The sequence below is a fragment of the Adiantum capillus-veneris genome, chromosome 2 (genome assembly GCF_014529385.1).
Source record: "Adiantum capillus-veneris isolate H3 chromosome 2, ASM1452938v2, whole genome shotgun sequence".
NCBI classification, from domain to species: Eukaryota; Viridiplantae; Streptophyta; class Polypodiopsida; order Polypodiales; family Pteridaceae; genus Adiantum; species Adiantum capillus-veneris.
The window spans coordinates 175769218-175841306 of record NC_140932.1 but is presented as its reverse complement, the minus strand read 5'-3'; the positions used below and the strand labels follow the sequence as shown (position 1 = coordinate 175841306).

Sequence of the window (72089 nt, the reverse complement as noted above, 5' to 3'; positions counted from 1 at the left end):
CGATTTACAATTGAAAATATGCTTTTGGAATTATAATGGATACCCATGGAATGCAGGGGTTGACATTGATGAACTAACAAGCAAAGCCGATGTTTTACTTCTTGTTGAAACTTGCGAGCATGATACACAAAGGATTAACGGCTTGGAGGATTACAATGTACATGCATTGATGTGGTCAAAGAATCCGTTGGGGGTCCCATCGTTGCAATAGCTCCAATGACCAACAAAATTATCAATCCAGAGGGATGAGCTACCCAGCTAGGGCATGGAAACACTCACACGGTTAGTGAGCTAATCGTGGCAACACAAATGGTTAACTCTACGAGATGAGCTTCTCGGCCTATGGAGGAGCGAAACCGCAATGAAGGGCAATCTCCATATCCACTTCTCTTCACCTCTAATCAAACCAATCACACACACTACGATTGCAAGACGCACACAATACTAATCCTATCATACAACACACTAATGGCAAGCACACACACATAGATCTATCGAGCACCACACTCCAATCAAACCTACATGCACACACAAGAAAAAGAGGGCAATCACACAAGATTAGAGAGGGATTAACCACTAATTAGTTGAAATCTAGTTAATCTAAGCATCATAGGCAATCATAAGAAGCATGAGAGAGGCATAGTGAGAGAGAATGAATCATTGATTAGTGTTAATCAAGTCTCATGAGCAAGGAGAATCTCAAGGACTCCATAGCCACACACCTCAAGAGCTCTCACCAAAGAGTGCTCTCAAAAAATGATTTGAGAACCCTAATTTCTTTTACACACTGCCTTATATACCTAGGGTAAAAATATGCAATGTTCGGGCGTCTAAGACCTTTAGGGCTCCACCACTTAGTGAATCTGTAACCTAGGCACAGTAATTGACCTATTCTTTACATCTTGGAACTCCCATTAAGCCCGTAACACATTAAAATATTACAATGGCTTGAAATAATTTGGGATTTTACAATACGTGACCATTTTGTGAAAATGTGAAAAATGTGTAACTCCAATCTTTACTGCTTCCTTGCATTCATCCTCGATGTGCATCGGTATGTCTTCGGTCTTTAGCAGCTTCTATTAACTGACATTGACCCAGTTAACATTCCCCCCTTCCTATTTTAGTGCCCGTCCTGGGGCACTGTTGGAAGGTGTCCGTGGAGGTGAGGGGAGGTTTTGATTGGTTGTTGATGGGTTGATCGTCTTCATTTTGTCGTTGGATTTGTTGATGAGGTTCAATTTGTTGCAGCATCTTCATTAGTATGAATATGTCTGGTTTGAGAGATGATGTTGTATTTTTCTGTTGTAATAGCATAAGGTGATGAGGCTAATGTTTATTTATGAAAAGTATGTACAAGGGATGATGAGGTTCTAAAATAAAGGTCTAATACCTGGATGACCAAAGGAAAAAAACCCAGTGGGAAAAAGTGCCTTTGGGATAAGCACATTATTGGAGTACTTATTAGCATGAAATTAATAGAGTACTCAAGGGATTATTTGTTGATAGATATGGAGTTAAAAAGGTAGCAAATATGAGAGGGTAGCATGATGGAACATTGGTTTGCATGTTGTGGTCCACTCAAGGTGCATATGTGGAAGCAAAAAAGAGTGTCTAATGCATATGTCCAATGATGGGACATCCTATATGTGCATACACAAAAATGCATGGGAAACAATATGTTGTGCAAGTAAAATTTTAAGGGGTTATTCAAAAAGATGGTGTAGCTATAAAATCATATGACATGGCTTTGCAAGCTGGCACCCCTTTAAGAATGGTTTTCGTTGACGAGGATATGTGCTCTCATCTGACTGTGCATTGTGCGTGAGTGTTGGACTCTACAACACTCCACCAATTGTAAGTTAATAGACTTCGACTCTTATGCTCATCTCATCCAGCATGAGTGGCACAACTTAGATATGCTCAACTCTTCCAGCTTGAGCATATGCCTAATAACTACGACTCTTAGGATAGAGTTTAATATGACTTGAAGCTTTGGGACTAATGCTTTGCTCATTTTATGGCTCAGCAGCTCGACTCTGACTATGCCAAAGAGTGTTTTTTGCACCCTAGCGACTTGACTTTTTACATTCTTGTGCTCACTACAAACATTTCTTCATGTAAAAGTAAGCTTGCATCCTCAAAAAGAGGATTAGTGAAGGACCAAGCTGGCATTGAAGGTTTCTTTTGCCATACCTGTTTTATCATCTTTGATCTGCATTTGCGTTGGTTGGGTTGTCCTTCTTTGATTGTGAAGACTCCATTGGTTGTTTGATCCTCCAATTAGGCATGTTGATAGAAGTCTTTGATGTTATTGGAGGCCTTTGTTCACTTTTGGCATCTGGATTTTGACTAGAAGCATTGGAAGACTTAGGAATCCAAACCTCTTGATGACCTTTGTAACTCCTATGTTGACTTTGTTGAGCTTTAGGTCCTGCTGAAATCTTGAGATCTTCATGCAAGTCTGGTGTAGCTGCAGTTGGCTTGTGGTTGACTGGTAGCCAAATCTTTGTATACCCTGTGTAGAATCCTTGTCCAAGAAGAACATTCTTTGAGATCCATCTTTTTTTTGTATCCTCTTGAGAGTTGTGGTTGACTTTACCATCTTTCAATGTTTCTTTTTTGTATACCTGATGCTTAGGTATCCTAGGACATTGTCGAGGTTGATACCTTGTGGGCCTTCTTTCTTGGAAGGGTCTTGACTTCACTTCATATGCTCTGACATGTGGTGTTGGCACCCATATCTATCCGTTGCCTCCATAGTATTCTTGTTCTTTTAAGCTCCATTGTGATGTTATCCATCCCATGTGTTTGTCTTCATGTGTTGATTTCCTGTCCGTAATCCAAATTGGATCATTGACTTTGATTAAACTGCTCGAAACAAACACTTGCTTGACTTTCCTTTGCTGTCTTGAGTACTTTGGATGATATATCTTTGCTTTTCTGGGTGTCTCCTTAAAGGTTTTAGTTGGTTCACGAATTGACTTGAAGTTTTGAAGGCTTGACTTGTTTAAAGAAGCTGACCCATGAGGGTTCTTTGATGTCGAGGCATATGCTGTCACACCTTTTGTGCTAATCGGTGGAAGTTCCACTTTAGCTTTACCTTTGTCTGCACGATTTGTCTTTGATTCTTGTGACTCCTGCAACTCTGAATCTGGAATTTTTGGTTCTATTGAAGATCTTTGTCTCGATTTTGCCATGGTCTCATCTTGATCTAACTGTGTTTCGATGGAGGGTGACTTGAGACTTTGTGTTCCAATCTGACTTTCTATTGCTTCTTGGTTGTCTACAACCCTGTTCTTCTTTACTTCTAGCTTTGATGGCATTCTCTGCTCAATAGCTTCATTGGTTTCTCTTTGCTCTATTTGATCTGCATTTGCTATTGCCTGATTTTCTTTAAGCTCTTCTGAAGTTCTATTCAATGGAGATGAATCATCTTCACTAAGGTTTGCTTTTGCATCAGTCTCCATTTGAACAGTTCTTGAGGACTCTGTGCTGTCGTCCACGGGTGACCAGTCTTGGTCTTCATTCTTTGTTGTCTGTGATGACTCCGTCATGTTTGAACTTTGTATCTCTAGCATCTCATGGGCCATTGGCATTCCCATTATGATGTTGTTGGGTATATCTTTTGATGTGATCACACAGAATTGAGCTATGATGATTTGTGAACTTACTTCAATGGTTGTGGAGACGATTCCCCAGCATTCTGCTCATTTGTTTCTTGATATGCTCACAAATTCAGGAGCATCTTCCAGTTGTGGTTGGCCACATCTTTTCCAAGTGCGAAAAGACATGAGGTTCTTGTCTAGCTGCAAATCTAGCTTTACTTCGCTTGACAACTTTTCTTCGTTTTCACCAACTATGTTGCACTTGATCTTCTCGAGATCTGTGTCTGAATTGATTGCTTTTGCTGTGGTAGTGTCCTTTGGTGTAGCCTTATCTTCATTTTCTTTGCTTTGACCACCTGCTTCCATCAATGTTGACTCCATTGGCTGTAATATTGCACTTTTTTGCAATTGTTGAGTATTGTCCTCCTGCATCTGAGTAACTCTTGATCTTAATAGATCCACTGTACTTTCTGGAAAAATTTGTCTCTTTGGAGGAGATTTTGGTGGTGACCTTTGTGTAGCTTTCTGGACTTTAGCTTTCATTGACTTTGAATTTTCTGTCACTTGTTGTCTGGCAGCTTGAGGTTTTGCATCATCTTCAGATAGTCTTTGACTTCAGTCGGGCCATCCATATGGGTTTGTACAAGATCATGATCTTGCTGATATTTGTTACCTTGTGCATCTTGATATGCATATGTGAGCTTGATCACATGTAACTGTTTGAACACTATGGGATTTGTCGGCTCTTGAATTTGATTTGTGAAGATCAGCTGAAACTTTTGTCCCTGATGATCTTCATATAAGCATTTTTCTGCAGATTCTGAGGGAACCTGGGTCAATTGGAAACTTCCAACAACCATATGATCTTTCAATGGTTTCTGCCTTGAAGGGGTCTGTTGGCTAGAAGTTCTAGGGATTCTAACTGGTGTAGCATTTCCTGGTACATAAGCTGAGCTTGATGGATTTACAGCTCCCCCCTTCCTAGGGTGATCACTATAGCCTGCTTCATTGTAAGAGCTCAAAATTGTTTGGCTCTGGTTTAGTCTCACCTTTTGGGACTGTGAAGGTACACTTTGGGTAGCACTCTTGATGTTTGGCATCTGCAAACCTTCTACATAGTTTCCTATGTATCTTCGAGAAACATGACAAATTATTCCTCAAGTTAAGATGTAGATAGCATTATCTTTTCCCTAATATTGTCTATCCCATGGGTCTCCTATGATATGAGCTTCTTTGGTTTCAGGACCCAAGGCATCATAGATGCTAGACTCTCGTCTATATCTACGATTGTTTTGGTCAAAGTATATGTTCGTTTGGTCACAACATCGAAGTTTGATTTCCAATGGAGTATCCTTCATCTCTAGAGAGGATGGGCTATAATAGATTCTTTCCTCTGAAATGAACCATCCTTTCTGATCTATCACTGGACGCACTTCTATGAGCTGGTATGTGAGTCGTTCAAACACCGGTTGATCCTTTTTGTATAGTTTTCCTTTTCGGTCTACATAGTGTGCATATGAATTATGTGTACCATACAAAGCTAACATCATTCTGTTTGATGTGTCCCTTAGACTCGTGAATGATTGCACACTTGTGTCAGTGGATGCAGAATCATTTGCAAACCTAACAGTCTTTTCACCCTTTGGTGATATCTCGACACCTTTACTAAATTCATGCAAGAATTTGTTGTTCAAAAAATCAATTTTAAGCTTTTCAGGTGCTTATGCATCCTTATGTTGATTTTGAATTTGCAGTGTTTTTAATGGTGCTTCTAATGATATTGTAGAATTATCTGATTGCATTAGAAGTGACGAGTTAAATACACTTACATCGAGATTCTCATTTCCAATTTGCTTTGTACCTTGCTTGTTGACAGTTGATGTGTCCCTTTTGTCTAGATTTCTTGGACAATCTTCAGAAAAATGTCTACCTTTTCATCCACAATCTGAGCAATATGCCATCACTGGTGGTATTTCATTTGGTTCTGGCATGTCAAGCTCTAGTTGAGAAGTTTTTGCTTCTATACTTGCCAAGTTGTTGGCATCTTCTTTTAGAACACTGAGCATCAAGATGTAGACTGCTCCATCTTGACCTTTGTACCATCTTTGGCTTGGTTTCCCAATTAGATTTGCTTCTATTAGTTGATCTATTGGATCTTGCAATTCTGGTTCTCGACTATAGAATTTGACCATTTTAATCCATGTACAATGATCCTGATTGCATATGCACTAAATGGATGCTTTGCGGACTTGTGCAGATTTTTGGATCAACACTTGGGTTGACTTTTTGAACTTCTATCTGCACCTCATCTTTGAGCTTGCAATACCTGGCTCCACTGAATTCTGTGAACATCTGGGAGTTTTTTGAATCTGACTTTACTCTGAGCAAATAGGATCTTGGCTCTTGTGTTGCTTTTGCTGCTCTTCAAGCATCTATGGCCTTATGAATCTGTGTATAAGACTTTGTCTCTATTGTAGCCATAAAGCTGTAAAATTTGGTCTTGTGCAGTTGTGCACGTGTTGCCATTGCTACTAGCTTGTTCTGCTATACTTGAACTCTCGGCTCGATTTGAGTCCATGTTGGCTTAATCCACAAAAACTGTCAATTGGTAGATTCTGGTATTGATTAGCAGAATTTCTCCTGCCCAGCTTGTTAAAACTGCTTGTCAAAGCGCTTTTGTAGTTGAGTGCTCTTCAGACTCGCAAGAGTTGATTAACTCTAGCTTGACAGTGTCAAAATTAATTGCAACCTTTTGAAACGATGAAAAAATGGGCCTTTAGTCGATTTTCAGCTCAATTTTGACAAATTTAGAAATTTGTCTACCCCTCACAGCTTTGGGTTCCATTTTCAGCTTTTTTTGGCTATTTTTCTGCTTAACTTTGCGCAATGTGCTCGGTTTGCAGTGTTTGCTCGATTTTTCCTAACCGCTGTTCTCGATTTTTGCTCGTTTTGCAATAAACTTCCTGTCTTTTCTTTCTTTTGACTTGTTCTCCTTTGATCGCGGTTTGCTCAGTGTGATTTTTCCACTTTTCTGGCTCTTTCTCGCTTTTCTGGGTCTTTTTGTTGTTTTTTAAAACTATTCTGGCACTTTCGGTGAGTTCCTTTTTATTTTTCCTAATTATTTGTATAATTTTGAATTTTCTAAGTTTTTTACTATTTTGTGATTTTTTTTTGATCAATTTTGATTTTTTATGAGTTTTCTAGGTTTTTTTTCTATTTTTGTAGAATTTTTTAAACTCTTTTTTGAAATTTTTATGTGATTTTTTTAATTTTTTGTGAATTTTTTTCTATATTTTTCTATTTCTATTTTTTTGTGAATTTTTTATTTTTATCTTTTTTATTCCTTTTTGTTAATTTTTTATGTTTTTATGAATTTTTAAAGAGGTTTTTTCTTCTTTGTTTTTTTGTTTTTTTTTTTTAATAAAAGCTTTTACTTTTTATTTTATTTTTTAATTGGATGCTTTTTATGAAATTAACAAACAAACAAAAAAAGTTTAAAAAAATTATTTCCTTACCTGTGGCTCTGAGTCTGACGGCGTTGGGATGATCTGCACGTGCTGTCAGCGCCGTTAGCGTGCAGTAGGAGACGAACAAGGACATCACACTCAGCCGCTCAGCGCGAGGCTGGAGCAGTAAAAACCGGGCTCACACGGCGCGCTGTGGCTAGAAGAAAAGGGGAGAGGTGGGCAAAGCCCGCAAACTCGGCAAAGAGAGAGAGAGAGAGAGAGAGAGAGAGAGAGAGAGAGAGAGAGAGAGAGAGAGAGAGAGAGAGAGAGAGAGAGAGAGAGAGAGAGAGAGAGAGAGAGAGAGAGAGAGAGAGAGAGAGAGAGAGAGAGAGAGAGAGAGAGAGAGAGAGAGAGAAAGTGGGGGGAGGGTTCTCACGCAGGGGAGAGAGCGAGAGTTAATAGAGTTAAGAGGGAGAGAGAGAGAGAGAGAAAAAAAGTTAGTTGGGGAGAGTGGACAGAAACATGGTCACAAATATACATTTTTCTAACCGAAGAAAATAAGGTAAAGCTTGAAATTCTCCCGGTTTTTAGGTCAAAACTTTAAAGCTTTTGCCGGTAATTACACGAAAACTTGTGAAAAATTCTCGGTTTTCTTCAAGGCAAGCTCAAAATCTAACCGGGATTTTAGGATTTCAGCCGATTAAAATACATTGGACCTCGGGAAGAGCGAATAAGGGAGGGAGAGAGAGAGTGAGTGGAGGTGAGTTCACGCAAAGCGAGAAGAGAGCAGACGGTAGAGGAAAAATAAGAAGATTTTTTTATTTTATTTTTTAACGTCCAAGGAAACCGTCCCAAGAGATCGTATAGATCTACCCAACGGAGAATTTTATGCGCCGCAAGGCATGGTACCGAAGCTCGAAACGGCCTTTCTCTCTTTTTTTTTTTTTTGTAGTTCCGAAAATTACAAAAATAGGCCAAATATTAGCCGGAAACTCCAAAAATCCGCCAGAAATCCCAGAAATTTGCCAAAAAAGTCCAAAAAATTCTAGGAATCTTAGAAAATCATCGTTATTCACAACAGAGCATTTTTGACACACAAAAGAACACCGAAAATAGCAGATTTTACCAAGAACGTGATTTACGACACAAATATCAACTCGACCCTCAAAAATAGCAAAACGCTCAAAACTCGACCACGGAGGGTACGAATGCGAACACATCATTTATGCAATCAAAACATTGAATTAACCATGCAAATTACACACTTTTTTAGGCGCACACACAATAAAAAGTTGGCAGTTTTTACCAATCTTTAAGTGCGCACACAAAAGGGTTAAATTTGTCGGATTTTCAATGTGACTTCACAAATCAATAGTTGGGCATGTGCACAACACATATCAATCATCACAATTCAAAAAAGATAATGCACACATTGATTTCTAGGTGCTCAAACATGGGCAAAATAGTGCACACACACCTAAAAAGCATGCACACACTCAATTAGAATGCACACACACTTAAAATTGACCATCCAAGCATGCAATCAACTCAATTAGGCACCCAATTAGCAACACACAATCATCAATTAGCAATTGAAACTTATCAAATTCATGCGCTGTCAATTCTTAAAAATTTCGGCATTACGACGGCGTTAAAACAAAAAATCACAAAATTTTCCATCCCTAACATCAACATTGCATTGCATCAACATAGCATAGCATTACATTGCATCATGGTGGGATCTCTACACAATTCTACACATCTCTAGATTCTAGGGAGGTTGAGAATACCACCTTAATTACCTTTCATGAAGATTAACTGAATGGTCGAATGCTCCAATCCTTCATAGCACATTAGTAAATTAGCAAAAATTAGTCAAATTAGTAAGGGGTTAGTGAGAAATTAGAGTGTGTAAACACACAATTGGCAAGATATGGTCACACATTAGGGAATTATGAACACAATGCGTCATGCACGCACATTCAAAATCCACAAAAACATAAACACACAAGTGAAATTAGTGAGGGAACGCATTTGATTATGCCACAATTACACTAGCGTAGGCCATCATCCCCGGAAACGGCACCAAATATTGGGGGTCCCATCGTTGCAATAGCTCCAATGACCAACAAAATTATCAATCCGGAGGGATGAGCTACCCAGCTAGGGCATGGAAACATTCACACGGTTAGTGAGCTAATCGTGGCAACACAAATGGTTAACTCTACGAGGTGAGCTTCTCGGCCTATGGAGGAGCGAAACCGCAATGAAGGGCAATCTCCATATCCACTTCTCTTCACCTCTAATCAACCCAATGACACATAGTACGATTGCAAGACGCACGCAATACTAATCCTATCATGCAACACACTAATGGCAAGCACACACACATAGATCTATTGAGCACCACACTCCAATCAAACCTACATGCACACACAAGCAAAAGAGGGCAATCACACAAGATTTGAGAGGGATTAACCACTAATTAGTTAAGATTTAGTTAATCTAAGCATAATAGGCAATCATAAAAAGGAAGAGAGAGACATAGTGAGAGAGAATGAATCATTGATTAGTGTTAATCAAATCTCATGAGCAAGAAGAAGCTCAAGGTCTCCATAGCCACACACCTCAAGAGCTCTCACCAAAGAGTGCTCTCAACAAATGACTTGAGAACCCTAATTTCTTTTACACACTGCCTTATATACCTAGGGTAAAAATATGCAATGTCCGAGCGCCTAAGACCTTTAGGGCTCTACCACTTAGTGAATCTGCAACCTAGGCACAGTAATTGACCTATTCTTTACATCTTGGAACTCCCATTGAGCCCGTAACACATTAAAATATTACAATGGCTTGAAATAATTTGGGATTTTACAATACGTGACCATTTTGGGAAAATGTGAAAAATGTGTAACTCCAATCTTTACTGCTTGCATTCATCCTCGATGTGCATCCGTATGTCTTCGGTCTTTAGCAGCTTTTGTTAACTGATGTTGACTCAGTTAACAGAATCTCAAGCAACAAAGAGGGCAAGGAGGGGTATCATGTATGGTTAAGAAAGGATTGAAAATTTTTGTATCAATTGTGAAAGATAACAAGTGCAAACATTAAGTATGGCTGAAAATTATGACACCAAAAAGAGCACCCATTTTTGTAGCCGGTTTCTACATTCCTCATCATGATTCCCCTTTTTATGCTTGCATAGATAGAGATCAGCCATTTTTTGATTTAGAAACGTACATTGCTCATTTCAAAGGCAAAGGTGATGTTATTGTATTTGGGGATATGAATGCTCGCATAAAAACATTGCAGCATGATACTCAGCAATTTGATATGCCATACATTTGAAGGGAGTTGAAGGAAGTTCACTTGTATGATCGTACTTCAATGGATGAGAAAGAGTTAGGTCACTATGGAAAGTTACTTTTACACATTTGTAATAGGATGAGTATGATCATTGCCAATGGTGTATCTTTGTGGAGTGGAACCAATGGGGACAGTGTGATTGACTATATGCTACTCTCCGAAGCCATCATGTATCGCATAAAGAGTTTTATGTTTGGCCAATGGACCCCGGAATCCGACCATCGGACCTTAGTGTATTGACGGTTCATGTGGAGAAGCAACTAAGCATGATAATCTCAGCCAAAGGGAAGAGAAATTATCACTATGTATGGATTTCAAATGGGCATCAATGTACATTGGAATGGTTGAGCAAAAGTTATGGATGACAAAGCTTCAATATGTTACACCATTGGAACTAAAAGGGAAGCTTTTAAAAAAGTTCTTGTGCCGAAGAATGCTTTGCCATAAAGCATCTCCATGGTATCAACAAAGATAGATCACTCACAGGGTGATTTGATAAAAAATGTCATGATGCTCGAAAGTCCTTGATAAAGCTTGATGCAGATATGGACAAACAAAACTATCAAAGTCATTTGCATACATATAAGGCATTGATTCAAAAGAAGAAAAGAAGATAATAAGTAAAGCAACAACTTTTTCAAGTCTAAGAAAAGGCACATGCATGTGGAAAATTTTGAAGAAACTTGAGGGGCAAGCGGGTTGAGAGTTTTGGTAACTTGAGTCTTGTGGATAAGTACACACATTGTAGGCAATTATATAAGAAGGAAAATGATGAATAAATACCATTTTATGGTTCACTCCCATGTATGCTCTCTTTTTTTACTATTGAGGATGTATGCGGTGGGCTTGAAAAGCTGGCCACTCGCAAAGCAAGAGATCTTCAAGGTATCAAGCCGGTGGTGCAGCCAAAGTTGGTCGACTATAGAAGATGGCATGGGCAGGTATGCGTAGGCTAGAAGATGCATGGCAAAGGGCTAGAGCAGCTATAAAGATCCTGGGCAGACAGGTAGCAACGGATATGTATGGCTGATGCAGTTTATAGACCAAGAAAGGCTCGAAAAGGGACTAATTTGCGTAGAAAATAAAGGAGGTTTAATATGCAATCTTTAGACCTATAAATGTAGAGCTTGAAGTGATGAAGGAGCAAGTCTTGATGGCTCCTCAAATATAGATATGAAGCCGAAGATATTTGAGTTTGAAGGTTCAGTGCACTGCAGATCCTCACCAGGCAAGGCAGCTGAGGATAGGTGGCCCAAGTGGATGTTAGTGTATAGACGCGTAGTGCTTTAGTTATGGAGCATACCATCTTTTCAAATTTTTGATCAGTGATATGGATTGCAGGATATGCCTGTTTGAAGTTTTATCAGGGGCCAGAACGCATGAGAAGTTGTGCCATTTGGCATTTTGTTGACCTCGACAGGGTTCTAGAGCAAGGTAATCATCATGAATACTCCACAAGAATTGACGGCTTGATGAATGAAGTAGCGGTGGTGGAGATATTCAAGTCAAAGTTGGAGTGATTTGTAGACAGGGAGGCACGAGATAGCTTTCTTCGAGTTTTGGGGCATTTTGTTTGAGGCCATTGAGGAGGTGATATGTAGAGCTGGTCAAAGAGAGTGAAGCTCAGAATGTACACTTTTCTTGGAGTTTTGTGAAGTATCAATCAGTCGACCAAGCAAAGGGTGGTGTGCTGCCAAAGTAGGGCCTAAAAGATCATGTTGAAACTTATTTTGTGAAGGCTTGGCCCCCAGTGGGGTGTAGGTGAAGGGGAGGGTGCCACGTAGCCCATGCAAAAACCCACAGCGCCGGTAGCAAGTAGCGAGAAGGCCTTTATAAGTTGGGTTGTGGCCCCTCGCGAGGTATGAAGCAAGGAGAGAGAGGTCTCCCCTGGTGTGGCTATGGAGGTGACATCTGCGCAGTGGCCCAAGTGGTGGACTCCGATGGTTTTGGCAGCGGCGATCGGTGAGAGGTGAGGCCAGTGGCACGTGCCCACATGGGGTGGTCTGTGGTCGATGCGCAAGCAGAGCTGATGTGGCAGTACGCCCGATAGGGGTCAGCTCCTACGCCCGTTGTGGCCCCTACTTTTGAAGTGTAAAGTCAACCCCCCCACTAGCGATGTCGCTAGTGCTCGAAAGGAGGGGAGGTGTCCCGTGGAGAGAGAGAGAGAGAGAGAGAGAGAGAGAGAGAGAGAGAGAGAGAGAGAGAGAGAGAGAGAGAGAGAGAGAGAGAGAGAGAGAGAGAGAGAGAGAGAGAGAGAGGAAGTGGTCAAAGGCAAGAGCCAAGAGGTAAAGCACGTGAGGGGGGTTCCATATGCCAAAGGGCGAGCCAAGTGGGCAGAAAACATGGAGAGGTGTCCACCATGCAAGTGCTTCTAAAAAGGAGTAGGCCAAGTGCAAACAATGCAAGGATAATACTATAATGAGCTAGCAGATGGATGTACAAGGAGGGAAGCTCCCTTTTTTTTCTTTTTTTGGCCTTAGCCAACCCCTATAAAAGGAGGTAAACATGATATTGATTGGGCTTTTTTCCGGACCCATTGGGACTTTTTGGCCATTATGCTCTTTATCTGAGGATTGTGCCAGCTCATGAATTTTTTTGTATGATTGAGTTGGTGATAACAATGTTCATCATTGTTGTTGTCTCTTGGCGTCATTCCCCCTTCTCTTCTTTGCTTGTGTGCGTGTGTTTCCGGGCCTGTATCGGTGTGTATGCCCCCGCAAGGTTTGTTGTGCAAAGAGAGATAGAGAGAGGCTGTATGTGTGTGGAAGGCTGGGACTTGAGCAGGGCGGAATGATCGGGTTTGTTTGATGTGTTGCAAAACGTGTGTGCATATGGTCATGTGCAAGCGGTTGTTTGCTTGCGGATAGTGTCGAGCTTTGAAGGTGAACTCTAGTGTATTGGGGCAATGTGTATACCCTGGGCTATAGTGAGGCATTGTGTTGTGTGATGGGTGTGTTCCCCTTTCCCCCTCTCCATCTTCTAGTGCCCCCACTGAGGACTTGTCTGATGCTCCGATTTGAGGTTGAAAGCGATGTTTGGTAGCCGACAAAGCGGTCGGCTACGGGTCGAAGTGTTTGGTGATAGAGTTTGAAGCTGGCAGAGATGGTGGAGCCAAGTTCTGGTCCCATATTTACGGGCGTTGAAGATCCCGAGGATTGGTTAGCAGATTTCAAGCTATGGCTGCTATCGATGCACATGTTAATGGATGTGAAAAAGCTACAGACAATGTCGTTTTTGATGCGTGGCCGAGCCAAGATTTAGTTTGATGGTTTAAAGAGTAGTGATTGAGGATCATGGCTATAGCTGCAAAGTGAGTTTTTGGAGCAGTTTCGAGAGGTGATTACGCCGGAAGTTGAGGGCGATACACCAAGATGTGAGTAAGGATTTTTTCATTTTTCTTGAGCACTTTGAAGCTTAATTGAAGCAGTTAGAGGTTGCTATTGGGATAAAGGGCAATCAGTATTTGAAGTTGTCGAAGTTGCAGGAGTGCTTGCATCCGAGAAAAAGGTGGAAGATGGTGTTGATACCTATGATGACATGGTCTATTTGGCCAGGATGAAGAGGCAAAAGGTAAAGCGGAAGCTATAATTGGGCGTGTTGAAACCTGCAGATTATGTGCATGTTGCGGCGGTAGCGAAGTGTTCTTTGGTCCAACCAAAGGTGGTTCCAATTGTTCGAAGTGCAGAGCCTATGATGGTAGGGCCTATGGTTGGTTATGTTCCTGGAGATTTCTAGTTTGTGATGTGCATGTGCCGAGGGTGGACAAGCTTGTCAACGAGGAAAAGTTCCATGTTGAGGTGAACCAAGGTGCAAAAGCGGTAGTAGATGTTGAGGTTCTAGAACAAATTAAAGAGGTAAAGCCTGTTCTTGGGGAAAGTTTCCATGAAAAGGTAGTAGAGTGCAATCGGGTTGCAGATACCCAGGGTTTAGAAAGAGGCGGAGAAAGTGAGCGAAGTCATGAAGATGATCAAGTATTGGTGGAGCAGCAACAAGCAAAGAAGATGCAGATGCGAAGTCGATATCTGATGCTGGTGATGATGAAGATACAAGCTCGAGTTGTTGGGAGCAAGCAAGGAGGATAGAGTAGATGAGTCCACATTCTATGGCAAGGACACAGAGTCTAACGAACCTGAGCTAGTAAAGGTAAAGCTACCTTATTATGCGTTTGATGATATGGTGATAGCCAATGTTCAAGAAGAGCAGGGAATAGAGCAAGCCGATGTGTTTGATGGAGACCAAGTGGAGGAGTCTATGCCCACAAATGCAGCTATACAGAGAGAGACGATGCAGATTCTTGCCGCTAGGGATGAAGTGGCCCTACCCAAGGATGATGACCAAGAGGATGCAGTGTGGAGAGAATTTCTCTATACCTTGATAGAGCATGATGCAACGGTAGAAGAGGTGATTGAAGCACAAGGAGCTGAAGTTGGCAGACAAGTGGAGCTGATTAACCTTGAAGAATAGTTGGTTGCAGTAGAAGGGCTCGATGATGCTGGAATCGAGTGTATGGCCAAAGAGGATGTTGTCTTGCCAAAGATGGTGGAGATTCCGATGAAACAGGCATGTCCAGTGGTGGATGAAGGAGAATCCCAGGCAGTGGCTTTTCTTCCATTGAAGGTATGTGAGCTATGGTTAATGAATATGATGATAGATACAGCTATGTGGTGGATGGTTTAGCAGGTGCAGGGGTCTATGGTTAAGGCATCCACTTTACTTGGTTGGGAGGGAGGATCAGACATGTGTTTGAGCTTGGTGTCAGGTACATGTTTTTTTGATGGTGGTATGCTTGGTATTACTTGTGCTATAGTGGGAAGTTTGTAGAAGATTGCATGGAGTGGTGAAGGCAGGCTATGGGCAGCTTATATACTTGATAGGCTATGTGCTGGAGTACGGCACTATGGTGAGCATTTATATATGGGTGGAAGACACCAATGGCATGTATTTCATCCAGGCAGAAGCTATGTGATGTAGGGGGTGGGCAACCCACTTGAAGTTTTGGCAATAGGCTGCAATAAGACTATGTAAATATGGTTTTGGTTCTCATGATAGACAGGTTTTTCATTTAGAAGTGGAGAAAAAACTCTTTTTTTGGGTGAACATGAATGCTCAACTAGGGGGTGGGCAATGATGGTGCAGCCAAAGTTGGTCGACCATAGAAGATGGCATGGGTAGGTATGTGTAGGCTAGCAGATGCATGGCAAAGGGCTAGAGCAGCTATAAAGATCCTGGTCGGACAGGTAGTAGCAGATATGTATGACTGATGTGGTTTATAGGCCAAGAAAGGTTCCAAAAGGGGCTAATTTGGGTAGCACATGAAGGAAATTCAAGGTGCAATCTTTGGACCTAGAAATATAGAGCTTGAAGTGATGAAGGAGCAGGTCTAGACGGCTCATCGAACATAGCTACGGAGCCCAAGATATTTTGAGTTTTGAAGATCCTCGCTAGGCAAGGCAGCTGGGGACAGGTGGCCCAAGTGGATGTTAGTGTATAGACGCGTAGTGCTTGAGTTATGGAGCATACTTATCTTTCTAGATTATAGATCAGAGCTATGGATTGCAAGATATGGCCGTTTGAAGTTTTGATGGGGGTCGGGTTGGTGCCCACGTGACCGCATGAGAAGTCATGCCATCTGGCATTTTTTGACCTCAACAGGGTTCTAGACCAAGGTATGCATCATGTAGACTCCAGAAGAATTGATGGCTTGATGAACGGAGTAGCCATGGTAGAGATATTGAAGGTCAAAGTTGGGGTGCTTTGTAGACAGGGAGTCAGCAAATAATTTTCTTCTAGTTTTGGGGCATTTTTTTTTGAGGCCATGGAGGAGGTGATATGTAGAGCTGTCCAAAGAGAGTGAAGCTCGGAATGTACACTTTTGGTGGAGTTTTGTGAAGTGTCAATCAGTTGACCAAGCAAAGGGTGGTGTGCTGCCAAAGTAGGGCCTAAAATATCATGTTGAAACTTTTTCTTTGAAGGCTTGGCCCCCAATGGGGTGCAGTTGAAGGGGAGGGTGCCACGTAGCCCATGCAAAAACCCACACGCGGGTAGCGAGTAGCAAGAAGGCCTTTATAGGCTGGGTCATTGCCCCTCATGAGGTATGAATAAAGTACAAAGAGGTATCCGTTGGGGTGGCTATGGAGGTGAGATGTGGCGACTCTGCGCAGTGGCGGACTCCGGTGGCTTTGGTGGCGGCAGCCAGTGAGAGGCGGCACCACTGGCACCCAGCCGTGTGGGGGTGGTCTATGGTCAACGCACAAGCGGAGCTGACATGGCAGTACACTCGATAAGGGCTAGTTCGTGCACCCATTCGGGCCCCTAATTTTGAAGTGTAAAGTCAGCCCCCCCCCCCCCCTTCCTAGCGACGTCGCTAGTGCTTGGGAGGAGGGGAGGTGTCTCATGGAGAGAGAGAGAGAGAGAGAGAGAGAGAGAGAGAGAGAGAGAGAGAGAGAGAGAGAGAGAGAGAGAGAGAGAGAGAGAGAGAGAGAGAGGAAGTGGTCAAAGGCAAGAGGCAAGAGGTAGAGCACGTGAGGGGGGTTCCATGTGCCAAAGGGCAAGCCAAGCGGGCAGAAAACATGGAGAGGTGTCCACCATGCAAGTGCTTCTAAAAAGGAGTAGGTCAAGTGCAAACAATGCAAGTATAATGACCTAGCAGATGGATGTACGATGAGGGAAGCTCCCTTTTTTTTCTTTTTTTGGCCTTAGCCAACCCTTACAAAAGGAGGTAAATGCGATGTTGGTTGGGCTTTTTTTTGGAGCCATTGGGGATTTTGGTCATTATGAATTTTAGCCGAGCTTTGTGCAGGCTCGGGGATTTTTTTGTATGATTGAGTTGGTGATAACAGATTCTATCATTGCCTTCTCTTGGCGTCATTCCGCCTTCTCCCTTCTCTTCTTTGCTCGTGTGCATGTGTTTCAGGGCATGTGTGCCCCCCTGAGGTTTGTGGTGCAAAGAGAGATAGAGAGATGTTGTGTGCGTGCCAAAGGCTGTGAATTGAGTAGGGCAAAATGATCGGGTATGTTTAATGCATTGCAGAGTGTGTGTGTGTGTGTGTATGGTCATGTGCATGCGGTGGTTTTCTTGCAGATAGTGTCGACTTTTGAAGGTGAGATCTAGTGAATTGGGGTGTTGTGTATACCCTGGGCTATAGTGAGGCATTGTGTTGTGTGCTAGGTGTGTTCCCCTTTCCCCCTCTCCATCGGAGATGATCAAATGGACGGGAGATTTTACCCATGAGTGGATGTGTGATATGTTCAACCTTGCACTTCAAAATGGTATGCCTTATGATTGGAGTACTAATTGGGTTAAGCCTTTGCATAAAGGAGGGAATGTAAAGAATATAAAGTGATTACCGGACTATAATGATTGGGTCTCTTATGAAAAAGTTATTTGGGTGCATAATGGAGATGAAATTGAGTGATTGGGTTGAAGAGAATGACAAGCGTGCAAAAGGACAAGCCGGTTTTTGTCGATGCCATAGAACCATTGATCATCTTGTCACTCTTCATGTTCTCATGGAGGAAATTCGGTTGAAAGGCAAGCGACTGTATTGTTGTTTTGTGGACTTTAAAAAAGCCTTTGGTATGATTCCACGTAACAATTTGTGGAGAAGGATGGAAGAACTCCAAGTGCCGAGTGAGTTTATGCTTGCGGTTTCTCGAATCTATGAGAAGGTGATTTGCCAATTTCGCATGGCAAGAGAAATTTCAGGAATTTTTGTAAGCACTATTGGGGTTAAACAAGGATGTCCATTGTCACTAACTCTCTTTGGTATATGCATCGATCAATTGAAACAAATGGTACTTGACTTTATGCAAGAAGAAGGCATTGAAGAGGTCACTATTTGAAATGCGGTAATCATGCGTTTGTTGTATGCGGATGATGCAGTGCTTCTAGCACACACTTTAGAAGATGCACAAAAGCTTATGGTTGTCCATGATAACTTTTGCTTGCATAGTAGACTAATTGTGAATGAATCCAAAACAAAGGTTATGCTTGTGAAAGCCAACCATAAGGAGAAGCCATGCATTGTGTACAACAATGAGACACTTGAAGTTGTTGAGAGCTTTAAGTACGAGGTTCCGTCCAATCACAAGTGGCATGAATGTGCTATGTGCTGTTTGGAAGCGGGAAAGAGAGCATATTATGCATTTGAGAACATGTGTAATGTGGGAAACATCAAGTGTTGGGTTCTCAAGAAGTATCTTTTTGATGCATTGGTGACACCGGTTCTTCTTTATGGAGTTGAAGCGTGGGGCGGGAGCATCTCAAAGTCTACTTGGAAAGAGTTTGAGAATGTCCAAAAGCATTTTCTTACAAATTTTTTCCAAGTTAAGACACAAACACCATATATGCTCCTACTTCTTGAGTCGCCATCTCTTCCAATTGAGTTATGGGCATGTAAAGGGTTGTTAAGCAAATGATAAAGATGTGTCAAAACCCCTCACATCGACTTCCTACAATTGCATGGGAAGCAAGCAAAAAAGTTCAAAAGATGCATAAAAGAAAGATCTTGAGCACGAGATGGATGAAAGACATAAAGAAGTGGTTTGGGAGATGGGATGCATTACACTTGATACATGATGCTTCAATTGACTCCAAGGGAATGAAGCGTTTCTACAACTCCAATGTATTACGGCTTGGGAGAAATCCAATGGGTCATTCATACATTGCACCACCCATATTGCCCCCAACTACAAAACCATGTTCTTCGTTGAAAGAGGAAACCGTACTCACACTTACAAGCTTGAGCCTATCCCCTTGTTGAAGATGTGCACTATCACAGCTGTTCGGCTTAGCTCCCATTTCCTTCGATGAGAGACAAGGCGTTGGGGCAATGGAGAAGAGTCAAATTGATTGTGCACATTATGCTCACTACAAGTTCGAGAGTCTAAGTACATCACACTACTAGAGTGCTTAGCTTTTGGTCACATCTGAACTTGCTTCTCTTACATTTTTAACCATGACTTAGACCTACACACTTATGTCTCCGAGCCACAGTGTGGGCTCTCCATTGCGCCTCTCATCCTCACAATTTTGGAGCATCAAGAGTCATTCATCAGCCATACACATAATACATCACATGTAAACCCCCCCCCCTCCTCTCTCTCTCACTCTCTCTCTCCCTCTCTCTCTCTCTCCCTCCCCCCCCCCCCCCCCCCCCCCCCCCCCAACACACACACACCCTCCCTCTCTCTCTCTCTCCCTTCCTTGAGAAGGTGCTTCAAATTTTTTAGGGTTAGACCCCTCTTTACTCTCCATTTTTATTGTCCAAACTTCTTTCAGGGTTTGTTTCAATTGCTGAAATTTACATTTTCAATCAATGTTGGACATTTTTTATGATGTTTCAGTTGTCTCTTTGGGTTTTCCTTTTGTTTGACGGACAAAGAAACAAGCGGCCGTTGCCAGAAGGACCATATTTTTCTAAGAAACCATTGTAAAATTCTTTTGTAAAGAAGCATCTCTAAGCCGGGAAATTGTCAAAGGATGTATGATTATTCTTATGGGAGCAATTGTATATTAGAGATCCAGTTAGAGGTTTGGGAGCTTGTGGCCGCACAAGCCATTTTGTAAAGACCTAATCTATAAAGGTCATTTTTTGTAAGTTTGAAGATAATCTTTTAACGGAGAACTGAGAAGACAACGTACATTTGAGAGCTCCTTCTTGTTCAAACTTGTAATCTTCGCCATTGCGGCTACGGTAATCCAAATTCAGGTTTGATTATTGCATTTTGTTCCTCTCCTCTTGCTCTTTCATTCAAGTGTAATCATTCAAGATTCGGTGTAGGTTTTCAACTACGAGTTTGAGGCCTTAAATTGCTATTTTGAGTGTCAATATGCGTGTTTTACGTTGTTTTGACCGTAGGAGGGGCTTTAGGGACCCTAAAACGACCCATTAGGATCACCTGTTCGCTGTTTTTGCTGACTTTGGGACGAACGATCGTGATCGTTGTACCTCTCCAAAATGCTGTGACAGTGATAGGATATGTTCCTGATAGTCCCCTATAGCTTCCCTTCAAGTTTCGTGCGATTTCGATATGATTTGCATGGTAAACGGGCGTGATGACTAAAGAACGGTGTAGGAGGACACTTGTAGATTACTTGGCAGTAATGCGATTCATTTACTTATAGAGTTAGTAGTTGCATCTCTTCGAGTTCACTTCATTAGGATTGACACCCTAGTGATTTCCCATGCCTCATCCGAGTCGCTTCCCCTGTATTGACAAATATGTTGATGCTTAAGAGCTATGCTATGGACGTCCGTTGCGGCGACCCACAAACATTGGCGCCGTTGCCGGGGATTGCACCTTAGGTGATGAGTGACCGAGTGCGCAGTTAGACTCCTTAAAAAAGATCAATCCACAAATCCATTTTACACCTCAGTTAGGCTGCTAGACAAGGGTTTAGAGCTTAGTGGAGTCTAGAGCCAGTGGACCGGCTAGATCCTCTCTTAGGAGATTTAGGGAGTTGTGAGTGAGTGTGTTAAAGCATTTTTGCTCTTCAATTTCTCTAATTCGATTGAGTACTGAAATCTTACCCGAAATCCGTTGTGTTTGTTTTGTTTGATTCATTTTCTTATCTTTTTTCATTTATGTACTTAGGAGTAGGATAAGTAAATCACATTCTAGTCAAATTTGGGGCAAAAGTCAGAGCCGAGAAACCAGAAAACCATAACTTTGGCCAAAAAAGCCATAAGACTCTGAAATTCTGAAATTCTGAAAATCTGACCAAACAGGATTGATATTGATTCAAATCACAAAGTGGTAGCACAAAACACTAGGAAACACTTATCAGAGGGAGCAGACAAAATTTCAGCAAATTTGGGCTCAGAAGTACGATCGCGATCGGTGTACATCAGTGTCAGATTTGGACAAGATTTGACATGTGCCTTCCTAATAAGATTCTAAACAACTTTGTCTAAAGCAACCACACTCAAAAACATCAAAAATCAAGGAAATCAGGCCACTTGGGTAAAACTAGCCTTACAGACCCAGAAAGTGCAAAATCTTGGCTTTTGGTGATCCAAATGCAAAAAGACTTTGGGGATATCCTTAAAACATCAGTGTCTACAAGCATGCCAAATTTGGTCTAATTTGGGCTCAGAAGTACGATCGCGATCGGTGTACCTCAGTATTAGATTTGGACAAGATTTCATCTATGCGATCCCCACTTGTATACAGACATAAAAGTCAAAAGGACCTAGAGCCAGAAACCTCAAAATACCTGTCAAACCATTTGAACACAGATCCAAGTCAAAAATTGCTAAACTAGCTTAGAAATTGACTTTCAGTAGACCAAAACAGATCAGAACTGAGAAGGAACCATACAGAGGGATAGCCTGTACACAGGAAAACCCCAGGTATCTCTCAAATCCCAAATCAAACATCAAAATCCAGTCAAATTGATAAATTTTGGAAAACAGGCACTTCCAACCAAGAAACGGTAAAAACTTGACCTTTTTGAGTCCAAATACAAAAGTGTCTGGCAAGTAGTCTTAAACTAGCCTAGTGAACAAGCTGGTGAAGTTTCATCTAATTTGGGTTCAGAACTACGATCACGATCGGTGTACCTCTGACCGAGATCTAGCTCATTTTTGACCTGCTCATAGACCTAGGTTATACAAGATACCAGGAGTTTTTCAAAACTCAAATTGGACATATTGTCAATAATCTGCAAGCAAAATTGTGTTGAGATCATTTTGAAGTGTTGAATCTGCTGACAGTTGGAATGATACAGTGATCTCATAGCCATCCAGTGTATTCATTTGCAGAGACCGATCAAGTAACAACCCATGCAGTCGCAGGAATTGGAAGATCTTTCCATCTCCAGGTAAGAGGTTTGGATTCAGTCAGTAAATCCCACTTTCTTCATGTTTTTGAGATCGGGAAAACAAATCAACACCAGACACCTAAATTTAGCGGATCAAACGAGTGTTGCATCAACGGAGGAGAGTGTAAACCAAGGGATAGTGCGACCGTTAGAGCCGATCCTTGAAGAAGTCATCTCCGACATTTCTTCAGAGAGATCTTCCTAGTATTTCACAGAACACTTGGGACAAATAAAACTAAATGGAAGAGAAAACATGGTAGTAGGACGGACCATCAGACCCCTCGGCCACACTAAAGCTATTGTTCATCAAGTATCAATATGCTAACAAGCAAGGTGTCAAGATATACAAAGATGGTATGGACCGCCACTGTGTGAAAATAGAAGATAGACCAAGTGAGTTCAGGGACTTAGTGCCTATAAGCTATAGTGAAGACAGGTACCTAGATGACGAGGGTATCATGTACTTGGTAGTCCTGAATCCTAGCATTGTAGACAAGTGGGGATTGATGGGCACAAAAGCCAAAATAGACGAGGAACATGAGGAAAAGGAACCAACAATGAGCTTACCTAATGTGAGATTAAGGCGAGAAAACGAAACGTTGAGAATCAACACGGATAATGTCTACTTGGGGTTATACAAGTATAATAATGGAGAGCAAGATCTCTATTATAGATGCGAGGAACCCTACGTCGGGGAGATGACTGAGCGGAAAAGACTTTATGTCTTCACCTACACAGAGGGAGCGGAAACGAAAATTGCAGCATACGACAAGTATGGAAGACGATATGCAGTAATCGATAAAAAAAAATTGGAAGGATATAAGTACTTTGGGGGACCACTTCATCAGTATTATGTCACTCCAAGCCCACTAAGACCAACACCTACAACTGTCATGCCAGAACCGTTGACCACAGGTGGAGGGTGGACTCATGTAGGTGATTTTTTCAGTCGACCCCATTATTCAATGCCAAGCCCCATGGCCGGGAACGTTACATTCCAGAGAATCAATGGCTATGAATCGAGGTAGTACATTTCCTATCTCTACACATACGGATGTAGGTTCGACAATTGAGGCCACCCATCACATTTACCACCTAGTAGTAGATTTGGGACAGGGGAGCCAACGAGAGCAACCTACGACCTCCATGATGCACGAGAACGATTAAGTCAAAACACGGGAGCAATGAGATTGACCGTTGACCATAGATGGATCAGACCATCCCAAGTAGTGAAGTGCATGCCAAAGAAGTATAGCGGATCAGGGGATCCTTATGGCCATGTATCGCTCTTTAAGCAAGTCTTAAGAGTAGAACAGATCACTGATTTCCACACTCAATACGACGGATTCAGGCTAACCTTGGAAGGGACGGCCTTAACCTGGTTTCAACCTTTAAACCCTGAAACTTTTCTGAATATTGAACATGTACTACGCGAGTTCGCAGAAGAATTCTCAAAACGAGGTATAAAGCATAATCTGTATCATAGATATACGCTTTTAAACAAAGGGAGAATGAAAAAGTGAAGGAAGCAACCTTGATATTCAAGAAATACATTGAGAGGTGCCCAAGGAGAGAAGTACCGCAGGACAAGAGATTGTCTGTGCTCTTCGGTGAAGGAATTAGGAATGAAACCTTGAAAAAGGACCTTCACCTGAAAGCCTGTAGCACGTTTCAACAGGTTACAAGGGAGGCGTTATATCTTGTCGATAACTGCAAAGCATATGGGGAAGTGTCAGAGGATACCGATTCAGTAACCAGTGGCTCTTCATCGATTAAAAGTGAACCCTCTACCAAGAAAGATGCACAGGCATCCTTGATGCCGACAGTTGATCAATTGATAGAGGAGGTAACGAAGAGAATGCAGCAACATATGAGATCAAATCCGGTGTTGAGACAGTCTCAGACGAGGAAGTGTGACACATGTGGGGGGGATCATCCGACGCCGTGGTGCCCACAACAGCCGAAAGCACCAGTTGCGAATGAACGAGTACTGAAATGGTGTGCCATAGAACAAAAATGGACGAATCATAGCACGGAAGAGTGTTTTATAACAAAAACTATGTGAGGGAAAGACCGTATGGGCCTCCAACAGGACCATCCCAACCACCTCCTCCAAGATATCAAGTTGAACCCAATATGAATATGGTAGCAGGAACAGACAGACCTCAACCTATGTTGGGTCAACAACCTCCATTACCACAGGACAATAGGGCCATGATTAGGTATGCTCAACCTTGTGAAGCATCACCGGGAACAAATAGTACACTTCAAGTTTCTTATTATGAGGAACCGAATGAGCCTTACGCAACAGAACCTGAATCACAAATGTACGCAGACGAAGCATATCAACCGTGGGGAAATAATGAGGGTATGGCACCACCAACGTATGTAGTGTGCACAACCTTCGAGAGATCAATATTACTAGACGAAAGAATGTTAATGTTCATTGCGAACCAAAATTACAAACAAAGAGGGTAGCCTAATAGAGCAGGACAACCTATGGGACCACCTCCTCAAAATCAACCACCAATTGGACATTGCTATAGCTGTGGAAGTACGGATGATTGGGAGCGTAACTGTCCTTTCAAAGGAGAAAGAGTGAAAATTTTTGGGTTTTGTGACGGATGTGGTGTGAATCACATATTGCCAGATTGCGCAAAAAATCCGGACAGCAAGGGAAAAGCGACTATGAATATTGTGGGGGTAATACCAAGTGCAAGCAACGGATTAGAAACCGATCCCATGATCCAGATCAATGTGATAAGAAGATCCCAAGCCAAGGACTTAAGGAAAAACGAGTCCGTGGAGGAAAAGGTCGAGTTGCCAGCGAAAATCCGTGAGAACCCAACGAAAATCCTGGAAGGCGAAACGAGACAGGATGAAGATTCAACAGCCAAATTTCCATGCAAAACAAATTGCAGGAAACGAAGGAGCAACTCAAACAAGAGAGAGAGAGTAGAACTGCTGAGGATAACAACAAGCCGAGGAAAGCGTCCTCAGGGGGATCAGTCTTGGTTGACAAAGTTCTAGAGCCGTTAGATGCTCTATTACAAGCGTACAAAGCAAGGCTAAAAACAAACGAAACTTTAGAGCAAAGATGGTTAAGTTATTCTCAACCAGAAGTGGAAACGAATCGTTTGGAAATGTGTAAACACCTCATTGAAACAGCCCAGGTGTTGATGGAACCTAAGATGGTTAGAACCCCAGAACAAGAAGTGTTGATTCACAAAGAGCGAGAAAAACTAAAAATCGATGAACCAAAATAAGTAAACGAATCCAGGCCTGAAACGATATTGTCACTGAATCATCGAGTGGTGCCAAACACGACTGATGACGCTAAGTCAATGACGATAATGCCAATTCCAGAAGTTGAAGAACAATGGCCCCAACACTTATGGGAAACCATTAGAAATAGATAGAATGGAATCGCGACGTTACAGCCTGCTCCAATTCCTGCGATTAACCTGGATAACGGATTTTATCCAGCCGATATACAATCGCTATATGGGGATGCAGGAACGGAGGTTTCGGTGGAAAGCAAAGCCCAATCCTTGAAAACCCTGCCTTCATTTATAGGTGAACATTAGGCAGAATCGGAGATAAGATTAGTTCCATCCCAAACGAGAACTATTCCACATATGGTTGACTCAAAAAATCTTCAAGAGATGCTTCGACACCTATAACATGCACAATCACGCTGTCCGAACTCTTGAGAGTCAGACCACTGTTTGCGGGTCACCGCGACGGACGTCCATAGCATAGCTCTCAAGCATCAACATATTTGTCAATACAGGGGAAGCGACTCGGATGAGGCATGGGAACTCACTAGGGTGTCAATCCTAATGAAGTGAACTCAAAGAGATGCAACTACTAACTCTATAAGTAAATCAATCACATTACCGCCAAGTAATCTGCCTATGTCCTCCTACACCGTTCTTCAGTCATCACGCCCGTTTTCCATGCAAATCATATCTAAATTGCACGAAACTTGAAGAGAAGCTACAGGGGACTATCAGGAACATATCCTATCATTGTCACCGCATTTTGGAGAGGTACAACGATCGCGATCATTCGTCTCAAAGTCAGCAAAAACAGCGAACAGGTGATCCTAATGGGTTGTTTTAGGGTCCCTAAAGCCCCTCCTAGGGTCAAAACAACATAAAACACGCATATTGACACTCAGAACATCGATTTAAGGCCTCAAACTTGTAGTTGAAAACCTACACTGAATCTTGAATGATTACACTTGAATGAAAGAGCAAGAGGAGTGGAACATAATGCAATAATCAAATGTGAATTTGGATTACCCTAGCCGCAATGGCGAAGATTACAAGTTTGAACAAGAAGGATCTCTCAAATGTACGCTGTCTTCTCAGTTCTCCATTAAAATATTATCTTCAAAATTACAAAAAATGACCTTTATAGATTAGGTCTTTACAAAATGGCTTGTCCGGCCACAAGCTCCCAAACCTCTAATTGGCTCTCTAATATACAATTTCTCCCATAAGAATAATCATACATCCTTTGACAATTTCCTAGCTTAGAGATGCTTCTTTACAAAAGAATTTTACAATGGTTTCTCAGAAAAATATGGTCCTTCTGGCAACGGCCACTTGTTGCTTCGTCCGCCAAACACTCCCACCTTCCTTATCCTTGCACGCCCTCGTGCATGATCAGTACTTTGGCCTTTGATGTGGCTCTAATGAAGCGAGTGTCGATGAAAAACTTCTTGTTCGCAGGACGGCTTCGAGGGCTTCTTGATGCTGTCTGAATGGATTTTCAGATAAGGTGTGTTGGTATGCTACGTACCTTGCCTTGAGGTCCTTCGCCATGGGATGGAAATCTTTGAATCCATATCAAAGAATCCTGTGACGAAGGCCTCTTCAAAATCACATTGAGAAAATTAAATTATAATACAACGACTGCTACACATTTGTTTCAAAATTCATGGCTATCATCATAAAACAACTTGATACAGGAATGTAATTAAGTAGGTCCCGAAAAAGAGTTTTTCTGGGTCGTATTAAGGGGAATCACTGTAGATGCGAACGTAACTGCACAAAGCAAAATGAACATGAGCCAAGCGCTCTGGCATCTGTCAGGACAGGTGGCGGTGGTTCTGGCTGGGCAAAAACGCGTGTTTGTCGTCCTTTTATAGCACTGTGAGTGCGTTCGGTTGGCAGTTGCTTCAGGTGATTTTCTGTCCGCATGCAATTGTCTGCTCAATGCAACCACGAGCAGGTTAGTGCGTGTTGTTTTGTGTGTATTCAGCTGTGTATTTCTGTTTAATGCAAAGGGCTATGGTTCGGTTGAAAGAAGAGGCGCGCTGCAGAGACAATGCAAATGAAAGTAATATTTCAAAAAAGCGAAAAAGGGATGGGGTTGAATCCTTGCCAGCTTGTAGGGGGAGGTCTGAGAAGCCCAAAAGCAGTAGGTTGATGGAAGTTAGTGTTACAGTGTCAGTAGGAGGTTCAGATATTGATGTAGCTTTGTTAGGTTCCATGCATGCATTCCTTGAAAGGGAAACAACTGCTGGTCTCTGTGCTGTCGAAAGAGTGGGGACTCTTTTTCACTTGCACTTCCAGATGGTCATGCAGCTTTGCACTAGCTCCTTGGTGGCAGCAAATAGGAAAATAAAGCAATACTTGGGGTGGGACAAGGTTGTGCCTATGGGCAGGATGGTCCTTTGCCGATCTTTGAAGCAACGTAACATGCATACTTTCGAAGGTATGCTTGGCTACTGCTTGAAGGACCAAGACCAACCGTATTTTCAAGCGGTCATGCATAATATTCACGCAAATGAGATCAACAAGGGGATCGAGTTGTATAGCTTGTATGGTGGCAATGACTTGAAGAAAAAAGTTTGTTTAACGCCCGCAAATATTTTTGATAGGATGTATATGTTTTGGAAGTTTAGATTAAGGCATCCATTGGGAAATGATTTTTTCTCGACTGTGCACAAAATGCTAAAAACCAGGAAGTACTATGCCTCATTGGCATGGGTGACACCCTATCAAGGCCGTGGGATGCAATTAGGCAAGACAAAAGCTCTCTGGAGATGCATGGTTTATCCATCGACCACAACATACCAAGATGTTTCTAGCATCTTCATCAACAATAATGAATGTGGTACAACTCACCCACGTGCTGACTGGTTCCATTCTTGGTGGCAAGGAGTTGAGAGGTAGGTTCATAAATATACATAGGAATGATTGTGATTTTGCATTTCGCTAATTATCGAGCGTCTTCTCAACAGTCCAGCAAGCATGCCAGCTAATCGGGAAGATAACTGTAGTGAACGAAATCGGAATGATGAGGATGATGATACCGACGGAGGGAGCCCAAAAATAGGCGATGACTATATCCCATTGGTGCATAGTGTTGGCGTAACAACAGTCGCATGATGCAATGTATTTCCGATTTCTTGTAATTTGTTCTCTTTGTTCCATGTGATCAAGCTAACAGTTTCTGATTTGTCAATGCAGGGTAAAATGGACCTGACGAACTTGGTGGACACGATGACAGAGACGCAGATAGATGACTCACTGGATGAAATCGAGGATCCACGATTGGAGAAGATCGAGGAGATGATCTCAAAAATTTTGCACGAAGTGTCTAGGAATTGGGTGGAGGGTTATGCACCTCTTCGATTTGATGTCTTGGACGCAATACGTAGATTGAAGGACACAATCGATGAACGCAAGACAAACATCACTGATATTCAGGTTTCTAAGATGGAGGAGCACATCTTGATGCTGCGCACTGAGGTATCAAAGCTGAAAACGCAGCTCAGCAAGCTGAATGCGCTCTTATGTAGGCTTGCGAACTTGCTGAACAGACATGTGCTTGAATAGAGTCTCAAGATGCGAAAAAAATATCACTATGCGTGCTGGCGATTTTGTTGGCGGACATCAATGCAGACATACTCTGCTGGGTTGTTTTGTTGCTCTGGATTTTGGTTCTTTATTGCCAGCATCTAGTCTCGTTAATTGAACTTATGTACCTATGCGTCTGATAACTGAATTTACATAGTGATCTTGAGTATCGATATGGTCGTTCTTGTCGCCCAAGTTCCTTTGTTGCTGGTGCAATCTGTACTTATCTTCGTCAGTGAGCGGAATGTGTTCTGCATCTTAACATTATGTGTTTCGTTGCAATGTCTATCTGTTCGTATCTTCAAGAGACACCTCGCGTGTGAATGTGGTCAAGCAGTTCATGTCTTCTACAATAAGATAAGAAAAGATGGAATCTTTCTAATTAATTAATGTACTCTTGAAGTAGAGCCAATAGGGTTGTGATGCACATTTTTGGAATATTTTAAATGAATTAGCATCTTTGATATAAAAAACATCCTAAATGTTTGGAAATCTATGGACAACTTTGTTTGGAATAGGCTAGAATATGTTAAGGGTTGTCTTGGTAAAATTTGAGGTTTTTTCGGTTTGTGATTTATGACATCATCACATAGACAGGTCCTGATGCAAAGGTATCTTTAAAGATTAGCGGATTTCTATTGGATATTGTTGCACCTTCAGTCTTGCGTTTGATCATGGCACATGTCAACATACATTTATGGTACCATGTTCCATTGACCAAAGAGCTTTTGTGCTTGGTTTGACGAAGTGTGATTTTCTTCTTGGTGCATTGTATGAGGACAATAATAGTTAACTTATCCTTCTACTATTTTTGTTATCTCATCAACAATGCATGTTGCACCATTCATTACACTGATTGTTAGGTCAATGTTTCAGTGATCATACGATGGGTGCCAATTGTGATAAAGTTGAGCTCGTTGAATTTAGGCTCTATAAGCCATTGTTGGAGTATACTATTGTCTCTTGTGTTTGTATTCATCTCGACCTACGTAATTCCACTCTTCTTGTACAACTTGTTTAAGGCAAGATTGTTGTAGTATTGGCTAATTATTAATGAGTACAAATTATTGTATTGGAATTGTTGATGTAATAAGGTAAGTTCACTTTAATCTACAATGCATGCACCCATGGTGGACTTGATCTCATGTATTCTGATTTTCCTTTCACCATTAATGTTCAATAAGTTAACTAACTTAGGGTCCATGGCATGTCTTACAGAGTGTGATATACCATAGAAAGCTACACAGATAATTTTTTTTGTAGCTTTTCATAAGAAGATTGATTGTCTATCAAAACAAGATTCTAAATCTAGAAATTGAGTTGGTTATGCAGTCTTAGGATATGAATTGCTCCATTATCTTGAAACAAATTACATGCTAAGCGGAAAAATCAAACCTCAATTGTCAAAAAGGAAAAAAGATAAGAAATCTTGAAGAAATTGGAGGGGTGTTTTGGGAATTTCCACAAATTAAAAGGGTTTAGGGAGAGAGAAATATCTACATGGCATTGCCCTACCTGCATGTGGAAAGAAGTTTTCTTTTTTCTATGCTTGGTTGTGATCCAAACTTTTTCCTTTTCCTTTTCCCAAAGCGAGGTATCTTGTGAGATATCAATTAATAAAGACGTTGGTACTACCAACTCTCCTTGGTTGTTTTTGTCTTCTTGTTCTTAGCCTTGGTCTTCCTTGATCATCTTTATCTTCCTTCTTTCTATCCACTTGGTCTCGGGGTGTATCTTTTGGCATGTTACCTTCTAGAGTTTCTTTATGGATTGGTGAGCTAAGTTTCATTGCACGTTGTATGGTGTACAAATAATACGTTTTAATCGGGCGTATTATACAACACTTCACAACGTGGCCGGATGAGAACAATTTGAAACTACCTCGATTGGTCGTTCCAAGTAGAAATCACCAGTAGATGATATGGAGGTTGAACAAAAATCCGTAACCTTCGTCAAATCTCCTTGACAATATACAAACTTAATACCCTTACCGGAGAAGACCGTGGTGTATCTGATCCGCTCACCAAGCCAAAAAATTGCACCTTTTTAGTGCTCACAGTGTTGCATATCCCGAGCATGAATCCCTCCATTTATCGATTATGTTGAAAATCAATAAGTAGGGTTTCTTGACGTATGTAGCAATTAACTTGAATTTGCTATAATTTTTGAGAATTCTCTGAAGTATTGTTTGCCTTCGATCCTAAGGCCCGGCTTCTTGTTCCTCGCGTCGCTTGGCCAAGACAATTAATAGGAGAAGATGGGAGGGCGACCCGGGGGGTTGGGGGGGGGGGGGGGGGGGGGGGGGGCACCCTCCCTTGGGTTAATCAACCCTAAAACCCACAAAGGGGCACCCTCATGCAGTGGGCGATGGCCACTCTACCGCGCGTGCGAGAGAGAGAGAGAGAGAGAGAGAGAGAGAGAGAGAGAGAGAGAGAGAGAGAGAGAGAGAGAGAGAGAGAGAGAGAGAGAGAGAGAGAGAGAGAGAGGTCTGAAAATATCCTGCATAAGTCGATTGAAGCTTGCAGGAGCATTTGTTAGACCAAAAGACATTACTGTGAATTCGTAGTGTCCATACCTAGTGTTGAAAGCCGTCTTTGGAATATTTGATTCCTTGATCTTGATTTGGTAATATCATGACCTTAGATCAATCTTTGTAAACATTTTGGCGTCGTGGAGCCTGTCTAAGAGTTCGTCAATCCTTGGAATTGGATACTTGTTCTTGACAGTTACTTGGTTTAGTCCACGGTAGTCTATGCATAACCTTAAGGTTCCATCCTTCATCTTCTGAAAAAGAACTCGTGCACCCCAAGGAGAAGTACTGGGTCGAATGAACCCTTGCTCAATGAGTTGCCTAAGTTGTTCCTTGAGTTTGATGGCCTTTGGAACTGACATTTTATAAGGTCTTTTTGAGATAGGTTCACATCCAGGGATAGTCTCAATCTCATGATCTACCACTCTATGTGGAGAAATATTCATAAGGTCTTCAGGGAATACATCATCATACTCCCTCAACCAGTTTGATCAAAGTGAGGTATTTGATTGGTCCACCTTGTTGAGCTTTACTGCATAAATTTGTTGTCCCTTTCTTAGTCCCTTCAAAAGTCTGCTGGCCTTAACTAGAGTAGCCCTAGGTCCCTCATTTTCCCCCTGGATTAAGGCTTCATTACCCAAGTTATCTGTAAAGGTAAAGTTCCCTTGTGCATAATGGATGTGGGCCTTGTTTTGCTTTAACCAGTCCATCCCTAGTATCCCATCAAAGAATCCTAAGGGTAGGGTTCGAAATTGAGTAGAAGTTGGGTGTCCCCCTAAATCAAAGTCGATTTTTCCTGCAGAGGGTTGAGATACTACTTCCTTGCCGTTCGCTAACTCTACAACTAGCTTGCTTGTTGGATACTTATCTAGCTTTAGCTTCCTCATGCATCTGGGTGAAAGAAATGAAAGAGTACTACCACAATCTATAAGAAAGTTAACTTGTTCACCTCTGAGAGATCCTGGCGTATGAATGACTACGTATTGTTCGCATCGAACATCAGGGAACTCCATGGTTGTGGTGGTAGCCACAATAGGGCGCTGTTTATTTGCTTGGTTGGCTGGTCTGTTATCCCAAGCAGTTGTCCTTGCCCTCTTTGCCCAATGATTCCTCCTGTTCTGATTAACCTTTTGTACTTCAAGACCTAGAGGTTTGGCCCTCAACAAGGCATCCTGTAGTGTCGTTGGCCTGAGAGCTTCCAACCAAGTATTCAAAGGATCGATTAGCCCTTGGCAGAACCTCGTCACCTGTTGTTCCAAGGTCATCTTAGGAGCATATCTTCGAAGAGTGACAAACTTTGCATAATATTCTTCGACAGATGAAGCCAACTGCCTAAGTGAAAAGAATTCATTCATCCTCAAGGTTCTATAGGTAGGTGGTAAATAACGCCCCATTATCCAAGCTTTGATGTCTTCCCAGGATTGGGAAGATCCCTTAATATCTAGGTCCGTGCAATGTTGCTTCCACCATATCTTGGCATCGCCAGTCAAGCAGAACATTGCAAGCATGGTCTGATTTGCGATGATGGGGGCTTTTCACAAGCCAAGCTCCCATACCCCTCTTCTCTCGTCCCCACCCCATGAAAACCCCCTCTTAGGGAGGTAGTGATAAAAGGCATTGGAAAAATTAAGAAAAAAATAAAGTATGATTATGTAAATATATAAGAAAGGTAAAATAGGCCACCTCATGCCTGCGGGGTAGCCCATCCCCACCTTGCCTCCTTTTTCTTCACTGTTGCCCCGTCGGGTGTCCCTTTTCCTCTCCTCCACTCAAAAGGTCAACCCCCTCTCTCTTCCCCTTGTCCTTTCTCCTTTCTCTCTCCCCTCAAGGTACCCCACCTCTCACCAATAATGCATTATAACTCACCAATAATGCACCCTAACTCACATGCAACTTACCCTATCTTCCAAAATAGTATACCCCACCCCCTCGTTCTCTCTCCTATCATATCCACTGACCCAAATACCCCCCTCTCTCTCTAAAGGACGCCATGTCTCTTGTCTTGTAGCTAAATAACCTCCCCCACTCTCACACACACTCAGTTTCACTGAAAAAGGTGCCCAAAGACCCATCCCCACCCGGTGGTTACCTGATTTTTCTTGTGTTCACACTTATCTGCACACAGATTCACCTCTGAACACACTCCCCTCTCTCCCCTCTTGTAATTACTTTATTCTCCATGTCACCTCTCACTTTTTTTCATCAACCCATCTCTCTCTCTTAGTCTCTCTCTCATGAGACTGCTGTTCTGGCACATATACACACAGCCAGACAAGTGGGACCCACAGTCACATGGCCTATGTAGATAATGATTTCTTCATTTCTAAATTCTAGAATTTCTCCCCCCTCCCCCCCTATATAAAGAGGGGTCACCATCACACTAAGGACACACACCATCACCAAAGAGTACACTATGCACTGTGTGTGCCTAGTGCACACACACACACACCCACACCATCACCATCACCATCACCGCAATCACCATGCTCGTCTTGAGCATGACCTCTACACCCTTGGGCTATGGAAGATGAAGGGAAACTAAATGAAGGATGATGGCCATAACCCTCGTGCGAGTCTTCGCCATCAACTCCCACCTATCCGCCATGTGCTCTACCACGCTCTCCCTTCTCATTCCCCTACCCTATGCTCCCCATTTCATTGCCTTATTCTCTAAATAAAGCTTGAGGTTTTGTGAGTATGTTTTCTTGCAATGTTTTGCCCATGTGAGGTGTGCGGAATCGCCACCTAGTCTTGTGTTTGGAGTGAGCTTGTGTATGTGTGAAGGGTGTGCGGATTCACCATCCTTTTGTGGTGCCTAAGTACTAAGCCGCTATACCCCCTCCCTCACTCTCTCTCTCTCTCTCTCTCTCTCTCTCTCTCTCTCTCTCTCTCTCTCTCACTTGATCTCATTCCCTTTCCTCTTCATCATTAATCCCAAGCATCCATCTCTCTTGGATGAAAACTTTGTTATGGTGGTGTGTTGTTTGCGTCCTAGCCGCTGAAGCTAGGTGGTGCCCCCTGTTTGCTTTACCATGACAGGCTCGAGGCGCGCCATTCGGTCCGCGATGTTTTAAAGGCCGTCGGGGTTCGGGGTTCGCTTTGCTCCCGTCATTTGGTGCCCCCACTGAGGATCTTTTCATGAAACCCTTCAGTTTACAAGACTGAAACCCCTAAACTATTGTGAATGGATGAATGGCTAGCAGGATTTGCTAATTGGATGACAGAAGAAGAAGAGCTCCAAGCACAACTAGACGAACTTCGCATCTCCATCCAAGCTCGAGTGCCAGGAGTAACGATAATCGATTTGCAGTGGGAGAGTCAACCAACAGGCCAAACCCAGTGGATATACATAGGCCAAGTGCCAAGAAGAAGAAGGAGAAGGTCAAAACCATGTCCGCAACCTACAATCAACCGACAACAACAAAATGGAAGGAGCTCTACACAATAGAGAATCAACACTATTCTACTTTGAGAATCGGGTAACTCAAGTCACCGAGGTAATTATCATAGTCAGTTTTCAAGTCGCACCTGATGCTGCAGCACAGATAACGGAATCATTGGCTCCCACTCTCACTAGAGAAACTAGGGATCTACTGAGTTTTTTTCAGGAAAGAACACCACCCTCTCCCACAAGCTTGGGCAGTGACTAAGCACCTCTAAGCTTCACATGAATCAGTACAACCTACCTCAAGACAGATCACACATACCAACATGTGTACGCTCAATCAAGGTGATACTGGATTTGAAGGCTCACTACCAGCACGTCATTGACACCATGCTGGGTGGGGAGCGATTTTTTGAGATTCTGGCATCAGATCAACCATTTGTCCTACCTTTGGTACAAGGCAATGTACCGTTTGAAGTTTTAATCTATGTCCTAGTATAAGAGGGTATACACGCCTCCTTGTAAAGAAGAAAAAAACTTTTGCAAGTTAAGCAGTGTGTCTTTCTAGCTCTCTCTCAGTAATCATGGCAAGTGTAGCATTTCCAACATTTAAAGGAAAGAAGGGGGAGGATTTGGTAACAGACTTCCTAGATGACTTTGAAGTAGCATGTGTAGTGAGCAACAAAGATACGGATGAATCCTGGGTTAGAATCTTTAAGCATCTCATGAAGCTAGAAGCTAGATCATGGTACAATGCACTTCCACAAGCAACCAAGGATGACTGGGAACCCTTAAAAACCGCTTTTAAGAGGCGCTTTGGGGGAGGTACCACTTCAGAAAAGTTGTGGGACAAGTTGGGAGACTTGAAGTAGTAGGGTCTTTTAGAATATGCCACCTATGAGTCCAAATTTGTGGATTTGTGGGAACGGTGGGTTGAGTCACTGGTAAGAGGGAAGCTGCACCCGATTTCCTAAAAAAAGATCGGTTCACGCATGGCTTATGGCCGCTTCTCAAGGAGAAGGTGAAAGGTAGATTCCCGGCTACGTACGAATTAGCCGTTGAGATTGCTCGCCTTAAGGACAAGAAGCTGCGAATGAAATCCAAAGAAACCGAGTCAACAGAAACAACAACATCACGTCGACCAGCAACTACGACAACCACCATTCCACCACCACCACCGGCTCTTGGGGTAAGAGATGACCAACAAGATATGTTGGCCCATGTTATTGACCAACTGCAGAATTTGTCTGTCCACTTAATACAACAAGGGAGGAGTCAAGAAAGAGATCAAGACCCTGGAAGAGCACGACGACAAAACAGGGAGTATCATTGCTACAACTGCAGAGAAGACGGTCACGGTATGTACTACTGTCCCAAACCACGACAAAACTATAATAGAGGAGGTAGGAGGAACCAATTGTCACCCCCTAGAGAAAGAACACCCCCACCCCGAGCACCAACCCCACCAACACAAATTCTACGTCCACCCCAGACACCACTACAAGCATCCATTCCACCTCTTCCACCAGCCCCACCACCTGATCGCCCTGTAAACATCATAAGGCTAGAAGAGAAAGGAAAAGCCGTAGTAGTGGATCCACCCAGAGCAAAGGAGAGGGACAAGGGTAAGGATAAGGTAACCTTTTTAGAACCACTTGAGGCCATGACTGTGAAAAGAGCTAGGAGGGAGAAGGATACACAATCAGATGATGAGAGAAGCATGAGAGGAGAAACTAGCAAGAGGCCATCCAAGCCACGATGGAAATTGGGCATCACCGACTTCCAGCTAGGGGAAAGTTCTAAGCCCTATGATCTAACATTGGATGTGGCAGAGCAAGGACTGAAGACTACATGGCCAAAATTGCTACATCTTGTACCTAAAGTAAGCCGACAATGGTCTAAAATGGTAAGTACAAGACGCTCCAAAACAAAGGTAGCCGGAGCAATTTCGGGATGCAACATGGATGACATCTTTCCAATTGTCGACGTAAACATAAAAGGAAAGAGGGTTGGAAACACCTACATTAATGGAGGTGCACAAATCTGTGTAATGAGCGAAGCTATGATGCTTTGATTAGGGCTCGAGGTTGACAGGCCTTCTCCATGCAAGGCAAAGATGGCAAACAACGCAAAAGTAAAGTGTGTGGGTGTGGTAAGTGCCGTGAAAATCAAAGCTTTCAACACTGAGGTAGAGGTAGATGTTTTTGTAATGCCTACTAAGAGGGAGGGCTATCCACTAATTTTGGGAAGGCCATGGTTGATGGCCATGAAGGCAAAACAGGAATGGGGTATTGGCCTTCTACGCATGACCGGTAAGAAAGGGGAGACAATCTACTACGACATGAGGATTGGCAAGCAGAAGCAAATGAATTTGGAAACATCGGCAGATGAAACCACTAGCGAATCTTCCAGTTCTGAGGAGGAGACCACATCCATCGACGAAAGTGACAGTTCCATTGATGTGATGGGTATCATTATGAAGGATCCACAAAGGGTAAGCACAATTGGTGATCCATCACCAAAAGGGCAACCCAATGAAGAGGAGAGCAAATCACCTGGCCTAGGAGGAAGTAGGTTGAAGGGTATGTTGTCTACGGAATTAACACTTGAGGAGAAAGATAGTTTTTTGCAAATGTTGATGGGATTTCCTAACCTGTTCATTGACAACTATGAAAGAATCACAGGCATTACAGTGGTGGAACATCATATTAAGCTGAAGGAAGGGGTAAAACCAGTTGTGCAAAAGCTACGACGACTGGGGGTCATACAAGAAAAGGCACTCTTGGCCGAGGTAAGGAAACTGCTGGAGGCGGGATTCATCTATCCTATAGAAAACTCAGAATGGGTGTCACCCGTAGTGGTGACGCCTAAAAAGAATGGTAAGTGGAGGGTCTGTGTTGACTACAAACCATTAAATGCAGCTACAAAGAGAGACCACTTTCCTCTCCCTTTCTTGGATGAAATTCTGAATGAAGTAGCTGGTTTTGAATGCTATACCGTCTGTGATGGTTATTCTGGATACTTTCAAATACGCATAGCCTTGGAAGATCAGCTAAAAACCACTTTTATCACGCCATGGGGTTGTTTTGCATACAGGGTTATGCCATTTGGTCTCACAAATGCACCTCCCACATTCCAAAGATATGTCACATATGTTTTTCAATCGTTCTTTGGAACATCCATAAGAGTGTTCATTGATGATTTTTGTATATATAGCTCCCGTATTTCACATTTAGAAAAGGTAACTGAAGGTTTGGCCAGGTTGCAGAGCCTAGGTGGGCAATTAAATGTGGATAAATGCCACATTGCGGAGAGTAAATTCATTCTACTAGGCTATGAAATTTCAGCAAAAGGTATCAATGCCGACCCAAGTAAGGTGTCCGCACTCATAGCCCTACCTTCACCAATGACCGCACGACAATTGCTCTCTTTTCTACAGAAGGTGAGGTACTTAAGTAGATTCATACATCTACTATCATAACTTGTTCTACCACTGCAACAACTCACTCAAAGATCAACTTTCACTTGGGACGAGGAAAGCTAACATCACTACAACAAGGTAAAGGAGGTCTTAGCCACTCTGCCAACTATCTCACCACCTAAGTGGGATGAAAAATTCTATGTCACCTCAAGTTTTGGTGATGACTCATTGGGGGCTGTGCTACTCCAAAAGTATACGGCGACATCTTTCATGAGGCCAATCTACTTCTCTAGTCGAATGATGACAGCAGGAGAGAAAGATTTCACCCATGTGGAACACTTAGTCCTAGCTCTTAGATTTGCAACTACAAAGTTTAGGTCATATTTTCTGCCTAAGCAATTTGTGATTCTAACCACGGATGAAATATTTCCCTATGTTGTACAACACATGGATGTGTCTGCTAGAATTACTAAATGGTTAGTTCGTCTGCAAGAGTTTGACTACACGGTACAGGTAGAAATCACGACAAGGGCAAGTTTGGGGGGACTCATGACCTACCAAGTCTTTGAAAGGAAGGAGAAGAAATCTAAGGAAGGAGAAGTCCGATTACCTCCAATACCACCGATGGTAGAAGGAGCATACTCTCTCTACTTTGATGGAGCCTACAAGCGAGCGTCCGACAAAGCAACTGCAGGCATAGTGGTCTTTGATGACAAAGGAACAAAGGTATTTTCGTTGGGCCAATTGTTAGATTCACATTCTAACAATGAAGCTGAGTATGCAGCACTAACCAAGGGTCTACAATGGTGCGTCTCGCAAGGTGTACAATGCCTTAATGTATTTGGGGATGCTCTACTTCTGGTAAGGCAAGTAAATGGAGCATGGACATGCAAGAATCCTAGTTTAAGGACTCACTTAAGTGGTGTAAAAACCTTGTTGGGTAAGTTTGAAGAAGTTCAAATACACCATATCCCAAGGGCTCAAAACCAAGAAGCAGATGCCCTAGCAAGTGAAAGACTACAGGAAGTGGTGGTTGGAGCAATAAAACTAAAGCTCCCTCTATTTCAAGGCAGTGATGCCTTGCCTGACATCATGCATTTTTTGGAAACAGGGGAATGCCCATCAGATTTAACAAAGGGACAGAAGCAATGGCTGACGCGGAAGGCCACAAGGTATCGACTCATCAATGATGGTTTGTACTGTAAGGGTAAGGACCAAATACTCAGGAAGGTCCCTCTCTCACACAAAATCATGGGAGTAATTGCTAGCTGTCACGACGGGGTTTGTGGTGGTCACTTTTCCCTAGACATAACAAGTAGGAAAATCTTGCAGGCAGGCTTCATATGCCCTAGCCTCAACCGTGATGTACACCATTGGTGCAAAACGTGTAAGTTGTGTCAAAAGGCCGGCACTAGGTCACTTATGCCTGAACCACAGACACCTATTCTCTCATATGGCCCATTTGAAAAATGGGTATCGATGCAATTGGGCCATTACCTAGGGTCAACTCAGGAAAATTCTACATTATCATGGGGGTCGACTACATGACTAGATGGACAGAGGCTACAGCCACCACTAGAATCATAGCGGTAGAGGTAGCTAAATTTATCTACGAGCACATATGCTGTAGGTTTGGCACACCTTTAGAGATCATCTCTGATAGAGGGCCAGGTTTCAGAGCAGACTTGGTAGGAGAATTAATGCAAAAACTGGGCATTACAAGGAGGCACTCTTCACCATATTACCCTCAATGTAATGGCCTAGTTGAAAAGGTAAATGGAATGGTTTCTAAAATTATTACCAAGCAGGTAAACAATCATCCCGGAGACTGGGATAAGTATCTACTACCAGCTTTATGGGCCTACAGAACTTCATTTTGTACATCCTTGGGATTCACACCGTATCATCTAGTATTTGGTAAGGAAGCAGTCTTGCCCATTGAAGTGCAACTACAAAGTCTCAGAGTAATGGCAAGACAACTTCAACAACCCAACATGAATTTGAGAGATCACATCATCAACTTGGAAAGACTGCAGTTGGACAGAGAAGAAGCAATAAATTATTATGCAGCACAAGCAGAGCATAGACGGCTTAGCTTTAACGAGCATCTCCGGAAAAAAGAATTGAAGAAAGGAATGTTGGTGCTCCGCTACGACAATCGCTTCGACACGCGCAGGGATAAGAAACTCCTGTTCCGATGGGAAGGCCCTTTCATCATCAGGAAAAAGTATGCCAATGGAAGCTACCAGCTTATGGAGGCTGATGGAAAACTTCATAAAACCAGGGAAAATGGTTGGCGACTTAAACCTTATTTTCTTCGATTTGACCAGGCTCCACCAATTAACATTCCAAATGAGGACACACCATCAGCCGCCACCTCCGACGATAATGATCAAACAGATGAGCTAGAGACATGAATGCCTCTAGCCAAAAGGGGAGGGCTAATGATGGGAGCTTTTCACAAGCCAAGCTCCCATACCCCTCTTCTCTCGTCCCCACCCCATGAAAATCCCCTCTTAGGGAGGGAGTGATAAAAGGCATTGGAAAAATTAAGAAAAAAAAAAGTATGATTATGTAAATATATAAGAAAGGTAAAATAGGCCACCTCATGCCTGCGGGGTAGCCCATCCCCACCTTGCCTCCTTTTTCTTCACTGTTGCCCCGCCGGGTGTCCCTTTTCCTCTCCTCCACTCAAAAGGTCAACCCCCTCTCTCTTCCCCTTGTCCTTTCTCCTTTCTCTCTCCCCTCAAGCTACCCCACCTCTCACCAATAATGCATTATAACTCACCAATAATGCACCGTAACTCACATGCAACTTACCCTATCTTCCAAAATAGTATACCCCACCCCCTCTTTCTCTCTCTTATCATATCCACTGACCCAAATATCCCCCTCTCTCTCTAAAGGGCGCCATGTCTCTTGTCTTGTAGCTAAATAACCTCCCCCACTCTCACACACACTCAGTTTCACTGAAAAAGGTGCCCACAGACCCATCCCCACCCGGTGGTTACCTGATTTTTCTTGTGTTCACACTTATCTGCACACAGATTCACCTCTGAACACACTCCCCTCTCTCCCCTCTTGTAATTACTTTATTCTCCATGTCACCTCTCACTTTTTTTCATCAACCCATCTCTCTCTCTTAGTCTCTCTCTCATGAGACTGCTGTTTTGGCACATATACACACAGCCAGACAAGTGGGACCCACAGTCACATGGCCTATGCAGATAATGATTTCTTCATTTCTAAATTCTAGAATTTCTCCCTCCTCCTCCTCTATATAAAGAGGGGTCACCATCACACTAAGGACACACACCATCACCAAAGAGTACACTATGCACTGTGTGTGCCTAGTGCACACACACACACCCACACCATCACCATCACCGCAATCACCATGCTCGTCTTGAGCATGACCTCTACACCCTTGGGCTATGGAAGATGAAGGGAAACTAAATGAAGGATGATGGCCATAACCCTCGTGCGAGTCTTCGCCATCAACTCCCACCTATCCGCCATGTGCTCTACCACGCTCTCCCTTCTCATTCCCCTACCCTATGCTCCCCATTTCATCGCCCTATTCTCTAAATAAAGCTTGAGGTTTTTCTTGCAATGCTTTGCCCATGTGAGGTGTTCGGAATCGCCACCTAGTCTTGTGTTTGGAGTGAGCTTGTGTATGTGTGAAGGGTGTGCGGATTCGCCATCCTTTTGTGGTGCCTAAGTACTAAGCCGCTATACCCCCTCCCTCACTCTCTCTCTCTCTCTCTCTCTCTCTCTCTCTCTCTCTCTCTCTCTCTCTCTCTCTCTCTCTCACTTGATCTCATTCCCTTTCCTCTTCATCATTACTCCCAAGCATCCATCTCTCTTGGATGAAAACTTTGTTATGGTGGTATGTTGTTTGCGACCTAGCCGCTGAAGCTAGGTGGTGCCCCCTGTTTGCTTTACCATGACAGGCTCGAGGCGCGCCATTCGGTCTCCTGTGTTTTAGAGGCCGTCGGGGTTCGGGGTTCGCTTTGATCCCGTCAATGGGTTAGGTTCCTGCAGCTTCAAAGTAGTCGTCCATGGCTTCCATCCACATTTCCGCATCTCTCTCCACATTTTCCCCCTCGCCCTTAAATATCGGAGGTTGGGCTTGCTTAAGGAGGAGCTTCTTCTCTTGCGCTGTCGAGTATAGAGCAACAGGCGGTGGCTACATCGGTTATACGAGATTCTTGATACCGTTATTTGAATTTCAAAATAGACACGATACTTTAAATAACATTCAAGATTCCACTTTATCAAGAGACAGAAATTATGAGACAAAAAGGACTTTATTGATGAAAATTTATTACAATCGAAACCCCTCATGGTTTAGGATAACTGATGATCAACTTATTACATGGCTTTTTGTATTGCGTATAAGATACGCCTAGGAGATTGTGTTCACATGGTGCACTACTTTGTTCGTGAAGTAGTTCCTGTACTCATCCTTGAGTGGATAATAAACTAAGATATCAAGCCGGGATTCCTCTTTTGGTACTCCAAAAGTTCTGACTCTGTTCGCTGGGATCACCTCGGTGACCTTTTCCAAGAGCCAGTCGTTGATTGATTGGAGTCGCCTGAAACAGTCAGGTCCAATCGGGTAGGCGGCAAGTAGAATAACTCTACCACCGTCAACTCTTCTCCCCAATGTATCTTCTTCAAATCGGTAGCCAGGCATCCTAGCTTCCGAGCGTTGATGTAGTAAACCCCTCCTACAAGTGTCCAATCAAGTCCCCATCCTCTATCGATGCGAGTGGAGTGTGGCGTATGAGCCTTCATCAGCATCTCCATGACATCTCACCTGAATTCGTAAACTGGGATCGTCGAGCTTGCTCATAAATAATCTCAAACACTTGGAACTTCTGATATTCTAGCACGGGGTCTTCCTGCAACACCAATGCAAGGAATTCGGATCAGCTACCTATATACTTTCAGTTCCTTTTTAAATATTCAAACAATACGACTTTATTTCTCAGCCTAACCTAGGCTCTGATACCAGGTGTGAGGTCCCCACCCCGCCGTATCAAACGGTGGATCTGATGATGAACTTGGTGGCCACTAGATCTATAGAGGAAGCAAACAAAGTGGTTCAGGGTTCAGCTAGCGGACGATCTCTCATCACAAAGTGAGTGGAGAGTTTAAGCCTACTAGCAGTGAGATCTAACTCCACCTCGTAGGGGAAGCATACTTAAACTATCTAGCGATCCTAAGACCCACCTTTCCACCTTTCAAGAGGAGAGAAACCTCGAGTGCCTTTTTCCCCATGTTTCAGAGGCACGTACACTTGAGACTTCGCCGCTCTAGGGGCAATCAGTATTACTAGTATCGATTTTAACACTATGGGGACAGAGAGTTCCCGACTAATCGGGACCACCCTTCTCATAGGCATTGTCAACCTGAGCCAAGTCCCCACTTTCCACCCCCACACTCACACCTCCTTGTGTGTCCTAATTACTACCACAATGATTGTTCAACATAAACATTCCTTGATTAAATTCCGAATCACAATGTTCGTTAAGACAGCCCTTCAATCAGTATTGCAAAGCGGCACCAAGATAGTATTCTAGTAAAAATTCTACTCAAACTTATTCATTAAAATTCCAATGTTCTGGAGGTACAACATCCCCCCTCCAGCGAGAGTTTACTCCTTTCGTTGTCGCCTAGCTGCCCATACAACTAGGTATGTCCAGCGCATAGAAAGCACGTCATGGACACTCCCATCGCATAGAAAGCAAGACGTGGGTTCCCATCGCATAGAAAGCAAGACATGGATTCAAGAGCCCTTAACGAGGAACTCTGCCCCCTGTGATCGGTAGGGGGATCATGACTGATTCAACATTGAAAATATAATGAACATGTCGAGCTAAATTTTTCCTAGCAGACATTCTTTCCTATTGAAAACAGCATACCCATCAATCATTTCTTTCCTACTTTAGACTTTAATGTACAAATGAATTCAATGCCGAGGTTTCCGTTGGATTTCTCCAACCTGTTTGGGGATATGTTCATTCCTAGCTAAACGTGTGCAATGTTAATTTAAACGACTTGAATAAAATTGTGATCTACCTCTTCCATTTCTTCGTCGATGGCCCGTGAGATGGCCGGTGCTTGTTCGTCCATGGGAGCTTTTCCCTTTCCATTCACATTGCTCGTTCCCGTCTCGCGGTCATGGGCACCACCGAAGCGAGTTCTCTTAACCCGGGCCATTTTACTCACTACTTTAAATGATAAACTGGAAGAAAAGAGCTAAAGACGGAGAACATCATAACAAACTGAATGGCATATTATAATCATTAAAGAATCCTCCTGATGTAAAAGATTAGATTTTTCCTTCGAGACCTAGCAATTTTATGTGTAGTTCTTTACTTGCCCTATGGGAACTGGCTCTAAAGTTAATCACTTGGCTTAGATGATTAAGAAATTTAAAATTTTACTAATTGATTTACAAGAGAGATGAAGTAAGCAAGCTCAATCACTTTCCTAGTGCGATTTGAAGATGCAGAATTACAGCAGGCATGTGTGATAGAAAATTCTCTTCTTATTGGCCTAATAACGGTTTAATTCTAACCTTAAGCATATCTTAATGTGAGAGAAGATTGATTCTAATTTAATTACAATACTATTGAATGGTAAAAGAATGAATTTCATCAATTCTACATTATTACCGGCAGCGGCGGCTGACAATTTATTAACTATGCTGCCTAGAGAAAGAATCTTTCCTAATCATGTATGAATCATTGATTAAGAATGATGAATGGCTGCATAAATTAGCTAATTGAATGATGATTATGTAATGGAGTATAGCTATGTAAACTTAGAGAGAATCTATTGGGAATTATAGCTAAAAGTAGGCATAGTAGACGAAGAATTTGGGAGAATAATGATGAGAATTAAGAAGAGCCGGAATTTAAACCATAATTACCGTGATTAGGGGCTGAGAAAACTCTGATTTTTCTGATCCAATGAATCCTCAAGATGAGAATTTCGGCAATACCTCCCTCCTTGCTTCTCCTTCAAAAATTGTGTGCGTACTGGCAGCACCTCCCCAACGTGTGTGTGTGTGTGTGTGTGTGTGTGTGTGTGTGTGTGTGTGTGTGTGTGTGTGTGTGTGTGTGTGTGTGTGAACACCTTTAAATAGGCCTCCTCAAGCTGAAAATCGACCCTGCTTGCTATTTGCATTTGGGAGCTACTCCAGTTAAGCATGGCAAGTCCAATCTCCTACCCACCATGTGTCCAGTTGGCTTGGTTAACTGGCTCTCACACTTAGTTGCAAGCTTGGAAACTCTCCCAAGACTCCCACAAGGACAAAAGGCGCCCCCTAGATTCTAAAGCTGACCTGGAGTGGCCTGGAGCCTGCTCCCACACACCCTCGGGCTCCGGTGCCTCCCCGCTCAATTTTTGGAAAAATCGATTTTTGGCTAAAACATGTCATACGAGTCGGAATTTGATGCCGAAAATTACTATACTAAGCTCTAACTAAGGCATACTGGTCCGAGTACCTGCCATATTTAGCAGCCCTCGGGATCCGAAAATGCATTTTTTCAAATTCGGGGTACGTGTGCAGTTTTTCGAGACGGTCAAAACTGGATGGGTCGGGTGACCAAAAACGTACTATTTTTGGAATTTTTTTAAAAAAATTATTTTAATTCACATTTCGAAGCTTTAAAACATTCTAAAAATCATGGCACTGACAGAATTTGGAAAACTGCTAAAAATAGTATTTTTTTCCATTATGTTCATTTCATGGTACAAGGGTGCTCTTTTGATCGGGGTCGGAGACCTTACATGCTGATCGGAGTCTCTTCGTCATATCCTGCATTTGCCTTGCATATTCGTTTACTTTCAGGATTACTTTGTCATTAGACTGCCAATCTTCTTGTCTTGCTAGCTGGGTTGATGTGCCTGCAGCCTCTTGTGTGTCTCGACTGTGTTGTGGCTGCTGGTTCTTCTTGCCCTGAAGGATGTGGCTGTTCTTCTTCTGCCTTGTCTTCCTGAGGCTTTGTGGATGCCTTGACTATTTCATGCTGCGTGGAGATAGAGGATGCTGGCTTAGACTTTGTTGTGTCCTCTTGTGTAGTACTTGTTTCTTTCTCTAGCTCGGTTTCTTTCTCTGGTTGTTGCTCTTGTGTAGTGGTTGCCTATTGTGCAGATTCTTTTGCCTTTTGCTATTCAAGCTCTTGTGTAGCTTCGGCTTCTTTCTCTTGTTCAGTCTCAACTTATTTCTCTTTTTGTTGCTCTTGCTGGTCAGCCTCTTGTGCAGATTCTGTCTCTTTGGTCAACTCAGCTTCTGTGGCTTTATCTTTCTCAGGCTCAGCTTCTTTAGTTGGCTCTTTTGCGGTGTCTTTACCTGTAGGTTATGGTCGTGGGCTCGGCATAGTATTATCCTGTTGTTCCGTAGGCGGTGAAGTAGGTTGGGGAGACTCGTAACCTTGTTCATGTTGTGCCTCTTTCCTTGCCGTTTCCTCGGCTTGTCTCTGGTCCTCCGCCTCTTTTGCTTTCCTTGCCGCTTCTTCGACCTCTTTCAACTTCAGGGCTTCTACTTCTTGATACATTTTTTCCAAGGACTCTGTTGGATCTTCAGCCTCTTTTTGCGTGTGATGCTTTTTCCTTGGTCCCTTAAGTCCACTAGGCACCCATTTTTCTAGATCCTTTCCTTGTGCTTTTGGCTGCGCTGGTACGCATGTTTTTCTCTTTCAAAGCGGGCTTGTTTTTGCACGGGCTCTTCTTGGTGTGCGTCCACTGCTTTTCTCTTCATCTCCTCTCTTTGTGCTCTCTTTTCCTCAGTATCTGAGCTCTCACTGCTGTGCCTTTTTGGAAAGCTTTTAGCCGATTCTTCATCTGATTTATAAAATCTCTTTGCTAATCTTGTAGCTCGAGGAGATGGTTGTGTTGACAATGTAAGCATGTTTTGGTCTGGGGCAGGTGGTAGGTTGTCGGCCATGCCAATGGCATGGTACAAAATCCTTGTCAAGACTTCTGGTGCAACCAGGTAAGTGATCTTCCCTACTTTTTTTGTGCGCTTCAGAGTGATTAAGACGTACTGTGTGTGGTCCACCGGTTGCCTGGTTGTTGACTTGAGAAATTGCATGAAAGTGGTGGCAACCGCGTGATTTGGCGTGGTATACCTTGGTGGCCTTTTAGCCAAGAAGTGGAAATGTTGGTGGTATAACATGGCTAGCTTTTCCACTTGCTTGTGAATTAAATCTACAAAGGTGGCTGCAGTGGTTTCCTTGGTCAAAGTTTCCTGTCCCTTGCTCTCATGGTCATTCCTTCTGTGGGCAGTTTGAGTGCTTCTGCCACTATTTATTTAGTTATCACCACTTCGACTTTATTTCCCCGCGTGTCAGAAATTTGGTCAGTTCCATCTTCTTTAATATGGACAAAAACTTGTAAGCTTTTTTGGAAACCCACACCGCAAGGCTCATGTTCATAAAAGTTTCTTAGTCCTAGCATGCGGTTGGCTTCTTTGGTTTAAGGCTTCGTGGCGACATCATAAACTTCTTTTGATAGGAGTTGCAACTCTATGTGATGTCCCTCCTCACTCTTGAGTCTGCCAGTGAAGATTGTGGTGTGATATTCTTCTAGCTGTTCTTTTGAAAGATATGTTGTCTTGGCTGCTTTGACTGAATCTGGATCCAGTTGGTATGTAGGAAGCTCCTGCAACTTTTCTTTTTGGTTGAGCTTCTTCTTGGCCCTATCTGCTACTTGCATGGCTCCTGTTTAGTGAATAGAGTGTCAAAGTTAGTAGATTTGTCAGAATTTTCTTTGAAATGTCCTTTAGTTTGAAATGCTGACAATTTTGGTCCAATTTTCTTCAAAATCAATTTTTGAACAAGCGTAGATGCATGAAAACATGCAAGGAACAAAATTGTAAAGTCCAAACAAATTTTGGTAACCAAAGTAAATAATCGCAATTATTTACAACTGAGTAAATTTTTCAACCTTTTGCAAACTTGGCATCACAAGCTTGAAGTATATACCAAATACATGCTTTGAGCGAAACATGGGCTCATTTGGATGCATAGGATGAAACTGGTACCAGATTTTGGCTTTAGGTCTCTAAAACAATAGATATAGTGAAAATTTGAGATTTTGAGCTCAAAATTGGTTCAAACTTGGCTAGTGGGCTTAACACATCATGTACTTTGGATGTATGATGGCAAAATATCAAAACTCCCCCACTTTGGCTAATAATCGTAATTATTAACATTTCTACCAGTTTCAACATTTTTTGGTACAATTTGGTTCGAGGCATTGTATAGACCCTGTGTATGAGATATGAGGTGATTTGGATCAAGAAATGTTGTCCATAACCCAAAAATTGGCTTGCAAAGACTTCTTTGCATTTTCTGGCAATTTTCCAAGTATAGGTGCTCATTTTGGCTCATACTTTATTTTTGGCATGTAATAAGTGTGTACACATGATAGGTTAGGTGATGATACAATTTCCAAGAAAAATTAGTGCAAAAGTAAATAATCACGATTATTTACAACATTGACAAATTTTTTGCAAAACTTACAAAATTTTGACCCAAACACATTCTATACACCTAAGACAAGTCCTAAATTGAATTTGGTCAAGTTTGGTCATGCCAGCATCACTTTGTGCTTTTGTCCACTCTAAAATCACCGTTTTCTGTGTCTACACTGCCTGTTGAGTTGGTCAACCAATTTTGAGGCTTTGCACTTGTCCACAACATAGTCATGAAGCAACTCATCCAATTCTGTCTCATTTGGAGTCAGTTTGACCCCGTATGTCGAATTTGACGCTTTGTAGTCTTCGAGCCTTTTTCTTCTTTTTGAGGGCTTTGCTTGATTGATTTTACTAAACCAATCATATACATTGTGAATGAACCTCGTAGGCAAGCTATTTGTGGAGTCAGATTGAAATTCTGGCATTTGCCAAAAATCTAGCTTTTCTACTAGGGACCCCGTCGACCCCTGTTGAATGGTCAACTAATGATATAGAAAGGTTTTATTATGTTAGGGCATGCTGCAATTCAAATCCCATCTGATTTGGTCGAGTTGATAGGCCACTATGGTCAGTTTTTGGTCGTAGGTCTTCGTGCACTGCTTGGTTTCTAGGGTTTTCTCTGGGGGTTTGGACTAGCTACCGGCTGTACAAAATGGATCATTGATGAGTAAAGAACTTACCCCTCATGTCTCGTGTGAGACGGCGCTGAAAACGGGTAACTTTAGACTCCAAAAAAGACGCGCGAAAGAGGTCGAAAAGTTCTCTCTGCAAAGGTTGCAAGTGGAAATGAGGTGGTTTTAGCCTACCTTGGATATTAATACCCAGACTTACAAAACCAATTTTCCTCAGATTCCCCCTTTAGTCCTACTAGGCCGTGAAATCTATGTTAGACTCAAAGATTTTCTTGATCGGATTCTTGTAGCTCATTCTACAAGAATTTTGCAAAAGTAGGCCTAGCTACATTAATTTAGGCTTCCTGCTTCCATCTTATGATTTCATTGAAATTTTTTTTGCTTGTCTGCCTTGTCTTTTTTATCACCATCGTGTCTTCCGTTTTTCCATCTGAGCTTTCTTGCTATTAATGTTCAAAAAAGTAAAGTGAAAATCCAATAATTAAGAAAATCCATTGAAAAACACAGCTTTATTGTCTTTTGTTGGATTTTTCTATTTTTAAGTCTCATTATCAATAAAAATGATGAAAAATACCAAAAAGGACTATTTTTTGATGATTTTCTGATAGTATATACACTATTTACACTCATCGAAAATATATTATCGATGAATTTTTCCTTGATGATGAATTATAAGGGCATTATGTAATTTTGTAAAAAATCACACATTAATATCAAACTTTTTCCTCCCTCTTCAAACATTGTCCTTAATTACTTAGTACTTAGTTCCCTTACACTCCTCTTGGATGGCGTACTCCGGGACGATTGTGTGCATGGGTTGAACAATCGTGTCTATGCATAGCCATGGTTGGCTCTACCATGATGTAAAGATCAATGCAATTCAAACCATTATGCTGTGCAAGAGCTGGGTCTTTAGTAATTAACTCAAGGGTTTCTGATGTCGAGGTTCGCTGATGATATCTTCCGAAGAGAAAATATTGTATCTTGTGTGCTCTCTCTTTGATTGTACCATCAGGATGCTTCATCACGCTGATTGCTTGAGCTGTTGGTAGCACTTTTGTAGTTTTTGAGCTTTTTCTCGCTATTGGTAGCTTAGTTTGCTTGGTGTTGTATGGTGTGATGGATTCTTTTGAGACTTAACTTGCCATTGCTTGATTGGTTTGACGGTTTGTGGAGAAGATAAGTGCTCGTTTTTCTTCCAAACCAATTTCATGTTTGGTTCCTTGCTCGGAGATGCTCGCCTCTTTGTTTTTACCCTTAAGACCTTCTTTTGTTTTGTCAGTGAAGTTTTAGGCACCCAGATTTGAACCAGCTTATCCTTAAGCTGTGCTTTTGGTACCCAAATTTTCCTGACTCCTTGAATGCTACTTGTAGCATTTGCTTGTCGAGGGGATGGAGAAGAATGATTACTTCGTGGTTTGGTCTGTTGATTTCTTCCTTTCCATTCCTCCTTGCTTGATGCAATAGGAACAATGAGTTGCTTGCCTTTAGGTGATAACTTGAGTTGATTTGTATCCCAATCTGGTACTGCTTTGTATGTCCACATCCAGGGTATTGCAAGAATCATCGTCTCATTCATGTGTTCATCTGGTGCTATGATTGTTGAGCTGTACTTTGATGCGCAATTCCATTCCGTCTAACCAATCATCATCTGTTGAAACTGCATCTTTAGGTAATTCCCATTGCCTCTATTTACAGAGTGTTGATGGGAATCATTTTCGCTTTTGTGCATAGATGTGAGATACAACAATTAGCCTTTGCTCATCTAGGTTTTTCAAATCTTCAAGTCTTTCTGACAATTCATGTCCAATTCACTCAAGATTTGCTGCTACCCTTAATGTCAACAACATAAATTCTATTGGTAGTATGGCATCAAGACCATATACAAGGTTAAAGGGTGTAGCATTTAAAACTTTTTTGAATGAAACTCGATAAGCCCATAGAGTAGCATGGAATTTCATTTCCCACTCTGTCCTTCCTGAACTAACCACTTTAGTCATCACCGAGAGCTAAGAATTTTATTCGTATGCTCAGCTTGTCCGTTTGCTTGTGGGTGATAGGGAGCTGATTTGTTATGGATGATCATAAACTCATTAAGCAAATACTTGATTACCTTATTGAGGAAATGAGTTCCCCAATCACTGAAAATTTCTATTGGCAGTCCCTATCTCGAAAATACATACTCATAGAAGAATGCAGCGGTGGTTCTGGCATCATTCTTTTGAGTTGCTTTAGCCTCAGCCCACTTGGTCAAATAGTCCGTAGATACAATGATATATTGAGCTTGGATTCTATAAACAGGTGGATTTATTGGCCCAACAAAATTTATACCCCATTTTGCGAAAGCTCTAGTCTCCATCATTGGTCTTAAGGGCATGCTATCTACATGTGTTGGCATTTTTGCTTGTTGACAAGCATCACACCTTCGAACATATTCTTTGGCATCTGCAAAAAGTGTTGGCCACCATATGCCTCCCATCAAGATTGCCCTCGTGGTGGTATCACTAGAAAAGTGACCTCCAGCTAATCCAGCATGTGCTTGTTCTATAATCGGAATATACTCGTCTTCATTTGCACAAAGACGCAAATGTTGATCTTTACCTCTTCGATAGATTGGTTCCCAATAAGAGCATAGTCTCTTGCTTTAGTTTCGATTGCTCTCTGATGGCATTTACTCATATCCTTAGGAAATTTTTGGCGTGATAAGTAACTAAACAAATAGTTACTCCACTTAGGAACAAGTGACATTTGAAACAATGTTACATTGAGGTATGGGTGTTTGTTTTTGACATTGAGGACAATCCTTTACAAAAGATTGAACATCAATCCTCATAGTCGGCCAAAATACTCCAAGTCTCAAGATTCATTGCATAGTTTGGTCTTCTGCAAAGTGAAGTCCTACTATGGTAACATGTGATTGACTTTGGTACTATTCTTTTTCTTCAGGATTAATGCATAAGAGCAATATCCCATCTCGATTTTTTTTGTATAGCCTACCAGCTAGTAATTGGTACATAGCCGATTGCTCGATTAATCCGATCGTAATAGGAAGTGGTATTTGTGAATCCACTTGAGCTATTGTCATCAATGACACAATGTTTTCAGACTATTGAGGTATCATTTCTACGGAGAAAAAATAGGCATCTGGTAGATCATCGTCTACCCCTTTAGGTGATTGTCCTGAAACAATCCTTGACAAATGATCTACTTGTCATGTGTAGTGCCCTTTTTTACAACCACAGTGAAATTAGATTCCAAAAGAATGATAACCATCTCACTATTCTTCCTGTGTTGCATGGCTTGTTGACCATGTACAACAAAGCTTGGTGGACTACAATAAACACAAACTTGTTGGCTAATAGGTAATGTCTATACTTTTTAGCGGCATATATTATTTCTAATCCTTCCCTTTCGGTGATGGTGTAATTGTTTTCCGCCATGTTCAACTGTCGGCTAGCATAAGAAATAGGAAAGTCAATTTTTTCGTCTCCTGGTTGAGCTAGTGTCATAATCATCAATATCTAATTCTCCTAAATGATTTTCTCATATTAAACTGATCATTTAATGTGGGGAAGTGCCAGGGGAGAAAAAGCCAGAATATTGGTTAAGCTAGCAGACCGGCCACAGTAGGGATCCAAAGGGGGGGCCATCTGCAAAAGAGCCATGTGCAACAATGGGCTAAAAAGACCCTAAGGTTCAGCCAATTAAGACTTCCAAAATGCTAAGGTTCCAAAATTCAAAGGTTGTGTCCAAAGGTCAACCCTAGGAAAATTGGATGCTTTGTGTGTGACCAAAAAGTATTTTCAAATCCGTACATAGGAGGGGGCGAGCCTTGGGAGTAGGGGATGAGAGAGAAATTCACACACACACACACAAGCTCCCTTTACACAAAGGGAATTAGGGACACATGTCAGCTCCCTAGCCCAGATGCCCACAAGGTGTGCCCAATTCGTATTGGATGGCCTTGGAGGTGGACCAATGAGATTTAGGCTAGAGTAAATCTAGTTTAATTAATTTAAAAACACTTAATAAAAGAACCAATGAGAATTAAGTCCTCTAGAAGACTATTGGACAGTCTCCCAAGGGGTCCAATGAGCATTCAACAGCCCAATGGCTTGCCTGATTCCTATTGGCCAGGAGGAAAAGGGGTCCAATGAGAGTTTATTTTAATTATTAAATTACCTAAATCTCTCACAAAAGGGGAAAGGGGGACACATGTCAATAGGCTATCACTTATGCTGATTAATAATCATTGGCTTGACTTGGGGAGGGCCAATGGGGAGATAGCAAGAGCAAATAGCAAGAGGGCTCGCCCAAGAGAGAGACAGGGGGCTGATTTTTGCAAGGAATTATCACACACACACACTCTCACACAGCCTATGTGAGAAGTAAAGAAGACTATCTCTTCCCAAGCTTTAATGGAGAGCTCATCACCTACTCCAAGCTTGTGAGATAGAAGCCTACATCGACACACTCTTGGCATGTGGATGCAAATCCAACCAAGATCCAAGCTTCAATGCATGCTCATCTCCTCTACCATGCTAATTACTAAGCTAAGCTATGCTAATATGAGTGATTATGTGAGGAGATGTACATCTTTCTCGTAAGATACTCCTTCTTCCTCTCAATCTACTCTCATACCCTGCTAGCTCTCACCATCTTTGAAGGTGTGTGAGGTCTTGGGTCTGAGACCGGGGATAATTAAAGTTGTGTTTGCTAAGTGTTTTCTTGGTGCATTAAGCTTTCATCTTCATTGCACTAGCTAGTCTTGAAGGAACACAAATAATTGTATTGTACAATGTCTCTCTTGATGGGAGAAACCATAATACAAAGCCTTTGGAGGGGGACCAGCTCCAGCAAATCCGGTCCTCAACTGTTGTCAATTGCTTAATTTATCTCTCTTTTGAAAGTATTGTTCATGCATCTAACCTAGGTGTTATGCTTTTTGTTGCTCTCTCCACTCCAAGCACTCTTGTATTCTCATTAGGAATCTATTCTAATGAAATGCCCACTATGTTCATGCTACTTTCCGCTACACACAAGTATTTTAGGCATTAAATGTTACATTGGTATCAAGCACAAGTTTTCTCTTTTCTTGCCCAAGAAGGGGAGGTCTTCAAGCTAGCTATAAATGGTTGGTATTATTAATTGCCTGTGAGTAAGTAGAATAGGGATTTTTTAGCCTTGCAGTGCGCCTACCTTTGTGCAGTTAACAGGGCATCACCGTTGAGAGCTATGGTCTTAATAGTGGAGTCCTACGGGGCTTGCCTACGGCTTAACCACTATTGAGCTATTAGAGGCTTGACAGGAGCTGGTGCTGTTTTGGTTTTGAACGATCCTCTCTTCTATTCCTTGCAATTAATGGTATTCGAGCCGCGGGTATAGTAGCTTGAGTGCTTTTTCTAAAGGGGTAAAGAGGAGTAGCAAATAGGGCTTGAAGTGCCAAAGTACACCTAAAAAGTTTACACCTAAAAGTTGTTAGAATGGATGACAATAGTAAAGAGAGTGAAATTAATGTTGATAACTTTGATTTTGCTCATGAGCAAGCTACTAATGATGCTTCAATGCTTGTTAACTATCTTGTTTCTAGGCTTCAACAAGCCATGGGCAATCCATCTCTCCAAAGTGAAGTGCAACAGCAGCTCCGTGCTCACGGTATTCTCCAAGCTCATCCCCATGACGAGAGAACACCTAGGAAGCCTCTTTCTGAGACTACCAAAAGAGGTCTCTCTCCGATTCGGGAAGAAGAAGAGAATCCGTACGAAGGGTCAAGAATTTACTTCTTGATGATGCATCTCCTTCCCAAAGGAGAAATCAAGAGCCTCCACCGAAGGAACGAGAAATAAGTGAGTCTCCCGCCACCTCGGCGGAGATGGCTCCACGAAGACGGCCGGCTAAACGCTCTCCATCACCACCAAAGCGGAGAAGACCATCACACTCTTCTCCACGCCATAATTCAAAGAGGGATGATAAAAAGCAAGAGAAGAAAAAGGCAAGAAAGAGGACACCCTCTTCTCCATCTTCTTCATCCTCTTCCTCTTATGAAAGTGATGGTGAAGACAACGAAGATCAAGACAAGAAAAAGGCGAGAAAGAGGTCACCCTCTTCTCCACCTTCTTCAAATTAATCACCTTCTGAAGAAAGTGATGGTGCAACCTTTGAACCATCAAAAAGAAGAGGTCTTAGGAAATCCTATGCCGCATGGAAGAGGTCATCCAAGTTGAAGAAATTCAAAGAGGGAGGGAAGAGCATCTCTTTCCTTACCTATGATGGTACCTTTGGTGCTACGGACAAAGTCATGGCCTTTATGCAGCAATTCGATGCGGCGTTTGGAGATGAGGGCTTCACGGAGTCCTCTAAGCTACGCCATGTAGCTATGCACTTTCAAAAGTCTGCCAGGCAATGGTGGTCTAGCCTACGAGCCAACGGTGAATCTCCACGAACATGGAAAGGTTTAAGAGCTTCCATTATGAAGCAGTTTTTGTCCACCGATGCCAAAGACAAAGTACTCACCGAATGGCGAAGCTTAAAGCTCTCTCCCTATGAATCCATCCACAAATATGTAGACAAGTTTTGGGACCTACAACCCAAAGCCACTGTCTTCAAAAAGTTGGATTTTGGAGAGCAAAACCAACAATTTTGTGCGGGCTTAACAGAAGAAATGGCGGAGTATGTCAACTCCCAAACGCCACGTACCATATCGGCGGTAATACACCATACTATGGTGGCGTCTCGAATCAATTTCCAAACGGGGGCTAAAAGAAATAATAAGCCCACGGAAAACAAGGGTTCCAATGAGCCTAAGGGGAAGGAAAATATCCAAAAGTCTCCTAAGGGAAACTCCAACAAAGCTAAAGAGAAGGGAGTTTACAAAGGTAAGAACAAAATCTCTCCTGAAGAGCTTGAGTGTTATCGCAGATAACCGGTGTTTCAAGTGCGGTGAACAAGGTCATGTGTACCGCACTTGTCCCCAAAAGAACAACTGCCAAGATCCTCCTAGAGCTACCTTCGTTGAAATCCAAGACGAGGAGACTCACCAAACTCACCACAAAGGATCTCCTCTATGCCATGCTTGCAAAAAGGTAAGAGAACATGATGCTTTTATTCTCTTTGACCTTGGTTCTACTCACAATTTTATATTTATAGAGTTGGCCACTAAGCTAGGCATACAATCCTACGAGATGGGAGATGCCCTACTTGCAGACAGTGCCTTCAAGGGGCAAGAAGCTTCAGTCACTCCCTTAATCGGGAAATTGAGGCTTCATGTCCAAGGCTATGTGGACAAAGAGGACTTCTTTATCTCTCCTCTCAAGCATGAGGATGTAATCCTAGGGGCACCATGGTTTGACCGCCTGGCTGTGCCGATGTTAAATTTCCTGAAAGGAGAATCTCCTTTAAATTCAGGGAAAAAGACATGCATATAGATGCTAAGGAAATGGGTAACACTATTCCCATTGTACATACACCAGCTTTCAACAAGTCAATAAAGAGCTCTATTTCCGTGTACATGATTTTTGTTAAAGATTCTCAAAATGAACCTAATGCTTCAGTAAAAGAAACTAAAAGCAACCAAAAGGAATTAGAGTTATCCAATTTTCTCAAGGGGTTTCAAGATGTTTCTATTAACGACATCCCTTGTGAGATACCTCCTAAACAAGGTAATGATGACCATGCAATTGAACTTCTTCCAAGAAGTTCACCGCCTAACAAACCTCCTTATAGAGTTTCTCAAGCTCAACAAGAGGAGATTATGCGGCAAGTGCATGAGTTAGTTGAGAAGGGCATGGTTAGGCCTAGCTCATCTCCATTTTGCTCACCTATGCTATTAGTGCAAAAGAAAGACGGCACATATCGTATGTGTGTCGACTATAGGGCACTAAATAGTATCACTATCAAGAATAGGTTTCCCGTTCCACGGGTAGAAGACCTATTTGATAAGCTACAAGGATCGACCTACTTCAATAGGATTGACCTAAAAAGTGGCTATCATCAAATAAGGATAGTTGATCAAGACATTGTAAAGACCGCATTTCGCACCACATTTGGTCTTTACGAATACATTGTCATGCCTTTTGGCTTGACCAATGCACCAGCCACATTCAACCGCTTGATGGAGAAGCTGTTCAGGCCTCATCGAACCTTCACTGGAGTGTTCTTTGATGATATTATCATCTACTCTAATTCATTAGACGAACACAAGCAACACCTCCAGGTAATATTTCAAGTTTTAAGAGAGAATAAAATTTATGTCAATCAAAAGAAAAGTGATTTTTTCTTGCAAGAGATTCAATATTTAGGTCACATTATCTCTCAAGATGCCATCCAAATGGATCCATCAAAGTTAGAGGTAATAAAAGGATGGCCTAAACCAAGGAATCTTCATGAACTAAGAAGCTTTATAGGTATGTGTGCATACTATAGAAGCTTCATAGAAAAGTTCTCACAAATTGTGGGACCATTACATGACCTAACAAAGAAAAGCGTTAGGTATACATGGTCTGCTAAGGAGCACAATGCTTTCGAAAAGCTTATCTCTCAACCTGTGCTTACACTACCGGATCTCTCAAAACCATTTGAGGTCTAATGTGATGATTGTGGTGATTGCCTTGGAGCTGTTTTGCTCCAAGAAGGGCACGCCATAGGCTATGTGTGAGGTCCCCACCCAACCATATCAAACGGCGGATCTGATGGTAAACCTGGTGGCCACTAGATCTATAGCGGAAGCAAACAAAGTGGTTCAGGGTTCAACTAGCTGACGATCTCTCATCACAAAGTGAGTTGAGTTCGAGCCTACTAGTAATGAGATCTAGCTCCACCTCGCAGGGGAAGCGTACTTAACCTATCTAGCAATCCTAAGACCCACCTTCCAAGAGGAGAGAAATCTCAAGTGCCTTTTTTCCCATGTTTCAGAGGCACATACACTTGAGACTTCGCCGCTCTAGGGGCAAGTATTACTAGTGTCGATTTAAACAGTATGGGGACAGAGAGTTCCCGACCAATCGGGACCACCCTTCTCATAGGCATTGGCAACGTGAGCCAAGCCCCCACTTTCCACCCCCACACTCACACTTCCTTGTGTGTCCTAATTACTACCACAGTGATTGTTCAACATAAACATTCCTTGATTAGATTCCGAATCACAATGTTCGTTAAGACAGCCCTTCAATCAGTATTGCAAAGCGGCACCAAGACAGAGTTCTAGTAAAAATTCTACTCAAACTTATTCATTAAAATTCCAATGTTCTGGAGGTACAACATCCCCCCTCCAGCGAGAGTTTACTCCTCTCGTTGTCGCCTAGATGCCCATACAACTAGGTATGTCCACCGCATAGAAAGCACGACATGGACATTCCCAACGCTTAACCAGCAGACGTGGGTTCGCACCACTTAATCAGCAGACGTGGGTATCCACTGCTTAAACAGCAGACGTGGATTCAAGAGCCCTTAACTAGGAACTCTGCCCCCTGTGATCAGGAGGGGGTTCATGACTAATTCAACATTGGAAATAGAATGAACATGCCGAACTAAATTTTCCCTAGCAGACATTCTTTCCTATTGCAAATAGTATATCCGTTAATCATTTCTTTCCTACTTTAGACTTTAATATACAAATGAATTCAAATGCCGAGGTTTCCGTCGGATTTCTCCAACATGTTTGGAGATATGTTCTTTCCTAGCTAAACGTGTGTAATGTTAAATTAAACAACTTGAATAAAATTGTGACCTACCTCTTCCATTTCTTCATCGATGGCTCGTGAGATGGACGGTGCTTGTTCGTCCATAGGAGCTTTTCCTTTTCCATTCACATTGCTAGTTCCCGCCTCGCGGTCGTGGGCACCACTAAAGCGAGTTCTCTTAACCGGGGCCATTTTATACTCACTACTTTAAATGATAAACTTGAAGAAAAGAGCTAAGGTCCGAGAGCATCATATTTGGGAATTATAGCTGGGATTAAGCATAGTAGACAAGGAATTACGAGAATAACGAAGAGAATTACAGAAGAGCAGAAATTAAACCATGATTACCGTGATTAGGGGCTGAAAATCCTCTCTATTTTCTGATCCAAATGAGTTCTCAAGACGATAATTCGGCAGCACTTCCCTCCTTTGCTTCTCCTTCAAAAATTGTGTGTGCCGGCAGCACCTCCCCAAGGTGTGTGTGTAGGTGTGTGTGTGTGTGTGTGTATTGGGTGTGTGTGAGCATGTGTGTGTGTGTGTGTGTGTGTGTGTGTGTGTGTGTGTGTGTGTGTGTGTGTGAGCACACCTTTAAATAGGCTCCTTCAAGCTGAAAATCGAACCTAGCTTCTATAAGCATCTGAGTGAGCACTCACTTCATGCATTGGCAAGTCTAGTTACCTTCCCACCAAGTGTCCAATTAGCTAGTCTAACTGGCTCTCACACTCACTCTCAAGCTTGGAAAATCACCCACAACTCCCACAAGACAAGAGGGCGCCCCCTAGCTGCTAAAGCTGGCTCAGAGTGGCCTGGAACCTGCTCCCGCATAGCCTCGAGCCCCGGTGCCTCTCCGCACAACTTTAGGAAACATTGGTTTTAGGCTAAAACGGCCCATACGAGTCGGAATTTAATGCCGTAAATTGCTATACTAAGCTCTAACTAAGGCATACTGGTCCGAGTACCTGCCATATTTAGCAGCCCTCGGGGTCCAAAAATGCTTTTTTTTCCAAATTCGGGGTACGAGTGCAGTTTTTCGAGACAGTCAAAACTGGACGGGTTGGGTGACCAAAAACTTACTATTTTTGGAATGTTTTTACAAAAATTATTTTAATTCACATTTCGAATCTTTAAAACATTCTAAACATCATGGCACTAACAGAATTCGGAAAACTAGTAAAAATAGTAACTTTTTTCATTATGTTCATTTCATGGTACAATGGTGCTCTTTTAGCTCGGGGTCGGAGACCTTACACTATGAGAGTCGAAGGCTCAACCCTGTTGAGAAAGCTCTAGGCATATACGAAAAGGAACTCCTTGCAGTTCTACATGCCTTAGACTCATGGAAGCACTATTTATTCGGGACTCCTTTCATTCTGCGAACGGAGCACCAAAGTCTTAAGTACTTCATGACGGAGACCAATCTCTCCGACAAACAAATGAGGTGGGCAAATTTCCTTTCGCAATTTCATTTTCATATTGCTCACATTTCTGGCAAGCATAATCAAGTAGCTGATGCACTCTCAAGACGGCCGAGAGTGAATGCGGTTTCCATAGCAACTCACAATGATCTATCTTTAATGATAGATGAGTACGCTATTGATCCCGATTTTAGAGATGTGATTTCAGCCCTTGCACTAGGGAAGAAAGAAGAACCATTTACTTTACAAGATGGTTATCTTCTCTACGTCAATAGACTATGTGTTACTAACTCACTACGTGAGAAAGTAATGTATGAATCTCATGCTCCACCTTATGCGGGGCATAGGGGGATTCAGTCTACCTTAAAGGGAATTGAAACATATTTCTATTGGCCTACCATGAAAGTGAACATACAAGAGTATGTTTCTAAATGTGTGGTATGCCAAAAGACAAAATTTGATAGAGGGAAGCAACTTGGATTGCTTCAACCTTTGCCAATCCCTAATTCACCATGGGAGAGCATATCCATGGATTTTATCTTTGGATTGCCTAAGTCTATCCATGGGAATACGGGAATATGGACGATAGTAGACAGGTTCAGTAAACAAGCTCATTTTATACCTGTCAAAAAGACTATCAAAGCCCATCAAATGGCAACCCTCTTCATTTCACAAATTTTCAAGTACCATGGCTTGCCAATGTCCATAGTGTTGGATAGAGATCCTAGAATGACCAGTAATTTGTGGAAGGGTCTCTTTGAGAATCTAGGAACAAGGCTAAACTTCTCTTCGGCCTATCATCCACAAACGGATGGCCAAAGTGAAATAGCTAACCTAACCATTCTCGATCTACTAAAAGCCTATGTAACGGAAGTAGATCAAAGATCCCAATGGGAGAAGTACTTACCCTTGGTGGAGTATGCTTACAATAACATTGTACATACTTCCACGGGAAAAGCACCTTTCGAGGTAATTGAGGGGAGATCAAAAAGTCCCTTGCTACTTAAGTTACATGGGAAGATCTTCGCTGCTGCAGATGAGTATAGCCGAGACCTACAAGAATCTTTTCAAAAGATTAAGGATGCTATCTCTATCTCACAGCAAAGGCAAAAGGCTGCTGCTGACAAGAACAGAAGATCCCAAGCCTTTAAAGAAAACGATTGGGTCTTGTTGAAGTTTCCCAAGGCTCGATTGAGGCACACGATGGGCAAGAATCCTACGGGCCACCAAAAGTACTATGCTAAGCTAGCAAAAAGGTACTATGGTCCCTTCCAGATTCTTAGGCCAATCAATGAGATGGCCTATCAACTCAAGTTGCCCAATCATTGGCTCATACACAATGCTTTCCATGTGAGCCTGTTAAAGCCTTACAAAGGAGAGCCACCTCAAGAACCAACTATTGAAGACCCACCGGAGATCGAGGACCAAGAGGAGGTGCTACAGCCCGAGTCCATTCTCCGACATGAAGACAAGGTACTAAGAGGCGGTAAGACTATCCGCCGACGATATCTTATTAAGTTTAAGAATTATCCTTTTGAAGATGCTAGATGGATGCAAGGCATACAATTAAAGGATAACATAAACCTTGTCAATGCTTACTGTTAAGTATGCAGCCTGATTTACCCTTGTAATTTTCTGTGGTAAAAGCGCACATTTGTAAGGCCCCCATTATGAGGAGAAGCCATCGTGCATGAAGGAAAATCACTCACCGGAAACCAAAAATTTTCACGGACAAGAATCAGGGGCAACTTTAGAGGCCTCGGGGACGGAGGCCTCCGAGACTTTTTTTTCCCGGAATATTCTTTTTCGCCGGAATATTATGGCCGAACGACGGCCGAAAAGTGGTCGGAAAAAAACCGGTCGGTTGGCCGGTGGCCGGTAGTCAATGGCCGATGGCCGGTGGTTGGAAGTCAATGGCCGGTGGCCGAATTCAAAAGCGGACTTGTCTTCTCAAGGGCGGCCACACATGGGCGGATTGGAGGGTCCGATTTGGACTTATTCTCACAAGGGCGGCTACACATGGCTGTCTCTCATAAGAGAGGGCAGCCCTTTTGGCCTATGAAAAGAGGCCATTTCTACACACATTTCATAGTGTGAAGTTGATGCAACAAGGTGAGTGTGAGGTGGTGAGAGTGAAGCAAGGCGGGAGCTCCATTAAGGGTATAATGCCTTTGTAAACTACTTCTTGTTTTGAAGTACTAAAGCCATTGAGTGGCTACTTTCCCGTGGACGTAGCCCACATTGGGTGAACCACGTATATCGTGTGTACTCTCTCTCTCTCTCTACTCTATAATCTCGTGTATATAAATCTGTCTCTCTCCATTAAGTAATCTACTCAATTATCTATTTAGCTACGTCTTATTTCCTAACAACTGGTATCTAAGCAAGGTTTGCTCGTAGCTAAATTATCTCAAGGAAAGGATTCCTTGAATTGAGTGGGAGTTATGGCGGAGGAAGGGAAGCTCAAGATTGAGAAGTTCAACGGCAAAAACTACCAACATTGGAAGATGCAGATTGAAGACTATCCCTACCAGAAGGACCTCTATTTGCCACTAGGCGGTCTTGCGAAGAAGCCCGCAACAATGGCAGATGAAGCATGGATTGTCCTTGATCGAAAGGCACTGGGAACAATCCGGTTAAGCTTGGCATCAACGGTGGCCTTCAATGTTTCGGAGATGAAGACCACGGAGGACTTGATGAAGTCACTTGACGACTTCTACGAGAAACCATCGGCATCCAATAAGGTATTTCTTATGAAGCGCTTGCTCAATCTAAAGATGGCAGAGAATGGTTCAGTTGCAGAACACCTAAATGACTTTAACACAAACATAAGTCAACTTCAATTAGTGAAAATCAATTTCGATGACGAAGTGCGAGCTCTCCTTATACTATCATCTCTACCGGATAGTTGGGACAGCCTTGTGATGGCTGTAAGTAATTCTATCTCTGGCACAAATACTCTTAAGTTTGATGATGTTGTGGGTGTTCTCCTAAGCGAGGAAATGCGAAGGAGAAGCACAGGAGAATCATCAGCTGCTGCACTATCAGTGGAAACAAGAGGAAGGCTTAAGGAGAGGTTCAAAAACCAAAAGGGTCATGATTGCTCAAGGCGGAGCAAGTCACGCACAAAGTCAGTTCTTGAATGTTGGAACTGCGGCAAGAAGGGCCACGTCAAGAAGGATTGCTGGTCCAAGAAGAAGAAGGAGACAGAGTCTCAAGACAACAATCCAACATCGGAGGCCAATGTGGCAGGTAAATTAGAGCAAGATGCTCTAATTCTCTCATTAGACAACGTGTCTAATTCCTGGATAGTAGATTCTGGGGCTTCATTCCATGCGACACCACACAAGCAACATCTCCAAGACTACACCAAAGGTAATTTTGGGTATGTATACTTGGGAGATGATGAAGCTTGTGAGATTGTCGGCAAAGGTACAGTTTTTGTCAAAACTACTAACGGAAATGAATGGAAGCTTAAAGATGTTAGGCATGTTCCTTCTCTTCGCAAAAATTTGATCTCTACAGGACAATTGGACGATGAAGGTCACAACATTGCATTCGGAAACAAACGGTGGAAGATCTCAAAGGGATCTTTGGTGGTTGCCAAGGGTGAAAAAGTCGGTACACTTTACTTGTGTACTGTTAGCACGCAACCTTCAGCTTGTGCAGCAACTACAGAAGTTGACAATGCGGTGTGGCACTACCGACTTGGGCATATGAGTGCCAAAGGAATGCAAATCCTTCAAACAAAGAAGCTTCTACCAGGTTTGAAAGAAGTGGACTTAGAGTTCTGTGAAGATTGTGTTTATGGTAAACAAAAGAGGGTAAAATTTCAAAAATCAGGAAATGAAAGAAAAAATAAAAAACTTTAGTTGGTTCATTCTGATGTTTGGGGTCCTGCAAGTACACCATCACTTGGTGGCTCATTGTACTATGTAACATTCATAGACGATGCCACTAGAAAAACATGGGTTTATGTCATGAAGAATAAATCCGATGTATTTTCCATATTTCAAAGGTGGAAAGCCTTTGTGGAGAATGAAACAGGTACCAAGGTTAAATGCATCAGATCCGACAATGGAGGCAAATATTGCAGCCAAGCTTTTGAAAGCTTTTGTGCTAGCAATGGCATTCGGAGGCAAAGGACAACCCCAAGGACACCTCAACAAAATGGGATTTCAGAAAGGATGAACAGGACAATCATGGAACGAGCATGAAGCATGCGGCTACATGCAGGCCTACCGCTGGAGCTTTGGGTGGAAGCTGTAAGTACGTCTGTGTACTTAATCAATCGGTCACCCTCAACGGCTTTGGATGGGGGAGTTCCAGAAGAGGCATGGACAGGTAAATCGGTGAATTATGCATTTCTCAAAGTGTTTGGGTGTGAGGCTTTCATGCACATAGATAGAAGCCTAAGATCAAAGTTAGATGTAAAGTCCAAAAAGTGTTTCTTCATTGGCTATGGAGAAGGAGCCTTTGGGTATCTCCTATGGAATTCTGAAGATGGTAAAATCTTAAGGAGTAGGGATGTAATTTTTAACGAACAAAATATGTACAAAGATTACTTGGAAAGAAAACAAACAAAAGAAACAGGTGATGAGTACATGGAGCTTGAGGACGGTGAAGACTCAAGGACTACAAACGGTGACAATGTGCAACAACGTCAACCAAATGAGGAGCCTCAACCTATTCCCCGAAGATCTACAAGAGCAAGTAGACCTCCAGAAAGGTTTGTTCCTTCCTTCAACCATCTCTTGATCTCAGATTCTGGAGAGCCGGAATCGTATGAAGAAGCTATGAAACATGAATCCAAAGAAGAATGGACGAAGAGCATGCAAGTGGAGATGGACTCACTACATCGCAACCAAACATGGGAGTTGGTTGAGTTGCCTAAAGGTAAGCGGGCACTTCAAAACAATTGGGTGTACAAGCTAAAGGAAGAAGAAGGTGGGAAGAAAAGGTACAAGTCTAGGCTCGTGGTAAAAGGTTTTTCTCAAAAGAAAGGTATTGACTTCAATGAAATATTTTCTCCTGTTGTAAAAATGAACTCAATTAGGCTTGTCTTAAGCCTTGTGGCTGCTCATGATCTAAATCTTGAGCAAATGGATGTAAATACGGCATTCCCTCACGGTGACTTAGAGGAGGAAATCTACATGCTTCAACCAAAGGGGTATGAAGTAAAAGGTAAGGAGAAAATGGTTTGCAGATTAAAGAAGAGCTTGTATGGTTTAAAGCAAGCATCAAGACAATGGGACTTGAAGTTTGATCGATGGATGTTGGATCATGGATTCACAAGATGCAACTCGGATCACTGCGTCTACACGGAGAATTTGGGAGATGGGAAATTCATCATCCTAATGTTGTATGTTGATGACATGTTGATTGCAAGTGCTAACATGCAGGACATCAAAGACCTAAAAGAGGAGCTGTCCAAATTTTTTCAATGAAAGATTTAGGTGCTGCAAAGAGGATACTTGGTATGAAAATATCAAGGGACAGGACGAAGAAGACAATAAAGCTATCTCAAGAAGATTACATCAAGAAGGTACTAGAAAGGTTTGCAATGCAAAATACAAAACCAGTTTCTACACCTTTGGCTGGTCATTTTAAACTAACGAAGGATATGTGTCCAAAGACACAAGAGGAGATAGCCTATATGTCTAAAGTTCCATATGCTGCAGCGGTAGGTTCTCTAATGTATGCTATGGTCTCGACAAGGCCAGACATTGCATATGTAGTGGGAGTTGTGAGTAGGTTCATGGACAACCCTGGTAAAGAGCATTGGCAAGCTATGAAGTGGATACTTAGGTATCTAAAAGGGACAACAACAAATGATTTGTATTTTGGAGGAACTGATATTTTTCTAGAAGGGTATACTGATGCAGATATGGCAGGTGACAAAGATACTCGAAGTAGCACTACTGGCTATGTGTTCACGGTTGGAGGCACAACAGTAAGCTGGGCTTAAAAGCTGCAGAAAGTGGTTTCACTTTCTACCACGGAAGCAGAGTATGTAGCAATGACGGAGGCAAGCAAAGAAATTATGTGGCTTCACAGATTCTTAGAAGAGCTTGGATTCAAATAAGACAATTGTGTCTTGTACAATGATAGCCAAAGCGCTATCCATCTTGCGAAGAACTCTGCCTGTCATTCAAGGACAAAGCACATTGAGGTGAGATATCACTTCATACGCACTCTTTTGGAAGAGGGACAGCTAAAGCTAGGAAAGGTGCATACAAGTGAAAATCCTGCAGACATGTTTACAAAGGTGGTCAACAAGGAGAAGTTGAGCTTTTGCTCCATGGTTCCAATGTCATTATATTTCAATGGAAGGGTGGTGTTTCCTTCTTTCCCTTCATAATATTCTCCGACTTTGTTCATGGGAATAGATCGAATCTCTTTGTTGTCCATTTCGTTTTTCAATTTTCCCAATTTTTTGAGATTAGCCCCGTTATCCCCACCTTCTCTAGGGTTTTCTGTAGATCATTCCATAACTATGGTCTGAATTTTAGCAGTTCTCCCAAGGTAAGAGTGCATTGGATGGGTGTAGACATGATTGAATGAATGTTGTCTACTTCTAGGGTCTGTTTAGCTCTCTTTACTTGAGTGGTCTTACACACTATGGATTCATCTTCGTTATCTCCCAAGTAAGAGGGGTAATGTTTTCAAGGTCAATGGTTACGATATTCCAAAAGCTTCAGATCCGCAATCCCCGTACAAGGATTGTACATCCATGTTCATATCAGTATGAAGGTTATCCAACCAGATTTCCTCTATAGGAGATGACTTTAGAGTTAGGCTCCCATCATTGATCTCTCTAACTTTTTCCATAAGTGTCCTGGCCAATCTTCCTCTACGAATGGAATTCCGTCTAAGGCATCTTCGATGTCCGACACTATAAGTTTGATTCTTTTGTTTCAAGGTGAGGTTCTTCCACCACATCGGGTTTTTCTTTAGTGTCTCTTACCACAAGCTCCTCAGGTTTTGCAATACTTTCAAGCTTGGTTTTTGTGTTTCCAACATTTCTTGCGTGATTCTTACCAATTTTTTTGATAAGCTTCCAGCTTAACTGCTTCCATGTCTGGAGAAGGATAGTTTTTCCATTTGTTTTCCATGTTTTGGCCTGCTCTAAGTCTTGCTTGGTAGGCTTTTGAAGGCGGCGTTAAAAGGCTGAAAAATTTTATTGACCAGAATGGATCCTCCAGACTTCATGGTTGTTTCCTTGATTTCACTTCCAGTTTCTTTCAACTTTACCTGGAATAGCTTTTTTGCTTTCTCCTCGATTTCAACCCGTTGTTTTTGTTTTCTCATCTCATATCTTTTGCTTCTCCTTCTTTTGATTCTTTGAGAGGAAACTTTCGTATTTTCTGAATCATCATCAGAGTTGTGTTTCTTTTTCTTGGCCTGGGCTCTAGTGATTACCTTGATTGGAATAATCGGTTCACTCTCTGATGAGCTACTAGGTATCACTTGGACTACGTTTACTACTGTTTTACCCTTGTTTAAAGGATTTTTAGGACAATCTTTCAAAAAATGTCCTCCATTTTTGCAACATTGTATGCAATAGGCTTCAATTGGCTTGAGGTTTTTGTCAAGCTTTGGACATTCATTTTTCCAATGGTCATCTGCACCACAAATATGATAGTTTCCTGTTCTTGGCTTAATCATGGGTCTTACCATGGAAGGTCTGACACCTTGATTAGCTACATAATACATTGGTGCGAGCTCTAGTGGAGCATAAGTCGCAATTTTGTCCATTGGTGGTGGATGTGAATTATACCAATCTCCTTCTACCATTACTGTAGATAAACTAGGCTCCGCATAGGGTGTAACGGGCACTAATGCTTATTCATCTATGACTCCTTCTAAGTGCATGTACTTTACAGGCACTGCATTATGTCCTGGGTACGGAGGTTGTTGTCCCAATACATGTTGAGGTCTTTCCATACCCCATTGGTGGTCTTTGAGCTTGGGCCATATTAGGCTGATATCTGTACATGGGTTGTCCTTGTGGCCTCATAGGCACATACTGAATATTGCCATCATACTTTGGTCTGAAGTAGCACTCGTGGGTCTCATGGTTGGTCCATTTACCCTCAATTGCACACCATTTTTGTGGCCTAATTGGTTGTCTCTATTGAGGTATCCCTTGTCCCGGTCCCCTCATAGGTGCTTTTTGCATGTTGTTCATCATGTCATTCATCCTTTTGAGCATGTCTTCTATGGCTAAAAGTGATGCTGCAGTAGCCGTTCCCACTTGTGATGGTTTAGTGGACACTGTTTTCTCACTTTGGTTATCCTTAGGGACATCTTCTTCGTTAAAAATATCGCAATTGTCTCCTTCTGACACACACTCTTCTAGGGTTGTATGCTTCTTACTATAGAGTATAGCATGAAGTTCTTTGTTTAGCAGTCCCTCTAGAAACAAAGATACGAGTCATTCTTCTGCAGGTATCTCTAGCCCTAGGCAATGTATTGTTTCATTCGAGTTGCACAATCCCTAATAGACTCACCATGTTTCTGTTTAAAGTTGTAGATTTGAGCTGCCGTATTATGTTTGATCCCCATTTTGGAACAAGCAGCTACAAATCCTTGAGCTAATGTGTTCAAGTCCATGATTGACCTTGGTGGCATGTTTTGGAACCATGTCAATGCTTTTCCTTCTAATGTCATTCCAAACCCCTTGAATTGAGTATGGAAATCGAATATACGTTTTGCTCTTAGCACTTGCTTAAATCTTGCTAAGTGGTCGTATGGATTTCCTGATCCACTGTATTTTCTGACCCATTTTTGAAAATCAGCTGGTTTGATATGTCTGTTTGGTTCAACTCCCGGTCTCCTGGCAGTTGGTCCTGTTCTGAGTCCTTTAAACCAGTCTGTTGGAAATAGTGACTCATGTAGCCTTGGACTGGCCTTAGTGTCACCCGGGTTTCTACGTGATGAGGTGGTTTCTGGTTTCTTCACATTACTCTTAGATAATCTCTCACGGTGTTCATCTCTTGGAATTGTTTCTGGTCCTTGTCCTAATATCCAATCCCTTATGGAATACCCTTGGTATTTGGTTTGTTCTACCTCCTCGGGAGTCATCATAACAAAGTTGTTGTTATAACAATCCCTAAACATGTAGGTTGGTAGGTCTGCTAATTCCTTATCTTTGATCTTCAAGATATAGATGATCTTCATGGCCATTAGTTGTCCTGGTTTGGCATGCAAAGTCCACAAAAGATCTTTTGTGTTTCTATCTTCCAACAATAGACTCTGATCCTAGGATTTTTCGTACTAAGCCGTTTCAAAGGTTTCAAATCTACTTGATCGTATCCCTCGAATTCTAAAGTTGGTGGTCCTTCTTTTGCTGACATATCTGGGATTATAGTGTTTACTTCTAATCCCCATTTGTCTACCACATCAGGGTTTTTGACTTGTACATACCGAGTTTCGTTTCTGTCCATGTATATTTTTCCTTGTTTGTTTGCCCTAATCTCTTCTTCAAACTCAATACCATGGTCATCAATGCGAATATCATACTCCTTATTAGGGTCGTCTAAGTAAACCTGGGCTCCATGTCGGTTAGTCTTGTAAAAAGAGAGTATATGCTTATAGCACATTGTCGTTCCAATTTTTGAGTGAGCCGAATAAGAAGGCATTTCAGATGTTGAATCTGAAAAAGTGTCGGAAACTTCTTCAAGAATTGTGTGCAAGGAATTGCCTTGATTCACGTTGTCTTCGGTGGATACTCTACTAGAGGTTTCTCTGAGTATGCCCTGATTTCCTAGTACATGACCAGATCTAAGGTTCATATAGACTTATGAAGCCCTGGTTAGAGTACTTACCTTTGAATTGACTTGTCGTCAATTTCCACTTGATTCGATCAACTTTCTGTCAAGCCATTGATTCCTCGTCTGCAACACGATTCCTATACAAATTTGATCAAGTTAGCTATTCTTCTATAAAGACAGTAGAGTTTTTGCTAACTCTCGTGATTTACTTTCAGATTCGTCTTTAGCAAAAAATCAAAGATTTAATTTGCAACCTAGAAACTGAGTGAATGTGTACCAATTCTGATCCGATTGAACCCAAAATCGCCCGGTGGCTTTGTATTATATTAGTCTAACACTGTATAAGTTCAAAAGTCAAGACTGATATCCCTAGGTAGCAGTAGTAAATAATCGAGACTATTTACTTTTACAAGTTTTTTGCACTTTTTGGATTGGATTGGCAAGTATACAACCTGTTAAAGTCCCTGGACAAGTTTCATCAAGTTTGGACGAAATATGATCAAGTTTATCAACTGTTTTGTGTCCGCAGACTCTGATTTCAAGAATCTGGCTGAAGTCTCACTTTTGTGATCCAAATTTCACCAAAACTGATTTATGAGGTCTACTTGATATGCTTGACCTTGTGGTATACTCAAATGTGCAAAATTTTCAAGCTTTAAAGCAGATGTAAATAATTGCGATTATTTACTCCAGCTATATTTTTGCAAATTTTTGTCCCAACTTTGACACAGATCTGTTAAGCACCTCAGTCAAGGTCACTAGCCAAGTTTCATCAAGTTTGGACAATTTTTGGTCAAATGGTCATCAACTTTCTGTTCGTAGACTAACTTTGCAAATTTGGTCACGATTTTCAATCCAGTGATTCAAATCTTACCAAATTTGGTTTGTGGGCTTATTACAACATGATTAGACTAGTGGTATGCTGACTTGGTCAAAAAAGTTGAAAAATGGAGCAGATGTAAATAATCGTGATTATTTACAAATGGTAACTTTTTGCATCTTTTTGGTCAACTGAGCATGTACACATGTTTATCACATCAATATAAGCCTATGAATCAATTTTCACAAGTTTGGACAAATTTTCCCCAATTTACACTCAAGATTCAAAAAGTTAGTACAAACTTTAGTTTTTACCCAATTTTTGGCTAGTTTGGTGATTCGAATCTTTTGGGTCTTTACAAAAGTTGTTTGTACACATGCAATGAGTCAATGGTATGAACCTTGGTCAATTTGGAGCAGAAAGTTAATAATCATGATTATTACCTTTAGGCTTGAAATGAACACTTTTTTGAAATTTTTTTAGAGACAGTCTTTACATGAGCTATTTTGAGCCTATGAATCAAGTCAAAACTTAATTTGGCCTAACATCTCAAGAAAAAGTAAATAATCTAAGTTTTGGCCAACTCTTGAAATTTTTACCTCGAAGTGTCCTTGAGCTTACCAACTAGTTCAGACAACTTTTAAGCTTACTCTCCAGTCGGATTGAGTGATTTCGAGTCTTTTCGTGCTGTTTCTAGCCGTAGACCTCAAATTCTGCAACTTCCAATAACAACTCACACTTGATTCTTTTAGAGAGAGCAATGTTCTGAAATGCACCTCGGGTCCTACTTACCCTAGTTCCTAGATTCTCATGCAATGG

General features: G+C 42.2%; 1 protein-coding gene and 1 pseudogene across 1 annotated transcript; both read left to right on the top strand.

The window, feature by feature from the left end:
- The first annotated feature begins 27532 nt into the window (after window positions 1-27532).
- On the top strand, window positions 27533-28347 carry LOC147464110 (uncharacterized). The gene is made up of 2 exons (XM_086498208.1): window positions 27533-28105; window positions 28222-28347. The coding sequence occupies exons 1-2, from the start codon at window positions 27533-27535 to the stop codon at window positions 28345-28347; spliced, it is 699 nt and encodes a 232-aa protein (XP_086354334.1).
- A 17-nt stretch (window positions 28348-28364) lies between these two features.
- LOC147464109 (uncharacterized) lies at window positions 28365-29224 on the top strand (annotated as a pseudogene).
- The last annotated feature ends 42865 nt before the right edge of the window (window positions 29225-72089 follow it).

Bases quoted from the DNA above. Each gene is read 5' to 3' on its own strand.
- LOC147464110 (XM_086498208.1), top strand. From the start codon at position 27,533: ATGCAAAGGGCTATGGTTCGGTTGAAAGAAGAGGCGCGCTGCAGAGAC. The intron at 28,106-28,221 runs GTTTGTTTAACG...GCTAAAAACCAG, and splicing joins GCAATGACTTGAAGAAAAAA to GAAGTACTATGCCTCATTGG.